The sequence below is a fragment of the Lithobates pipiens genome, unplaced genomic scaffold (assembly GCF_037356315.1).
Source record: "Lithobates pipiens isolate NorthernLeopardFrog02 unplaced genomic scaffold, aLitPip1_a1.2 Scaffold_27, whole genome shotgun sequence".
Classification (NCBI taxonomy): Eukaryota; Metazoa; Chordata; class Amphibia; order Anura; family Ranidae; genus Lithobates; species Lithobates pipiens.
In genome coordinates, this window is record NW_027507788.1 from 203,127,948 (window position 1) to 203,200,036 (window position 72,089).

At 44.9% G+C, this 72,089-nt stretch overlaps 1 long non-coding RNA gene across 1 annotated transcript; it reads right to left on the bottom strand.

The window, feature by feature from the left end:
• Positions 1-22,967: 22,967 nt before the first annotated feature.
• On the bottom strand, positions 22,968-29,685 carry LOC143934472 (uncharacterized). Its single transcript, XR_013263275.1, has 2 exons — positions 29,155-29,685; positions 22,968-25,309 (listed from the first exon to the last, which is right to left on the bottom strand). It is a non-coding gene; the product is annotated as an uncharacterized LOC143934472 (long non-coding RNA).
• Positions 29,686-72,089: the final 42,404 nt, after the last annotated feature.

Below are 72,089 nucleotides of genomic sequence, written 5' to 3' on the forward strand. Positions count from 1 at the left end.
ACTTGGACACCTTTCCCACCGAAAATCCTCTGGCTTACTGGGTCTTGAGGATGGATCACTGGCCAGAGCTTGCACAGTATGCAATTGAGCTACTGGCCTGTCCCGCATCCAGCATTCTTTCGTAACGCACCTTCAGTGCTGCTGGTGGCTTTGTTACCTATCACAGGGTGCACCTGTCCACCGAATCAGTTGATCGACTGACCTTCATCAAGATGAATCAGTCTTGGATCACCCACAGCTACCAAGCACCTGAAGTTGATGTAACCGAATAATTTTTTTTGAAATATCATATCCCTTCAAGACTGCCTATGCTGATGCTGAGTGACTGTCCTGTTATGTTGATTGTCTATCCTCTTCCTCCTCCGCTGATATGTTGGAAGAACATTTCTGGTTCTGGGTGATGCCATCAGCCCAATTTTTCTGCCCCTGTTTAACAGCGGCGTTTAAATACAATTTTTGATGCAATGCTTTGCAGCAGGGCTAATTCCTGCAATTAAACTAGAGTATATGGGAGAGGTTGCAGTGTCGTGGCACCAGCACCAGTGCCTAAGGCCCAATTTTTCTGCCCCTGTTTAACAGGGGCGCTTAATTACAATTTTTGATGCAATGCTTTGCAGCAGGGCTAATTCCTGCACTAAAACTAGAGTATATGGGAGAGGTTGCAGTGTCGTGGCACCAGCACCAGTGCCTAAGGCCCCAATTTTTCTGCCCCTGTTTAACAGGGACATGTAATTACAATTCTTGATATAATATTTCACAGGAGGGCCCGTTCCTGTGCCCACCCAGAGTAACTGTGAGGACTTATAGTGTTGTGGCACCAGCACCACAACCACCAAAGGTAAATTTTTCTACCACTGTTCTCCTACTTGCAAACGGAAGGAGACAACAGCAAGTGAGATGAAAAAAGATGGACGACAAAACAAATTATACAGGGGTGATAACCCTTCCCTATGTTTTCCAAAAAGCTTAAAAATAGTTTTTTTGACTGGGGCTACACTTTAAAAATGTACCAGTTGAAAATTACAAACAGATTCAACTTAACACAACAAACCTACACAGTCCCTGTCTTGTTTGCACCGCCTGTATACTGCTGTTCCGAGTATATAGGGCCTGGGGGCCACACGCATTTCCTTTTTTTAATATGGGTACGGAGTTCCCCTTAATATGCGAACAAGACCCAAAGGGGCTGGTAATGGGCAGGGAGGGCTACCCATGCCATTTTTCTCAATGATTTTCAACCATATTGCAGGAACCAGATATAACATTAAAACCGCAAGCAGTTTTAAATTATGTTATTTCCGTTAAATGTCATTTTGTGCAGGGACTGTTCCTAACACAGGAAACACATGGCCCTTCACAGGCATACCACAGACACCCCCCAGGCACGATATTTAAAGGAATATTTCACTTTTTTTTCACTTTAATCGCCATTAAAATCAGTGCTCCCGCCAAAACTGCCATTTTTAAAAACATTTTAGGCATTGACCCATGTCCCCTGGGGCAGGAGCCAGGTCCCCAAACCCTTTTTAGGACAGTATCTTGCATATTAGCCATTAAAATTAGCACTTTTATTTTGAACGTTCGAGTCCCATAGACTTCAATGGGGTTCTAAAGTTCGTACGAATTTGGGGTCGGTTCAAAAGTTCTGTTTTCGAACCGAACCGGGGGGTGTTCGGCTCATCCCTACTGGCAGATGTTGATCCAATAATCTGAATAGCATGCTTGGTATCTTTTATATAAGCCATGGTATTACATACCAAAGGCTTCAGAAAAAAGTCAATGTACTGACCCAGCCGGGCAGTGACTGAGTCAATACCATTGACTATAGGCATACCAGGTGGTCTCTGAGCATCTTTATGTATTTTAGGTAGAAAGTATATGATGGGTCTTCTGCATGCACTAGGGTCCAAATATAAGGATTCTTTCTTGTTCAAAACTCCAATCATTTTGCCCCATTGTACAAGAGTTTGTAACTGATTTTTATACTCAAAAACAGGATCTTTCATAAGCACTTGAAAAGTGGACCGATCCGCCAGTAACCTATCCATTTCCTCTTTATAAAAAGTTTTGCTCATGACTACAAGGCCAACCCCTTTATCTGCAGGACGGACCACCACAAAGTTGCAATACCAGCTTTAAGATATTGAGGATCCCTTACTTTCTTAATTTTCATGGTTTCCAGATCACTGGTAACCATGTTTTTGAAAACCTCCACGTGCCTATGGTCATTCTTCGGTGGATTAAAAACCGACTTATTAGCTAAATTCGAATGCACCCCCTCGGGTACAGCATGTACGTAAGCCCGGGATGATTCCCCTGGTTTAGATAAAAAATATTGTTTGATATTTAGAGAGCGAACAAACTTTTGTAGACTGACATATGTCTGACCTTATGGTTTGTGTCAGTGGGAGAAAACAACTTTTTCTATAATGAATGTCAATGATAAAAAATGGTTCCATTGTTTCAGCGAGTGGAATATTGCCCAATTATTGGTGTCAGTGGGATTTGGAATGACTCCACCAGCCATGGTTGCTGCTCGTCTACTAGCAGGCATCACGCCCAGGACTCTGCTAGCACTGTTGGGTATGAGATCACTTCATGACACAGTGTTGGCTAAAGTACACTGTCGGATGCTGCAACGCTCTGAGTTTTAGCACTTGGTTCCCCCGGCACGCTACATACAGCAGCACTAAGGGCCAATCAGTGGAAAGCAATGGGCCATATTCCACCCACAGGCCTTCGTTTAATAGCCATACTAGATGCTTTTTGTACAAAATGCTCTTTCAAGCAAAGCACACTTTAAAATAAAAATGAACAAAGAAATTGTAAGGCCGCGTACACACGGGCGGACTGTTCGCCCAACCTTGTCCGCTGAACAGTGTTTGGGCGGACAGTCCGCCCGTGTGTGGGCTTTCAGCGGACAGTTTCAGCGGACAGTTGGACGGACAAAGTCTTTCGGAAATTCCGAAAAACTGTCCGCTGAAACTGTGTTTGAGCGAACAGTCCGCCCGTGTGTAGGCCACTTTCGAAATGAGCAAACTGTTCCCGCTCGGAAAGTCCGCCCATTTCGAGCGCGTGTACAGGTAGGCGGGGCCCGCGAAGGAGACGTCGCGGGCTCCGCCGCCTGGAATGGGCTTAAAGGGGAACCCCAACGCCGAAAAAAATTGGCGTGGGGGTTCCCCCAAAGTCCACACCAGACCCTTGTCCGAGCACGCTACCCGGCCAGCCAGGAAAGGGGGCGAGCGAGCGCCCCCCCTCCTGAGCCGTACCAGGCCGCGTGCCCTCAACATGGGGGGTGCCTTGGGGAAGGGGGGGGCGCGCGGCCCCCCCACCCCAAAGCACCTTGTCCCCATGTTGATGAGGACAAGGGCCTCTTCCCGACAACCCTGGCCGTTGGTTGTCGGGGTCTGCGGGCGGGGGGCTTATCGGAATCCGGGAGCCCCCTTTAATAAGGGGGCCCCCGGATACCGGCCCCCCACCCTATGTGAATGAGTATGGGGTACAATGTACCCCTACCCATTCACCTGTAAAATAAAGTACAAAAAAAAAACACAACACAGGGAAAAAATATTTTATTGCACAGCTCCGGGGGTCTTCCGTCTTCGGGGGTCTTGTCCCCCTCTTCGGTTCTTCTGCCGGGCCACCGCGCCTTCTTATAGCTCTTTTACAGGCGGTGGCCCGGTCTTCTGTCGCCGCTGCCTTCCGTTCTTCTGTCGCCGCCTTCGGTTCTTCTGCCGGGCCACCGCGCCTTCTTGTAGCTCTTTTACAGGCGGTGGCCCGGTCTTCTGTCGCCGCTGTCGCCGCCGCCGCCGCCGCCTTCCGTTCTTGTTCTTCTTGTTCTTCTTCTTCTTCTTCTCCTGGAGATGTTGACTCGACGAGCTCTCCGGCCGGAATGCCAGGGACACGCTCCGCTGCCACTTATATAGTGACAATGGGGCGGTGTCACATGGTATATGTCACATGGGTTGGTCACATGGGTTGATGTCACATGGGGACTATGACATCGTAAGGGGGCGGGGTCACCATGTGACCAACCCATGTGACATATACCATGTGACACCGCCCCATTGTCACTATATAAGTGGCAGCGGAGCGTGTCCCTGGCATTCCGGCCGGAGAGCTCGTCGAGTCAACATCTCCAGGAGAAGAAGAAGAACAACAACAAGAAGAACAAGAACGGAAGGCGGCGGCGGCGGCGGCGACAGCGGCGACAGAAGACCGGGCCACCGCCTGTAAAAGAGCTACAAGAAGGCGCGGTGGCCCGGCAGAAGAACCGAAGGCGGCGACAGAAGAACGGAAGGCAGCGGCGACAGAAGACCGGGCCACCGCCTGTAAAAGAGCTATAAGAAGGCGCGGTGGCCCGGCAGAAGAACCGAAGAGGGGGACAAGACCCCCGAAGACGGAAGACCCCCGGAGCTGTGCAATAAAATATTTTTTCCCTGTGTTGTGTTTTTTTTTGTACTTTATTTCACAGGTGAATGGGTAGGGGTACATTGTACCCCATACTCATTCACATAGGGTGGGGGGGCTGGTATCCGGGGGCCCCCTTATTAAAGGGGGCTCCCGGATTCCGATAAGCCCCCCGCCCGCAGACCCCGACAACCAACGGCCAGGGTTGTCGGGAAGAGGCCCTTGTCCTCATCAACATGGGGACAAGGTGCTTTGGGGTGGGGGGGGGCGCGCGGCCCCCCCTTCCCCAAGGCACCCCCCATGTTGAGGGCACGCGGCCTGGTACGGCTCAGGAGGGGGGGCGCGCTCGCTCGCCCCCCTTTCCTGGCCGGCCGGGTAGCGTGCTCGGACAAGGGTCTGTTGTGGACTTGGGGGAACCCCCACGCCGATTTTTTTCGGCGTTGGGGTTCCCCTTTAAGCCCATTCCAGGCGGCGGAGCCCGCGACGTCTCCTTCGCGGGCCCCGCCTACCTGTACACGCGCTCGAAATGGGCGGACTTGGCTCCGCCTTACGTGGGCGAGTCCGTTCATTTCAAAAGTTGAGCGAACTGTTTGGCAAACAGTTCGCTGAAACAGTCCGCTCGTGTGTGGGCAAGTCCGCTCATGCAAATTTTGAGCGGACTGTTTGCCGAAACTGTTTGACGAACAAGGTTGGGCGAACAGTCCGCGCGTGTGTACGCGGCCTAAGCTTTTCTGTTGGGTATCAAATACAATAGATGGATCTCTCAGACAATTGTGAGGTATTTGTGGCAGATTAAAATTGGAAAAAAGTGTGAAAAAAAATTATTTGCTATTATACTTGCCCTGTAATCTAAATCTGAGATGTCAATATAGAATGCCGCTTGCCATTTTAAAAACATAATATATATATTTGAACACTTGCAGAAAACAGTCCAGACCACTACAACTGTAGGCAGAAGTCTATTTCTGCAATACTAATGCAGAATGTCAATTGCGCTTTTAAAAACAGGGAAGACAATAAGCACTTATAACAAGCAAAATTGTGATCATGGTCTACGTCTGGGGTGGTAATGCATTATGTCACTTTCAGTTTTAAATACAGAAATGACAATGAGCAGTTTTGTCAGCCTGGAGGAGAAAACTCAAACTATTTTTTGGCTCTCGGGCTTAGAGATAAAATAGTAAAATATACTAGTCGAACAGTATGTGTATATACAACTGATAAATATATCTGACAATATAACTCAGAGGGAGTCCTATTGTTTATTAGACACTCTTCAGCTATCACTCTAAGGCCTTGTGTACATGACAATTTTCATTTTTGTATGCTTCTGAAAAATGCTCTATATCAGGCAATGTGACACAATTGGGTTGATTTACTAAAGGAAAATAGAATGCCGTTGCCCTCTGCAAGTACAGTTGCTCCAGAATGTAGAAAATGAGTTAAAGTGGTTGTAAACCCTTACAAACCACTTTGACCTACAGGTAAGCCTAGATTAAGGCTTACCTGTAGGTCCAAGAAATATCTCCCAAACCTATACGGTTTAGGAGATATTTGCCCGAAGACGGGCACCGCTGTCTACGGCGCATGAGCCGTAGACAGCGGCGCGCAGGCGCACTGAGCGTGGCATCCTCGATGACGAAGATGCCGAGCAATGCCGCACGTCTCGGCTCCCGTGCGCATGCACGGGAGTGACGTCATCGCGGCTTCGCCGAATGACAGCGGTGGAGCTGCGAGACTCCACCGAGAAGATGGATGTGCCGAACTACAGGGGACAACAGTGACTTTGCTGGCTCCTGTGTCAGGTAAGTGACACATAATGGGCTACTATGCGATGCATAGTAGTCCATTATGCTTTGCCTTTGCAGGGAATGAAAGAGGAAGTAAACTCATCAGGGTTTACTTCCTCTTTAAAGCTTACTTTGCAAAGAATACTAAATCACATGCAAGAAAAAAAAAACTGCATTTACTTGCACATGATTGGATGATGGAAGTCAGCAGAGTTTCTGATCATTTACTAAGCGCTGGCGCAATGGCATGTGCAGAGTGCAACTGTACTTTAGAAAGTGCACAGTCTTTTTCCCTTTCGTAAATCAACTCCAATAACTCTAATAAACAAAAGAAGAGCGACAATTTTGAAAAAAAAAAAAAAAACACAATTACTTTGTCCTATAATAAATATCCCAAATGTTTTTTTTTTTTTTTTTTTTTTCCTCAGTTTAGGCCGATATGTATTCTTCTACATATTTTTGGTAGAAAAATTGCAAAAAGCATATATTGATTGGCTTGCGCAAAAGTTATAGCGCCTACAAAAATGGGGCATAGATTTATGGCATTTTTTTTATAATTTTTTTTTACTAGTAAAAAAGCGATTTTTTAGCGAGACTGCGATATTGTGGCAGACAAATTGGACACATTTTTGGGACCAGTGATAGTTATACAGTGATCAGTGCTATAAAAATGCACTGATTACTGTTAAATGATACTGGCAAGGAAGGGGTTAACACTAGGGGCAAGCAAGGAGTTAACCATGTTTGCTGGGTATGGAACTGGCTCAGGAAGGAGAGAGATCAATGTTCATACTTAGTATGAACACACAGTCTCTCTACTCTGCCCTGAGAGAACCGAGATTTGTGTGCTTAGACACACACATCACAGTTCTCATTAAGCGAAACACACAATCATAGGTGGACACTCACCCTCAGCTCCGGGAACACTCTTCAGGTGCACACGCACACGCTTAAAGAGCCAACATACAGCTACAATGGCTCAAGCAGGGGAGCCAACCTGTAGCAGTATAACAATACATATATATTGCAAGCCATCTGGTCTTGGTGACTTATTAATGGTAAGTTTTATTTCTAGTTCTGTCCTCTGTTAGCCATGAGGGTGCTTCCTGTGACGTGTCATGAGGATAAACATTATAGTTTTGGTTACTGAAGCCCCTCGATTTCCTCGTGAAGACAGAGGAAAAGAATAAATTCAATACCTTCGCCATCTCTCCATCCTTAGTAACCAGATTCCCTTCATCATTTTTTATGGGGCCAATATGATCTGACCTCCCCTTTCTTACTATTTATATACTTAAAGATTTTTTTTTTTTTTTACTCTTCTCCGCTATCTTTCATGTTCTATCTTAACCACCCTGATTTCACCCTTACATTTCTTGTTGCATTCTTTGTAAAGTTAGAATGCTGATTATGATCCCTCAGCCTTGTATTTTTTGAAGGCCTTCTCCTTTACTTTTATATGCATTCTTACATTGGAGTTAAGTAACCCAGGACTTTTATTAGTGTTTTTAAATTTATTTCCCATTGGGATGCACTGGCTAATACCCTTACTTAACCACTTGCCGACCGCCGCACGACGATGTACGTCGACAGAATGGCACGGGCAGGCATATGGGCGTACCTGTACGTCCCTGCCTTCCCGCGGGTGGGGGGCCCGATCGGGCCCCCCCCCCCCCGGTGCCTGCGGCGGTCGGTATTCGTTCGGGAGCGATCCGGGATGAGGGGGCGGCCATTCATTCATGGCCACCCCCTCGCGATCGCTCCCGACGAATGGAAATCCTTCGTGACATCACTTCCTCTCCTGTAATGTAAACACAGGAGAGGAAGTGATGTAATCTCTCCTCCGTGTCGGTATTTTTCGTTCCGGCACCGAGGAGAGAGGATCGGTGAGTTGCACCAACACGACACTTCACAGTAGAACATGCCAGGCACACTCACACCCCCCCTTTACCCCCCGATCACCCCCCCAATTACCCTGCCCCCCCAGTCACAGTGACACCAATGCATTTTTTTTTTTTTTTGCATTGGTGTCATTTGTGACTGTAATAACTGTTGGGGCAGTTAGGGTTAGCCCCCTTTAGTTCTAATGTACCCCCCTAACCCCCCCCAATAAAGGTTTAACCCCGTGATCACCCCCCGTCGCCAGTGTCACTAAGGCTGGGTTCACATTGCAGCGGTTTATGAGAACGGATGTGATTCGCACCGCACTGCAGTGCAAATCACATCCGATCTCTGCGATTCGAGTTCAGCCATTCGCCGCACCCGCCGCACCCGCCGCAAATTCGCACGGGACCCTTTTTTTGGTCCGCAGCAGAATCGGATCGCATGGGTGTTCACACCATGCGATCCGAGTTTGCAGATCGCACTGCGATATGCAAACTGATCTGGGGGTGTCATTAACATTTCACTGACACTCCCAGCAGTTCGCATAGGGCAGTGTGAACTGCCGCCGGGAGGCATGCAATGCGGGAACCCGCCGCGGATTCGTGGCGTTCCCGCATCGCTCCAGTGTGAACCCAGCCTAATAAGCGATCATTTTTCTGATCGCTGTATTAGTGTCACAGGTGACGCTAGTTAGGCAGGTAGGTATTTAGGTTCGCCGCAGCTTTTTATAGCGCCAGGGACCCCCATATACTACCGCATAAAGCCCCCTGATTGCCCCCTAGTTAACCCTTTCACCAGTGATCACCATATAACTGTTACAGGTGACGCTGGTTGGTTAGTTATTTTTTTATAGTTTCAGGGCACCCGCCATTTATTACCTAATAAAGGTTTAACCCCCTGATCACCCGACGGGTGTCATTTGTGACTGTAATAACTGTTAGGGCAGTTAGGGTTAGCCCCCTTTAGTTCTAAGGTACCCCCCTAACCCCCCCAATAAAGGTTTAACCCCGTGATCACCCCCCGTCGCCAGTGTCACTAAGGCTGGGTTCACATTGCAGCAGTTTATGAGAACGGATGTGATTCGCACCGCACTGCAGTGCAAATCACATCCGATCTCTGTGCGATTCGAGTTCAGCCATACAGATAGTATGGCTGAATTCGCGTTGCACCCGCCGCACCCGCCGCACCCGCCGCAAACTCGCACGGGACCCTTTTTTTGGTCCGCAGCAGAATCAGATTGCATGGGTGTTCACACCATGCGATCCGAGTTTGCAGATCGCACTGCGATATGCGAACTGATCTGGGGGTGTCATTAACATTTCACTGACACTCCCAGCAGTTCGCATAGGGCAGTGTGAACTGCCGCCGGGAGGCATGCGATGCGGGAACCCGCCGCGGATTCGTGGCGTTCCCGCATCGCTCCAGTGTGAACCCAGCCTAATAAGCGATCGTTTTTCTGATCGCTGTATTAGTGTCACAGGTGACGCTAGTTAGGCAGGTAGGTATTTAGGTTCGCCGCAGCTTTTTATAGCGCCAGGGACCCCCATATACTACCGCATAAAGCCCCCTGATTGCCCCCTAGTTAACCCTTTCACCAGTGATCACCATATAACTGTTACAGGTGACGCTGGTTGGTTAGTTATTTTTTTATAGTTTCAGGGCACCCGCCATTTATTACCTAATAAAGGTTTAACCCCCTGATCACCCGACGGGTGTCATTTGTGACTGTAATAACTGTTAGGGCAGTTAGGGTTAGCCCCCTTTAGTTCTAAGGTACCCCCCTAACCCCCCCAATAAAGGTTTAACCCCGTGATCACCCCCCGTCGCCAGTGTCACTAAGGCTGGGTTCACATTGCAGCAGTTTATGAGAACGGATGTGATTCGCACCGCACTGCAGTGCAAATCACATCCGATCTCTGTGCGATTCGAGTTCAGCCATACAGATAGTATGGCTGAATTCGCGTTGCACCCGCCGCACCCGCCGCAAACTCGCACGGGACCCTTTTTTTGGTCCGCAGCAGAATCAGATTGCATGGGTGTTCACACCATGCGATCCGAGTTTGCAGATCGCACTGCGATATGCGAACTGATCTGGGGGTGTCATTAACATTTCACTGACACTCCCAGCAGTTCGCATAGGGCAGTGTGAACTGCCGCCGGGAGGCATGCGATGCGGGAACCCGCCGCGGATTCGTGGCGTTCCCGCATCGCTCCAGTGTGAACCCAGCCTAATAAGCGATCGTTTTTCTGATCGCTGTATTAGTGTCACAGGTGACGCTAGTTAGGCAGGTAGGTATTTAGGTTCGCCGCAGCTTTTTATAGCGCCAGGGACCCCCATATACTACCGCATAAAGCCCCCTGATTGCCCCCTAGTTAACCCTTTCACCAGTGATCACCATATAACTGTTACAGGTGACGCTGGTTGGTTAGTTATTTTTTTATAGTTTCAGGGCACCCGCCATTTATTACCTAGTCTCACTAGTGTACCCCTAAATTTAGGGGTGTCTACTTTCCAAAATGGGGTCATTTGGGGGGGGTTTGTGCCATCTTGGCATTTTATGGCCTTCAAAACTGTAACGCCCTTAGAAAGCCTGAAGGCGGTGCTTGGTTTTCAGGGCCCCGTACGCGGCTAGGCTCCCAAAAGTCCCACATATGTGGTATCCCCGTACTCAGGAGAAGCAGCAGAATTTATTTTGGGGTGTCATTTCACATATGCCCATGGCATGCGTGAGCAATATATCATTTAGTGACAACTTTGTGAAAAAAAAAAAAAAGTTTGTAATTTTCCCGCAACTTGTGGCAAAATATAAAATATTCCATGGACTCAACATGCCTCTCAGCAAATAGCTTGGGGTGTCTACTTTCTAAAATGGGGTCATTTGTGGGGGTTTTGTGCCATCTTGGCATTTTATGGCCTTCAAAACTGTAATAGGTAGTGAGGAGTGAAGTCAAATATTTACGCCCTTAGAAAACCTGAAGGCGGTTCTTGGCTTTCGGGGCCCCGTACGCGGCTAGGCTCCCAAAAAATCCCACACATGTGGTATCCCCGTACTCAGGAGAAGCAGCAGAATTTATTTTGGGGTGTCATTTCACATATTCCCATGGCATGCGTGAGCAATATATCATTTAGTGACAACTTTGTGTAAAAAAAATAAAAAAAAATTAAAGTTTGTAATTTTCCCGCAACTTGTGGCAAAATATAAAATATTCCATGGACTCAACATGCCTCTCAGCAAATAGCTTGGGGTGTCTACTTTCTAAAATGGGGTCATTTGTGGGGATTTTGTGCCATCTTGGCATTTTATGGCCTTCAAAACTGTAATAGGTAGTGAGAAGTGAAATCAAAAATGTACGCCCTTAGAAAGCCTGAAGGCGGTGCTTGGTTTTCGGGGCCCCGTACGCGGCTAGGCTCCCAAAAAGTCCCACATATGTGGTATCCCCGTACTCAGGAGAAGCAGCAAAATTTATTTTGGGGTGTCATTTCACATATGCCCATAGCATGTGTGAGCAATATATCATTTAGTGACAACTTTGTGTAAAAAAAAAAATAATAATTGTTTTTTGTCATTATTCAATCGCTTGAGGCAAAAAAATAAAATATTCAATGGGCTCAACATGCCACTTATCAATTTCCTTAGGGGGTCTACTTTCCAAAATGGGGTCATTTGGGGGGGGTTTGTACTGCCCTGCCATTTTAGCACCTCAAGATAGCACCTGAGATAGGCAGTCGTAAACTAAAAGCTGCGTAAATTCCAGAAAACGTACCTTAGTTTGTAGATGTGACAACTTTTGCGCAAACCAATAAATATACAGTTATTGACTTTTTTTTTACCAAAGACATGTGGCTGAATACATTTTGGCCTAAATGTATGACTAAAATTGAGTTTATTGGATTTTTCTAATAACAAAAAGTAGAAAATATCATTTTTTTTCAAAATTTGCGGTCTTTTTACGTTTATATCGCAAAAAATAAAAATCGCAGAGTCAGTCAAATACCTTTAAAAGAAAGCTCTATTTGTGGGAAGAAAAGGATGCAAATTTCGTTTGGGTACAACATTGCATGACCGCGCAATTACCAGTTAAAGCAGCGCAGTGCCAAAGTGTAAAAAGACCTCTGGTCATTTACCAGCAAAATGGTCCGGTCTGAAAGTGGTTAATATGCTCTTAAAGCATACCCATTTTTCCTCTGTGTTCTGTTATCCCATTTAGTATCTTCTAGCAAGGATCATAGTTTAGGGGAGTTGGCTCTTTTGAAATTCATTGTCTTTGCATGTTTCCTATTTGTGTGATTTATACTGAAACAAATTGACCTGTGATCACTGTTTCCTAAATTGCCCCATATTTCCACATCCGTGATCAGGTCTGTATTGGTAATCAGCAGGTCTAGTAACATTTTGTTTCTAGTTGGTGCATTTACCATCTGACCCATGAAATTGTCCTTCAAGACATTTAGGACCTGTTGAGCCTTAGACTCTAAGTCTAATACTTAGATTATCTCAAATAATAGCATTTCTGAAATCACACCCTAAACAGAACAAATCCCAAGAATGACAAAAGAAAATGTTATAACCCCCCCCCCCCCCACTGCCTGTCCGCTCATCCTGCCTCTCCCTCAAGGACACGCCCCCCCCTTTATCCAATTTGCCCTTTCACAATGTAACCCACTTTTAACAACTCCCTCAACTTCGAGAATGCACAGAAGGATTTCCATAGAAATCATACGCTAAAGAATTTCTGATAGTTGTCACTTAGCATTGTGGTCAATTCCTCCATTCTCTGCAGATATTTCATTTCCACCACCCATTCTTCCATTTTAGGGGGGTCAGGAAATTTCCAATATCTTGGTATAAAAACCCTTGTGGCCATCAGAAAAAAGCGCAAGAGACCTTCTTACATCTCCTTCACAGTGCCTGGGAGAATGGGCAGCAATACTATTTCTTTCTTCATTATGAATTCATATACAGCTGACCAAAAGTGTTCTATTCTCAAGCAAGGTTAAGTAGTGGATTTGAAATCTCCAACATTTATTTGACTTTTGAGGAAATATTCTGTGCAACCTTACTGGATACTGGTACTATCCTGATAATAGTTTATAATTCTGTTCTTGTATTCTACTGCCCTTAGATATCTTATGTGTCCACACAAAGGTTTCAGTAATGTATTTTTGGTATATTGTGTTTTCCAGTTCCCGTTCTTACTCAACTATAAAATAAGTAATAATTTTGGGGTTATAGAGGACAGCAGTAAAGCATAGGTAGTTGAGAGCACACATCCCTAGGCATAATTTCTCAAACGGTGTGAGAGGTCTATGTATAGGGCCCTTCTTCACAATATTTGTATACAAGTTCCTAAGCTGGAAATACGTCAGCCAGTTCTCCCTTTGTCTGACCTTTACCCTCAATCAATTAGGGGTTTTATATTGTTCTTGGAGAGCACATTAAATATTGGTGAAATCAAGGATGGTGGCCACTTGAGCAATTCCTGTCTAAGAAGCCCTGGTGGGAAATCTGGATTGCCCAGGATTGGGGTAATTGGGCCTATATAAAATGATATGGTTGTAGTTTTATTAAATAATCCCACATAGATGCAGAAAAGTAAATACGATGTTAGAAAATTTGGCAGTAAGAAACTGTATTGAAATACAATGTGGCTATGACAAAGGCCTTATAAGCAGAAACGCGTCAACTGACTTAATCTGCATTTTTTCACTGTGGCTATTCAATAAAATGAAGAAAATTATCATTTTTTTTCTACATTACTCTACTAAGCCAACAACAGAGAGTTCTTGTAGCTCTGTGAGCTCAGCAGAAGCAAATCCCTGAAGTGGGGAAGGAGGTGAGAAATAGTCTTGTATTACTGATTACTGTGAGGCAATCCGGTTGCTCTTCAGCTAGCCCTTGAAAACAATTGCATGCAAGGAATTTCTGAATGCCAGAGCAAAGCAACCTGAATCAATTGATTGTGAATTAACAAAGAAGCAAATCTTCCTGTGTGGAACAAACTGCAACTGGAATCACAGTGATCACCGACTTAAAGATGTTGCCCTCTGTAAAACTACAAGTATAAGTGGGGTGATAGAAGGTAGAAATGTCTCTATATATTGTCTATGAAGTTTGGCCTAGGTCCTTGGCACTAAGGCTGATAGATGGTGCAGGAGACAATGGTGTCTAAATAGAGTGTCTATGTCATAAACTAGATGTGACCAGAACTGTGTGACTGCGACAGAGTGAACCACACATAAATAGGTGAAGTAAGTTTATTAAGTAAATGCATAAAAATGTGAACACACCACCAATACAAACTGAGTGAACAAACCAAACAACCAAACAGTGATGATAAACAAACTAACCAGCATATGTAGCAAAAGGGAGTACCAGAATTGTAGTCAAGCCAGGCTAGGGTCATAAACAGGAGGTCATCAGATGGGGGTACAAGGAGAAAGGGATCAGGTTGCAGGACAAGGTTTGAGGGATGCAGGAATAGACAGGATCAGGTACAACAGGTTCAGAAGGCAGGAGGCAGGATGCAGGAATCAAGGTTCCGGATCAGGTAACAGATAAACAGGCTGCAGGTCAGGGCACAAGGACAATACCAGGGCAAGATGTGTGTGCACTTGCCAGGTATTTATACAATGGCTGCTATCAGTTATGTGACGCCTGATTGCAGAAGGTAATACCTGCTTCACACTGCCAGGATCCCTCTGCTGGTGGAAGCCAGTACCGCGGCCCAAATATGACATAATTCCAGCAGAGAAAAGCTCTTCTGACAGCTCCAAACTGCCAGGAGACACCTGCTGGTGGATCTCAGTACTGCACACCAAATGATCAATATTACCAGCGGAGGGAACCTTTCCTGACAGTCTATAAGGTTGGTCTATTGTCTGCTCACCACACTGGAAGAAGAGATGATGGTGATGATGATGATGGCTGTCTCTCAGGAATGTAGCTCAGGGGATGGTGTCTGGCACCGTGCTACGGCTTACCCAAATCTGATGTCACTGGAGAATAGATGGAATAGGAGAAGCCTCCAGGCTGCCATCGAACAGCTAAGGGGTGAAGATGTACCTCCAAATATCCGCTAGATGGTTTTTCTGGTGCAGGCCGTGACTCAGCTGCAGCACACACCGTCACAGAATCCCTACACTCAGATTCAAGCCCGGTACAAAGATAGCGCATCAAACTTCAATCCCTTCCTCTTATAGACTTTTCAGGCAGTCTATTCTTCCTTATTAGCTATCTGGAAGTTGTAGTTCCCAATAATTCAAGAGGGCAAAACCCATCTATTCGGACTACATGTCCCAAGATGCTTTGCTCTGCCTTGTCTCTGTATCAAGGAGGTAACAGATCAGTGTCAAACTCAGCACTAGAGGGAAACGGCTACCCCACAATCTATATATATATATATATATATATATATATATATATATATATATATATATACATTCCATATTTCCTATCCTAATACCCTGTATTGAAGGGCTGTTTCTGATGGCAACAGCAAAATATTCCATTGCGAGGATATATGGTATGGGTGAAAAATGGCATCCTTGTCTCATACCATTTACTTATGACTATTTGATCTGATAGAATTCCATTAACTCTTAGGCCGCGTACACACGCGGGGACTGTTCGCTCAACTTTGTTCGTCAAACAGTTTCAGCAGACAGTCCGCTCAAAATTAGCATGGACGGACTTGGCCACACACGACGAACGAACAGTCCGCTGAAACCCTGCGCGATGACGTGAACGGCACGTACGACGGGACTAGAAAACGACGTCCTATACACTGCAATGCAACCTTCGGCGTATAAATTCTTTCTGAGCATGCGCGGAACTTAGTTTGACGAACAAGCCTACACACGCGGGGACTGTCCGCTCAAACCAAGTTTCAGCGGACAGTTTTTCGGGATTTCCGAAAAACTTTGTTCGTCAAACTGTCCGCTGAAACTGTCCGCTGAAGCCCACACACGAGCGGACTGTCCGCTGAAACACTGTTCAGCGGACAAAGTTGAGCGAACAGTCCCCGCGTGTGTACGCGGCCTTACTCTAGCCATTGGCTTCTGGTATAACACCAATATTTTAACTAATAGGCTAGACGGTATACCAACAAGTGTTAAAGCCTCTGACAAGAAGGGCCATCCTGAACAATCAAATGTTTTTTCTGCATCTACCGCTAACGGGAAAAGAGGTATTATATTCTCCTTGGCATAGTCCATTATGGTCAAAGCTTTAAAGTGACACTAACGTTTTTTTTTTTTTTTAAATAACAAACATATTATACTTGCCTCCACTGTGCAGCTAATTTTGCACAGAGTGGCCCTAAACCTCATCTTCTGGAGTCCCTCGGCAGCTCTCACAGTTCCTCCCCACATCAGAGAACCCCCTGCTAGAAGCACTCTCCTGGGGGGTTAGCGTGCGAGCACGCTCCTTGGTCCAGCTTTCCGTGTTCATAGAGGCTGAATGCAGGACTCGACCCCACCCCCCAGCACCCGCGTCATTTGGATTTGATTGACAGCAGTGGGAGCCAATGGCTGCGCTGCTATCAATCTATCCAATCAAGAGCCGAGAACCCAGAGCAGAGAGGAAGCGTGTCCCCGTGGGACAAGTTTGAGGGTTCAGGTAAGTAAAACGGGGGGCGGTCACTGACAGGTGTTTTTTCAACTTCCTGCATAGGATGCAGGAAGGTGAAAAAACATGAACCTTTATAACCCCTTTAACTTTATTGTCCTTTGCCTCTCTAAGGAGGATAAACTCCGCCTGGTCAAGATGTATAAAAAATGGGACACTCATCTCATCTTTTTTTTTTTTTTTTACATACTTTAATAAATAGTTTGTAAACAAAAAAAATACCACCAAAAGAAGGCTCTATTTGTGTGAATTTTTTTTTTTTAATAAATTTAATTTGTGTACGGTATTGCATGACCGGGCAAATGCCAGTTAAATTAGAGCAGTGCCGAATAGCAAGAAATGGCTTGCTCGTGAACGGTGTAAAATATTCCCGAGCTCAAGTGTTTAAATTGTAAAAGCTGGAATTTTCTTTTTCTTAAAATAAGAAACATGTTATAGTTTCTTGCTCTGAGCAATGGTATTGCAAAAAACAATTCAAACCTCCTCTTCTGGGGTTCCCCTGCCTGCAATACTGGCTCATTCTCTTCTGTATCTGCCCCATAGCAATTTGTTATGGGAGCAGATATGTGGGCTTGATCCCAAGTCGGGCTGTGTGTGCCCTTAGAGCCATAGTGTGGCTTGGGCCTGCCCCCTGTTCCCTCCCTCCTCACATGATTTGACTGACAGCAGTAGGAGCCAATGACTCCTGCTGCTCTCAGGGAAGCTTGTGAGAGAAGGAAGAGAGGAGAGAAGAATTGAAGTCGGGCACAGCACTGGATCAATACAGGCCTCAGGTAAGTGTTCTGGGGGTGCCACTATGTTAAGGTATTTTACCTTAAAACAAAATGATATAATCATTGCCACACAGTACAATTATTATAAATTAAACCTCATACCATAATAAATGTCATAATTGAACAATAATTATCTCATTGTGGTAACCCTACCCCCCCCAAAAAAAAAAAAAAAACATTTTTAAAGATGTCCCAAAATCCATATAATCTTGCACACATATGTATTTGTAATACTGTACATCCTACCAACCATGTCACCTCTTCTTTCACTGCGTTTGTAATATTTCAAAATATTCTTTGATCATGGACATTTCTCCCTTCACCAACATTTGTATGCTCTCACCTTATGTTTAGACCTCACAAGTAGGTCTCATGCACTTGCCCCTTTAAGTGGGGTCTCCTATGCCACAGTTTTGATGCTCTTCTCAATCTTACTGGTGCTTTTTAACATTTTTGTAAACCTATATAACCAAGGCTATGCCAGACCCTCTATTAGAGCCTTAAAAAAAACAAGCATTGTAAATACCATTTTAGAGGGATCTTCGGGCCGGTCACATGATTTTCGGCCACTGTTCACCTCCGATGGATGTATACTGCAGGAGGGGCCAAGATCTCCCTCTGATGTCAGTCCGGGAGATCACATGGCCACCCAGCCTCTCCTGCAGTAGCCCTGGAAACCTGTTGAGAGTCACATGACCGGCCTGAAGAGAGCGCTGAATCAGTATCTACAGCGCTCGTACTTAGACCCCTTTCACACTGAGCGATATTGCAGCACTGCCCCATTGATTTCAATGGGAGCAGTGGTGGAGAAGTGGTGAGTTCACCGCTCCTTCACCGCTCCAAAGAAGCTGCTGGCAGGACTTTTTCTGACGCCCTCGAGCTTTCACACTGGAGTGAATGGAGCTGCTTTTTTCAGGGGCTATGCAGGGGCTATTTTTAGCACTGTAGCACCTGAAAAACGCCCGCAGTGTGAAAGGGGTCTTATAAAAGGAATGTACAGTGTGCTATGGTAGGCTATAATCGAGGGGCTGGCATAGAGCAGTAAGAATTTTTAATGTATAATAATAGGGACGGTGGGCAGGAGGAGAAAGACACAGGCATGGACCTGACAGGCAGGAAAGAGGGGGAGAAATGAGAGGAGAGCAGGGCTACGGATGACGGATGACCACAGTGGTCACAGCTGAGCAGCCCTGATTTTCGTGGTCTGTATAGAGAGGGCATACAGGAAGTGGCAGGTTCAGGGAGGCTTTTTTACAGTTTGGGGGGGGGGGGGGGCAGATTACACAGCACAAGCACTGTGCTGTTTAATCTGCTTTAAGGGGACCAGATGTATAAATATTTTTTTTGGGGTTAACAAACACTTTAAACTATCTCCATCCTCCGCAATCCTTTAGTGGATGTTGGTGAAACACTTTCTTCCCACCTTTCTTTCTTAGCTTCTCCCTAGGCAGCCAGATGTGGGGGACAGAGAATGCATTAAGGTACAAACCCTTTTTCCTTTACCACTACTTTAAATAAAATGACAATCAAATTCATAAAAGCATGGACACACAGGGAGCAGTAATGGAACAACCAGAACAGCATGCACTGAAAACGTCTCCTTAGCCCTCTGCAACTATAATTGTTCTCTGTGAATTCATGCTTTTGAAAGTACAATTGACATTTTGTTTCAGTTAAGGTGTTTATTAATTACTACACTATGGAGCTTCTTGCAGTGTTCTTGTTTTTTGTCTCCTGCAGCAGATAACTCTCCTAGCACTTTTCACTCACTGGAGCCTTAGCAGAGTTAGGAGGTAAGAGAGGGTTCTGATCTTTTCGTTTTGTCCTTTATGGTAGTCTGGGTGTTTTAGCATTTGACTTCTCAGCGTCTGATGGGAGGTCAAGGCTTTCCTGTGCTGGGAGATCTGAAAGCAGTGTTTCTTCCTCTGTTCTAGTGTCATCTTGGGATTCCTCACTCACAGACTTATGGAAGAAATCTGTGAGTCTTTGGGGACCCGCCTGCTAGATATACTTGCAGGACATTGTGCAGGTTGGTGCAGAGGATATTACAAGCTCTCAGGTGGTCCCAGATAGTGGTTGGTGTCACTGTGAGTTGTGGCTTCCTTCAGTGTGGAAGAACAGCACTCAGCTTAGGTGGCCACTCCTGTCTGTGGCCAAGCCAAGCTGCCCTCTCCAAGCCTTCTACCCGGCCGACAATACACAAACAACTTGGTGCTATGTTGGAGGGTTTTCTTAATAAAGGAGAGCCTATGTTCATTTCTGTTGACTGACTGCTAAAAAGTTGCATCTTGGGTCAGAGTTCAGGCTACACAACACAAAGGCACACATTGCAGAAAAATGGTATGAACATATTATATCAAGTCCAGATCTCCGCTTACTGTCCAGATCTCCACTTACTGCAGTATTGGGCAGACCACCCCCCCTTTTTTTGTTGTTTTGTTTGTCCCTTGAAGGCCGGTCCAGCCGTAAACCATGACACATGATGCCAGGCACTCATAGTCCAGGGGGGCTTTTACCATGACCATCTGAGGACTACGGAACATGTTCTTTTTGTACATACAATATGGGCTTGGCACCTGATCGCTATTGCCCTGATGGGGTGATGCCTTGAGCCTGCCCCGCGGTTAACAGGTACACCCGTTTTTATGTTCAACTCAGATGACACCAGGTTCATGTTGTTTATTTCTGAGCTGAGGTTCACCACATACACTACTCTGTTTCTCAAACTTTTGTTCACTTGTTTTTTGATGTTCACACCTATAGGCCATTGTTGACATGTTCTCTAATATTCATAATTACTGTTTATGTTATGCCGAGTGGTTTCCGACGGACCACTGCACCCCCATGATGTGGTACTTGACTAACGTTCGAGTCAACACCCGACCAAGTAGTGGGACTTTAAACCCACGACCCATAGCAATCTCACTGTCTAAAAGTTATTTGTTCACAGCACTCCATGATTCTACTACCATGTTTCTGACACTTTACTTTTCTTTTCCTTCCCCCTCTTTACTGCTTTTATCCCTTCATATCTCCTCTGGGTTCACAGGGTGTGCACTCTGGTTCCGGGTTAGCGGCCACCCATTGATATCCCAATGACAATTAATTGGTTGTCCCTGAATGTGCAGGTCATGAACTCCCGCCATAAGAGTGAGAAGGTTTTTAAATATCTGCGCAAGCAACAAGTTGACATTGCTTGTTTACAGGAGACACATTTTTCTGAGACCTCCCATCCTAAGTACTTTGATGCTCAGTTTTCTCAAGTATTTTTGGCAAATGCTCCAACTAAGCAAAGGGGGGGTTCTCATGGCTTTTCGCAAATCAGTTCCATTTAGTTGTGTGCCTCCAGCGCAGTATACACCTGTAGCTACCTATATTGCTGTTCTCTAATTGAGCCATCTGCAGGAGTTAGTTGGTGTTGTGTGCCTCCAGCACAGCACAGTATACACCGGTATCTACCCTTTATTGCTGGTGTTCTCTAATACAGCCATCTGCAGGAGTTAGTGGGTGTTGTGTGCCTCCAGCACAGTATACACCTATATCTACCCTTTATTGCTGGTGTTCTATAATAAAGGCATCTGCAGGAGTTACTGGGTGTTGTGTGCCTCCAGCACAGCACAATATACACCTGTATCTACCCTTTATTGCTGTTGTTCTCTAATACAGCCATCTGCAGGAGTTAGTGGGTGTTGTGTGCTTCCAGCACAGTATACACCTATATCAACTCTTTATTGCTGGGGTTCTATAATAAAGGCATCTGCAGGAGTTAGTGGGTGTTTTGTGCCTCCAGCACAATATATACTACCCAATTGTTGGTTTTCCCATCGCCCTGCAGGCCATTACCATGTCTGGAAGGCCAACAAGGAGAGGCAGACAGGCACGAGCCAATAAAAGAGGGCAAGCAGGCTCTGTGTCTAGAGACAACAGTGCTGGTCGTGGATGCGGTGCATCGTCATCAGCACGTGGCCATGGGACACGCTTGTCCTTATTTTCGGCAGCTGGACGTGTTCAGCCGCATCATGCCAAAGACTTGGTAGAGTGGATGACCAAGCCCTCTTCATCCTCCTCATCCCCTCTCACCCAGGCTCAGGGTACTAGCAAAGCAGCTGCCAACTCTTCCCTCGTCTCAATGTCATCATCTGAAGAGTCCCCCAAACTGTTTAAGCACAGTGTTGGGTACATGCTCTAGGAGGATGCCCAGTGTTTTGTAGGCTTTGATGATGATACTCAGCAAGAGGAAGGCAGTAGCGTGAGCACAGAGAGAGGGGATGCTCAAGAAGGACAGGAATCTAGCAGTCATGTTCCACAAGTTGCAGAATATGGCCAGGTTTGCTCCAGTGATGAAGAGGTAGGGGATGATGAGGGCACTGACTCCACGTGGGTGCCTGGTAGGAGAGAGGAGGAGGAGGCGCATCTCCAATGAGGCAGGATGCCCTCCGGGGGTCAGCTTAGGGGCAGCATACTGACTGAATCACACCGCAGAGCTCCGTCTGTGCAGGGCACTGCCTCTGCTTGTTATTCTAAAAGTTCTTTGGTGTGGGCCTTTTTTGAGACGAGTGCATCAGATCCCACCGCTGCTATTTGCAACATATGTCTCAAGCGTATCTCGCATGGCCAAAACATCAGCTGCTTGGGCACCACTTGCTTGACCAGACATATGTTGACCTGCCATGCAGCTCGTTGGCAAGCGTACCTCAAAGACCCACACCAAAGAACAAAGCGGACCTCTCCTTGCTCCTCATCAGCTGGGATCTCCAACCCAAATAGACCTTCAGTCCTCTCTGAAACCTGCACTGAGAGGAATGAAGGTGTAGAATTAGGTGTGTCACAGCCACGTGCTTGCGGGCACTCTGCTAGCAGTACACCCACGTCCGATTGTAGCAGGCAAATTTCCCTTCCCCAGCTGCTTGACCGTAGAAAGAAGTTCACTCCCAGCCATCCACATGCCCAGAGGTTGAATGCTAGCTTGGCTAAATTGCTAGCACTTCAACTGATGCCTTTTCAGTTGGTAGACTCAGCCCCCTTCCATGAGTTTGTGCAATGTGCGGTTCCTCAGTGGCAGGTCCCCAAACGCAACTTTTTCTCACGGAAGGCAATTCCGGCTCTCTACTGGCATGTGGAAGGTAATGTCCATGCCTCGCTGGACAGGGCAGTCAGCGGTAAGGTGCATATTACCGCTGACTCATGGTCCAGCAGGCATGGACATGGACGTTACCTGTCTTTCATGGCCCATTGGGCCACTCTTCTGGCAGCTGGGAAGGATGCAGGACAAGGTGCAGTAGTGTTGGAGGTTGTTCAGCCACCACTCCTCCAAAATGCTACTACTGGTTGTGACACACCTCTTTCCTCCACCCCCTCCTCTTCTTCTTCCTCCATGACTGTTAGGTTGCTCGTCTTCTGTAAGTAACCCCTGGTAGCCTAGGCTAGGATTGAAGGGCGGAGGTCCCTTTCACCGGTGGACAAAACATTACACATACACACTATTGTACGTGAATAATGAATGTGCCTATTGAAGCACACACAACAGTTTTATTTAGTTTGAGCAGAAGGACAGCCCTGTGGTTTAACCAATCAGGTAATTCATACATACATCGACATTTTTCTTAAACTCATGACATTATCTAAGTCAAAGGTGAAATACAGTCTTCTGATAGTTATTTCGTCATTTCAACATCTGCTGACTGACCATATTCTTGCGTAACCAGTCCTATCTTAGCTTTGTACCTCTTACCGCAGACAGATGCATCCTAATATGTCAACATCTTGCATCTTAATTCTGAACTTAGTGAAATGCACGCCTAAGCATATTATCTTAGACCTTTAACCTAGTACCGTATATCTTTTGGTAACCTTAATAAGTATTCCCTTATAATCCTTCCTTTGATCATTCTGTGATTTACATAATGATCATTCCTTTTCTAATTTAATAGCACAGGCTTCATACTCCGAACCCTTGTGCTCTTGGTTTCTATACCATACCGTTGGATCCTTAACAATGGAAGTGAGTTTCAGATCCTTCGGAGCGACCGTGTTTCCCTTTTTACATAAACATTTGATTATCTTATAACAGGCATATAAAAATAGAATGAAGAGAATCACAGTGACAATTGTCATGGCAGCATTTCGGAGCCAAGATATTAATCCCCCAAAACTAAAACTGCTCGAGAAGGGATCCCAGTTTTTTCCTATGTTCCTTGCCTCTTTCTGTAGTTTATTTACCTCTTCCCTGTGTTGGGCAATAACGTCATAGTAGTCTGGGACTTCGATGCTGGTATTATGAATCCAGGTACAGCACTCATAATCCTCAGTAGTCTCACAGAGGCCAGTAAGGGCTGCACTCATACTTTCTATAGCCAACTCATGTAGTTCTAGTTGCTTCCTAATTGCCCTAGTTTCTAGATTTAGTTTGGTTATGTCATCAGAATTTTCCTCCAGAATCTCATCAATTATGCCAGTGTAATTATTTAATCTTTTCATTAGGTCAATTCCCCACCCTGTCCAGGAAGGGAACCATGCCCAGGCCATATCTTTTTCTAAAAACAATTCTCGTTTATTACGGTGTCTAAGGGGATATCTAGGATGCATGCTGGCTTCAAGGAGGTGACTTCCCTTGTTATCCCCTAATACCCCCATGATAGGAACCAGGGCTGCAAGGTAACACCACCCCTGGGGTTTGGTTGGGATCCAGGGGTGACAGAGTTTGCCGCAGCATATATATATGGTATTTCCTAGAGCTAGGGGTCGTTTATGGAACACGTTCCTAAGAGTATCAGAAAGGCCAGAGAGCACCAGAATTGACATTAATTGGTGTATTGTAGTCTTGGTACTGGAGCTAAGAAAGTCTAAAAAGGTGGCATTTAGGGTGGGATCTGAAGTATGGAAGAAAGAAGGACTGTTAAATGATGTCATTGAAATGTTAAGTTTTGCTTGTTTGCAAACCTCGGCTCCATCTGTGGTGTTTCCCAGTCGGAAACACCAGTCTGGGAAGTGGCTTCTACCTATAATTTGGAAAGTGAGGGTTTTATTTGGACGGGTCCTAGTAACATTCGTTAGGACGATAGGGGGTGTTCCATTAAGGAGGGGGGTAAAATTCAAGGGGACTGCCATGAGAGGGATTCTAGCTGTACTGGGATGTAGCTTGCTGCAAATCCAGCATTTCTCAAAACCAGATTTTTGAGCATAGCTATATTTGAATTTTAGTAGTAACATCTTGCTAGTCAGTCCCTTAGGTGACTCATTAATGGGTACAATACTTCTACTATGTCTTTGGCCGGGGGTATTATTCATCTTAGGTGGTCCACATATCCCTTTTAATAGACCTAAGTCTTCTGGATGATATATACAGTTGGCTATAAACCATGTGGGCAGGAATACAAATAGTACCAGACTACCCCAAAGGCATACAGCCTTCCCTGACACTGATGGAGAAAGCATCTTTTTTTAAAGTTCTGATTATTTGTTATCTAAGAGTTCTGTTCTTCTTCTTCGTTTCTCATCCCGGCAGTTGTTGGCTCTGTTTTGTCCTTTTGAGGGGGTGTGGGATCTTCCAGGGAAATTTGTTCTATGCCTCTCTGAACTTCTTGTAGATCTTGTTCTTGGGAGTTGCTGCTCTCTGTCACTGCCAGGGGCTCTGGAGTCGAGGGAAGCTGGGGACACTTTTTAAGACGGCTGGCGTGGATCCAGGTGTTTCCTAGGTCTGTTAACACTGCGGTCCTGGATACCTTTTCCACCTTCCATGGTCCTGAGAAAGCCGGTCCGATACTCTTTCTTTGTGCTAATTGTTTGATCAGCACTTTATCCCCAGGGATGAAGGGATGCGTTGGTTCTGTGGGAAGAGGGAAAAAAGGTGACAGAAACTTGTTCGTTTATTTCGTGGAGCATACTTACCAGGTTTTTCACGTACATTTCCTGTTGGGAATAAATGTCAATATCAGTGTCTTGGTCTAATGAGGGTAATTCTATGTTTGCGGGGATTCCCATGAGGACCTCAAAGGGTGATAGTTTTGTTCTTGCATGTGGATCTTCCCCTCTTTTGACCAAAGACCTTCAGGGTCTTTGGTCAATCCTTCCTTTGTCCAAAAATGGACATCATCTTCTGTGGCCATTGATTGCATCTGTGCTATGACAGTTTTAAAGTTAGGTGCTGCGAAGTGTTCCTTGAAAAACATTGTTGTGGGGGCAGGTGGGTTAGGGGAAAAGGCAGCAGCTCTTTTAGCTTCTCTGTCAGCAAGAGCATTCCCTTTTGAAACACGACTGCTGTCAGAGGAGTGTGCCTTTACTTTAATTATGGCTACCTTTTTTGGAAGAAGAATGGCTTGGAGGAGAGCACTAATCTGTGTGGAGTTGGCAATTATTTTGTTGTCTGCTGTTTTAAAACCTCTATTGGCCCATATCACACCAAAATCATGCACCACTCCAAAAGCATATCTACTGTCTGTGTAGACGTTCACCTCTTTACCGGTGAATAGAATGCAGGCCCTAGTGAGGGCTTCTAACTCTGCTACCTGGGCTGAAGAAGGAGGTAATGATTTTGCCTCCAGTACGATGTCTGGTAGTTGAACAACTGCATAACCGGTTAAAAAGGTGGAGTCAGAGGGACGTGAGCAGCTACCGTCAACGAAAACATCCTCTGCACCTGAGATAGGGGTGTCAGTGAGATCAGGTCTGGGACTGGTAATAGCAGCAACCTTTTCCGAACAGTCATGTATAATGTCTGGGTCATGTGGTAAACGCAACATGGAATGCAAAAGGCGCACAGCGGGGTTGCTGGCAGGCACATATTTGAGTGTGAGGTTATCAGTGTTCATCAGTGTTATCTCATAACCACTAAGTCTTTGCGAGGTCATATGTTGGGTATTCATGTTCTGAATAAGATGCGTGACTGAATGAGTGGTATAGAGAGTCAATGGGTGACCTAGCACTAATTTGTTTGCATCTTGTACAGCCATTGCACAGGCAGCAAGATTTTGGAGACAGAATGGCATTCCCTGTACTTGGATGGGGAGTTTTTTTTAGATAGGTAGGAGACAGGGCGGTAGCCTGTTCCATGCTGTTGTGTTAGCACGGCGGCAAAAGAGGTCCCTGAAACTACACAGTACAGCTGAAAAGCTTTACCATAGTCTACCAACCCTAGGGCGGGAGCATTTGACAGACTGTTTAATAGAGCTTGAAAAGCTTGTAGTCTGTCTTCAGTCCAATCTATTAATTTAGGGGCTGTCGAGCCAGTAGCCTCTCTTAGGATACTATCATAATGAGAACAGTCAGGAATCCATTGGCGGCAATATACCATTGCACCCAAGAACGAGAGTAGGGCGGCTTTGTCTTTTGGGGGACTGAGAGCTCGAAGGGCTGCGGCACGTTTGGGGGACACTAGCCTTGTCCCTTCCTTTAGAATGCACCCTAGGTATTCTACCTGTGGCTGGCACCATTGTATTTTCTTCCTTGAGGCTAGATGCCCGGCGTGAGCTAGGTGTTGTAACAGTGATGTTGAATCGACCGCACAATCTTCAGCAGTTCGACTGCACAGGAGCAAGTCGTCCACATACTGTATCAGTACCGACCCTCGCTCAGATGTCCAAGACTTGACAGTCTCGTTGAGTACCATAGAGAAGGCGGCTGGACTGTCTACATACCCTTGCCAGGTTAGTTGGCCCCCGGCCCAGGAGAAAGCAAACATAGGTTGGGCTTCCTCTGCAATGGGAATGCTAAAGAAAGCATTCGCTAAATCAATTACTGTGTAGCATAGAGAGTCTGCCGGTATGCATGAGAAAATAAAAGTGATGTCTGAGACTAGGGGTGGGAGGGGAATCACTTGTTTGTTTACTGCTCTGAGGTCTTGGACGAGTCTCCACTCGCCACTGGCCTTCTTTACAGGGTAAATGGGTGTGTTCCAGGGACTGATGATTGGTCTCAGGATACCTTTTGATATGTAATCATTAATTTGAGGGGAGATGCCTTTGACTTTCTCTGGGGGTAGGGGATACTGTTTTTGATATTGTATCCCTGCATCTGACCGCATTTGGGGTGCATATGGTGTGCAATTAATAAAGCCCACACTACCTTTGTTTTCTGCCCAAATTGTGTGATGGTCAAGGGAGGAAGGTATCATTAGAAAGAAACTCCTGTGTGCATGTCTTTTTGGGAACCCTCTGTGTGCATGTCGCTTAGGGCCATGTAAGTCACATAATGGTGAACTAGCGGTAAGGGAACCTTCTTTATTAAACTTAATGGTAATACACAGTTGTGCCAAGAGGTCCCGTCCCATAAGGGGCACAGGGCATGAGGACAAGACGGCAAAAGTTTGGGTACATAATTTCTGTCCTTCTGGAGTGGCTACAGTCAGTGGTGGAGTGATGGGATGGGTGACAGGTGTCCCATTAATACCAACAGAGTTTCCCTCGGTGCATTATTTGTGGCTGTGTAGGATATTGGGGTAGTGGTTGACGAGGGTTCTGGTATGGCAGATAACGGGGATACTGTGGGCGGGTCTGGGGGTTAAATCCCCTGCCTCTGCCTCTTGCTCTAATCTGTCCAGTCCTATAAGGGCACTGGGATTTCCAATGTCCTTGCTGTCCACAATTGCCTATATTTTCCAAGGCATTTGTTCCATGCACAGAAACAATCCTTCATGTATTGTGGGTCAGCCCCTTTGCAGGGAGGATAAGAATGCTTATGTACCTGACAAATTTTACTGACTTCTTGCCAGTCTTCCTCTGAACAAGGACCTTATGGCCCTGGGTCATGTATCCCCAATTGCTGACACCTTTCTCGGACTTGTGTCCAAAATGGTTCTACCTGGGGGCCAGGGATCATATTACTGACAAATTCATAGGGTGATGGGGTGGCCATAGCTTGGGTTGCTGCAGTATTCCCCATCTAGTAGTCTGGGCAATGTGTGTCTAGTGGCAGGACACAGGTGATAACACCCGGTTTGTCCAACAATCCGGTCTCTGGTCTGGGAGTAGGATCCCTGATCTTTTTTGGGGCAGATGGACTTATATAAAACTATGAAGATTTACCCTTAATATACGATGAAGGGTAAATTTTTCCTGGTGGCGGGATATACCCCTCTTACACCAAGTCTGCAAGAGAACCCCCCTGGTCTGGTGGTCAGTAAAATCCACTTGTCATCTATTCTTAGGAAGAGTAGACCTAACGTGCAATGGGGGCAGGCGGATGCTATGTCACTACAAGAGGGCTCCTCATATTCTGCACTCATTTAAACAACAACAATTATTTTCCTTATACTCTATATTAAAACTTATACTCTATATACTTACACGTGTACCTAGAGAGAAACAGACATATTCTTAATATACTTTAAGACATGACATAACCGTATTGCAATACATTTATCAATTTATAGTGCACTTTTTTAAAAAAAAATCAAATGGGCGTCCACTCCACCAATCCCTTTGTCACGGGCGTAATCTACTACTTCCCGTGTTAAAAATACTATCACCAATAGTTTTAAGTCAGACCAACCTAGTCGGACTCCCCTAAACCTATAAATTCCTTGCGAGCCCTTTTAACCTCCCGAGGGACCAGCCTAGTCCACCGCGAAGGCACAGTTACTTCTTTTAATTTTAAACTAAGTTCGTAGCGGCCGCCCGGACAGAGTAAGTGTTTACACCATTCACCAATCAGGTAAAAAAGAGTAAAGTGACTTACCTGTCGCAAGACGAGACGAACCCCACTTTGCTGGTACCAAAACTGTTAGGTTGCTCGTCTTCTGTAAGTAACCCCTGGTAGCCTAGGCTAGGATTGAAGGGCGGAGGTCCCTTTCACCGGTGGACAAAACATTACACATACACACTATTGTACGTGAATAATGAATGTGCCTATTGAAGCACACACAACAGTTTTATTTAGTTTGAGCAGAAGGACAGCCCTGTGGTTTAACCAATCAGGTAATTCATACATACATCGACATTTTTCTTAAACTCATGACATTATCTAAGTCAAAGGTGAAATACAGTCTTCTGATAGTTATTTCGTCATTTCAACATCTGCTGACTGACCATATTCTTGCGTAACCAGTCCTATCTTAGCTTTGTACCTCTTACCGCAGACAGATGCATCCTAATATGTCAACATCTTGCATCTTAATTCTGAACTTAGTGAAATGCACGCCTAAGCATATTATCTTAGACCTTTAACCTAGTACCGTATATCTTTTGGTAACCTTAATAAGTATTCCCTTATAATGACCACTTCCAGTGCTCTGTCCTCTGAATCAGCGGTGCTCCGTAGGCGTTCAAGGGGCTATGCAAGTACACAGACAAAACTATGCCATGCCGTGATTGTGCTGGTTTGTTTGGGGGACAGGAGCCACATTGGGGCAGATATTTTGTCAGCTCTGCAGGGGCAGGCTGAGAGGTGGTTGACACCATGCCAGCTTAAGCCAGGATTGGTGGTTTGTGACAATGGCACCAACCTCCTCTCCACCCTCCGACAGGGACTACTGACCCATGTGCCCTATGTGGTCACCTGGTGGTGCAGTGGTTCTTGGGCAGGTACCCAGGCTTACAGGATGTCCTGAAGCAGGCCAGGAAAGTCTGTGTGCATTTCCGCCAATCATTTAATGCCTGTGCTCGGCTGGCTGAGCTCCAAAAGGAGTTGAACCTGCCCAAGAACCGCCTTATATGTGACATGCCCACCAGGTGGAACACAACGTTGGCCATGCTGCAGCGGCTGCACACGCAACAGAGGGCCATCAATGAGTACCTGTGTGACTACGGCACCAGGACAGGGTCAGGGGAGCTTGTTTTTTTCTCACCATGCCAGTGGGGCATGATCAGGGATGCATGCACTGTCCTGTCACCATTTGAGGAGGCCACAAGGATGGTGAGCAGTGACAGTGCATGCATCAGTGACACTGTACCTCTTGTCCACCTGTTGGAGCATACGCTGCGTGGAATAATGGACAGGGCACTTGAGGCAGAACAGAGGCAGGAAGAGGAGGACTTCCTTGCCTCTCAAGGCCCCCTTTATCCAGACAGTGTTCCTGCTGTCCCACCCATCACACAGGAAGAGGAGGAGGAGGAGGAGGAGGAGGAGGATGATTGTGTCAGCATGGAGGTGGAGCCTGGCATTCAGCATCAGCAGTCTTGTAGGGATGATTTACAGTCCCAAGAAACCCGTGGACTTGTACGTGGCTGGGAGGAGGTAGCTGCGGATCATGTTGCCCTTAGTGACCCAGAGGACTCCGGACCGAATGCCTCAGCTAATCTACGCTGCATGGCCTCCCTAATCCTGCAAAGCCTGTGGAAGGATCCTTGTATTCTTCGGATCAAGGAGAGGGACCATTACTGGCTGGCCACTCTCCTTGATCCACAGTACAAGGGTAAGGTTGCCGACCTTATCTTGCCGTCTTAGAGGGAGCAGAGGATGAGACATCTCTGGGAGGCCTTGCAGAAAGGTCTGTGCAACGCGTTCCCAGAGACTGGGAGGTTTCAAACTCCTGGTCCTGGACAAGGTGTTGCTGAGGCTTCGGTCAGAAGGAGCGGTGGAGAAGGTGGCCGTCTGACCGATGCGTTCAGACAATTTTTTAGTCCGCAGCCCCAAGGTATGATTGGTTCAAGCAACCATCGCCAGCATCCGATTTACATGGTGCAGGAATACCTAGGGGCAAGGTCAGACTTGGACACCTTTCCCACCGAAAATCCTCTGGCTTACTGGGTCTTGAGGATGGATCACTGGCCAGAGCTTGCACAGTATGCAATTGAGCTGCGTTCTTTCAGGAACGCACCTTCAGTGCTGCTGGTGGCTTTGTAACCGATCACAGGGTGCGCCTGTCCACCGACTCGGTTGATCGGCTGACCTTCATAAGGATGAATCAGTCTTGGATCACCACCAGCTACCAAGCACTTGAAGCTGATGTAACCAATTTTTTTGGGGGAAATATCACATCCCTTCAAGACTGTCTATGCTGATGCTGAGTGACTGTCCTGTTATGTTGACTGTCTATCCTCTCTCTCCTCCGCTGATATCTTGGAAGAACATTTTTGGTTCTGGGTGATGCCACCAGCCCAATTTTTCAGCCCCTGTTTAACAGGGGCGTGTAATTACAATTTTTGATGCAATGATTTGCAGCAGGGCTCATTCATGCACTACAAATAGAGTATATGGGAGAGGTTGCAGTGTCGTGGCACCAGCACCAGTGCCTAAGGCCAAATTTTTCAGCCCCTGTTTAACAGGGGCATGTCATTACAATTTTTGATGCAATGCTTTGCAGCAGGGCTCATTCCTGCAATCCAACTAGAGTATATGGTAGAGGTTGCAGACGTATAGGCCCAATTTTTCAGCCCCTGTTTAACAGGGGCATGTAATACAATTTTTGATGCAATGCTTTGCAGCAGGGCTCATTCCTGCACTCCAACTAGAGTATCTGGGATAGGTTGCAGTGTTGTGGCACCAGCAAGCAGTGCCTAATGCCCAATTTTTCAGCCCCTGTTTAACAGGGGCATGTAATTACAATTCTTGATATAATATTTCACAGCAGGGCCCGTACCTGTGCCCACGAGAGTAAGGCCGCGTACACACGCGTGGACTGTTCGCCCAACTTTGTCCGCTGAACAGTGTTTGGGCGGACAGTCCGCTCGTGTGTGGGCTTTCAGCGGACAGTTTCAACGGACAGTTTGACGAACAAGGTTTTTCGGAAATTCCGTAAAACTGTCCGCTGAAACCTTGTTTGAGCGAACAGTCCGCCCGTGTGTAGGCTTGTTCGTCAAACTAAGTTCCGCGCATGCTCAGAAAGGATTTACACGCCGAAAGTTATAATGCAGTGTATAGGACGTCGTATTCTTCGTCCCGTCGTACGTGCCGTTCACGTCATCGCGCACGGTTTCAGCAAACTGTTCGTTCGTCGTGTGTGGCCATGTCCGTCCATGCTAATTTTGAGCGGACTGTTTGCCGAAACTGTTTGACGGACAAAGTTGGGCGAACAGTCCCCGCGTGTGTACGCGGCCTAACTGTGAGGACCAGCACCACCACCACAACCACCAAAGACCCAATTTGTCTACCACTGTTCAACAATGGCATGTAATTACAATTCTTGATATAATCGTTCACAGCAGGGTGCTCCAGCAAGAGTCACTTTGAGGGCTTACAGTGTTGTGGCAACACTAACACCTTAGGCCCCCATTTATGCAGAGCATTTAGGGCAGGCCCCTACTTTCAAACATCCAACTTATAAACGTCTCCTACTTGCAAACGGAAGGAGACAAAGGAAGTCAGAAGAAAAAAGACGGACGCCAAAACAAATTATACAGGGGTGATAACCCTTCCCTATGTTTTCCTAAAAGCTTAAAAATAGATTTTTTGACTACCTCGCTTTCTTTACCTATTCCAAACCATCCCTATAGCCTTGCCCCATTCCTTTTTCTCTTCTTACCGGCAGACGTGCTCTGCCTTCTTATGGAGGGATTCGCCCCCGAGGATCAAGTATGCCCGCCTCACGTTGCCCAAATCTAAAGGTGGCATTGCCCTCCCGGATCTTTATAAATACTATGTAGCCTGCCATCTCACCAGAATCGCAGACTGGAACATTCATTCCCATGATAAACTTTGGGTTCTCCTGGAAAATGCTTTTTCCCCTGTACCTATTCACCTCCTTCCCTGGCTGCTCCAGACACAATGGCCCCAGACGCTTGCCACACACCCGTTCATCCATACCTCCCTGTTGCTTTTCAAGAAACTCCCGGCTAGTTTAGGTTTTGCTCCGACCCCGGGCCCCTTGACCACGCTGCGAGGCAATCCAGATTTCCTCCCTGGCAATTCACCCACTTTTCTCCAGCGGGAATGGCCTTTCGAGGACGTTCTTGCCTCCCACTTCTACCCAGGGGGTAGGATTGCCTCCCTTGCCACTCTCGAGAGCCTCTCCAAATCCTCCTCCTTTTCGTTCTGGACCTATCGACAAATTCGCCACTTTCTTTCCACCCGAGATGCACCTGACTGCTGGACGAGACGACTCACCCCCTTCGAGGACTTATGCAATCGCAAGACGTCTCAGAAACATCTCATCTCCCTCCTGTATGCTCTTATTTCGGACCCGGGTGACCTGACCCTCTCCCCATCACAATCCTCCTGGCATAGGGAACTGACGACCTCCCTGTAACCTGGAGATTGGACTAGAATTCACGAATACGCACACGGTGGCTCGATGAATGTCGCTATCCAGGAGAATGGCTACAAAATCCTCACACGATGGTACAGGACTCCCTCCCGTCTCCACAAATTTTCCCCTGCCGTCCCGAATATCTGTTGGAGATGCAATGCTGATGTTGGGACGATGATACACATCTGGTGGACTTGCCCAAGCCTCCAACTTTTCTGGAGGGAAGTCCACAGACTTATTCTGGCGGTTACCACCTATAACCTAGACTTTACACCAGAGCAGTTTCTTCTCCATCACACATCCCTATCTAAAAAAACCTACTTCAAATCCCTAGCTATGCACATGGTCAACGCCGCAAGATTGTGCATCCCCAGACATTGGCGGACTACACACACCCCAACTTTGGGTGAGTGGTTTGCCACTATTTCCAGGATCGGTGACATGGAAGAGCTGATTCATATCGCACAGGAAAGGACGGAGAAATTCTCAATCACCTGGGCCTGCTGGTCTCACTTTACCACTACCGCAGATTTCAAGCGGCACGTTCCCTCCTCTAGTGCTTAAACCCTTCCCCGGGTTCCTGGAACCCTTCCCCGCTCCCCCCCCCTATAGACTCTGACCGAGGGGCTACACCCCCCCCCCTTCTTTCCTTTCTCCTTTTCCTTTTCCTTTCCCTCTCCCTTTTCGTTTCCTTTCTTGTCATTTCTTTTCCTTTCTCTTCCCCTCCTTTCTTTTCTTTTTGCTTCCCTCCTTTTTTCTCTCTCTTTTTCTCTCCTCACCTCCTCCCATCACCCCCCCCCCCCTCCTTTTTCTTTTCTTTTTTTTTCCTCTCCCCCCCAGACCCTGTTGTGCCGTCTCCATCATAATTGGTCCTTCCCACCCGCACATTTATTAATGGGAGTCATGGACGTGTGCTGGTCGCCGTTCAGGTCACCTCCTCTAACGCCTATGCTCATACGAAGTGACATTTGCACTTACTATAACAGATCATTGGAACGGACATCTTCCCCCCTACTTTTTACTGGGTACGCCCAGAAGATCTCTCCTGCCTTTTCATAAGTTTTGCCTTGGCTTGTATTGTACGCTGTGCCTGTTTAACTTGTACATATCTGTACCTGCCTATGTTGTAACCTTAATAAAATCTTTATGGAAAAAAAAAAAATAGATTTTTTGACTGGAGCTACACTTTAAAAATGTACCAGTTCAAAATTACAAACAGATTCTACTTAACACAACAAACCTACACAGTCCCTGTCTTGTTTACACCGCCTGTATACTCCTGTCCTGAGTATATAGGGCCTGGGGGCCCCACGCCTTTCCTTTTTTTGGGTCCCCTTAATATCCGTACAAAACCCAAAGGGGCTGGTAATGGGCAGGGGGGGCTACCTATGGCATTTTTCTCAATGATTTTCATCTGTATTGCTGGAACCAGATATTAAATTAAAACCGCAAGCAGTTTTAAATGACATTGACCGTTAAATGTAATTTTGTGCAGGGACTGTTCTAAACATAGTAAACACGTGCCACTTCACAGGCATACTATAGACACCCCCCAGGCACGATATTTAGAGGAACTTTTCACTTTTTTTTTCTTCACTTTAATCGTCATTAAAATCAGTGCTCCCGAAAAAACGTCAGTTTTTAAAAACATTTTAAGCATTGACCCATGTCCCCTGGGGCAGGAGCCAGGTCCCCAAACCCTTTTTAGGACAATATCTTACATATTAGCCATTAAAATTAGCACTTTTTATTCATTAGTGACCCCATGCAGTAAATTTACAAGGGGTGGGGTCTCGGAGTCATGTCATCCGCCCTATCACATCATTGGAGGAGGTTCATTTTTTGAATGTTCAGCAGGAGTGGCGAAGGAGAAAGCCCGGAGGACAGAGTGGGGGAAGAAGTCAGAGGAAGATGAAGAAGACCGGAGGAAGAAGCGGAGGAAGATGGAGGAAGAAGCGGGGGGAAGAAGAAGCTGGAGGAAGATGGAGAAGGCTGGAGGAAGAAGCAAGGGAAGAAGAAGACAGTTTTAATAAAGGGATTGTCAAAAACTGGCTATTGTCTTTTGTTACATTTCACAGTTTTTTTTTGGTGAATGTGTAGGGGTACAATGTACCTGATACTCGTTCACATAGAGGCAGCTGGGATCTGGGGGCTCCCTTATTAAAAGGGGTTTCCAGATTCCGATAAGCCCCCCGCCCACAGACCCCCACAACCCCCGGGCAAGGGTTGCAGGGATGAGGCCCTTGTCTCCATCAACATGGGGACAAGGTGTTTTGGGGGAGACCCCAAAGCACCCTTCCCATTTTGAGGGCATTTGGCCTGGTACGGTTCAGGAGAGCGGGCACTGAAGGGTCTGGTATGGATTTTGGGGGGAACTCTACGACATCTTTTTTTTAAATTTGAATATGGGGGAACCTACGCCGTTTTTTTCTTTTATTTTAAATTGCTAGGAACTGGCAATTCATTACAGCTGCGAGCAATTTTAAATGAAATGTTTTCCTTTAGAAATTTAATTTTGCTGCAGTACAGTAGTAAACACGGGAAAGGTACACTCCTTTACAGGCATACTATACACCTGCCAGGCACGATATTTAAAGGAACTTTTCATTTTGTTTGTTTCACTTTAAACATTATTAAAATCACGTCCGTTTTCAAAACATTTTTTCCAGTTGATACATGTTCCCTGGGGCAGGACCCAGGTCCCTATACACTTTTTATGGCAAAAGAACTTGCATATAAGCCTTTAGTGAGAACTTTGGATTTTGCAGGTTCGAGCCCCGTTGACTTCCACTATTCCCGCATATGTAATCTGACAGGCATTTTTGCCCGCAATAGCGCTGCTTTCCATTTGCATTAGAGCTCAGTTTCTGAGAGTTGAAGACTTAATTGGCCTTAATTGGGTGCTATTTTCTGGGACTGCAGGATCATTTTTTGGCACTATAGTAAATGACCCCCCAACTGCCTAATTTTATAAAAATATACTCCCTGACCATTGCTAAAAAATAAAATCACTGCTATACTCACACACTCTCCAGTGCTGTCTCCCACAGATTTACCCCTCTGTTGGGTATCATTCTACACATTTCCTGTGAGCCCTGGTCTTCAAAGACCCACTCCTTTGAGGGAGGGCATCATTATACAGCTCTGGTCTCACAGAAGAATGTTCCAGGTTCTCATTAGGTAGTGTCACTCTTTATAGTCTTTAGGACCTGCTCACTTCTTCCTGAGGAAGAGGCATACTAATTATATATAACCGGATCAAGGACACCTGAAAAGGAATAATTTCTTAAAGCAGAACGTTTTGCAACTTTTATCTACAGGTAAGCTTATAATAAAGCTTATCTGTAGATAAAATGAATATCTCCTACCATTTAGGTGATGTCACCAGCGCATGCACTCTGAAGGGACGGCATACTTATGCCGTCCCTTCAGAGCTCTGTGCCATGCCTGTATATTCCATACACATGTGTTAAAGTGATGTCATAGAGGATCGGCCATTCAAATGGCCAGAGCCCGCAAACCTGTAAGGAAGATCGGGTGAAGATGGAAGTGACAGCGTGCAGCTGGAGGGATCCATTCATAGGTAGGTCTGATATAATATGCTAGCATGCAGTGCATTTTATGTGGCCTTCACACCTCTCCTGTAGTTTCGGCACACCTTCATCTCCTTCTCCCCTGGTCTCAGCATTTAGCAGACTCCTCCTCTGGTCCTCCTCTAGACACTACTCGTTCTGCTTCCCAGCTTCACACCCAGCTTCTTCCTGGCAGCAGCACATGGTAAAGGGGGTGCACTGTGATGTAAGGAAGGGTAGAGTACTCTTGACTTCTGATGGTGGGGGAACTCCTGACATCTGATGTAAGGGGGGTGGAAGGTGGGGTTCTCTGGACATCTGGTCTTACAGGTACAACTGGCCCCTTGAGGGCAACCATAATGCTGTTGCAGGCCGCAATAAAATTGAGTTTGACACCCCTGCCATAGACTGTACGAATTTCAGCAAAATTCACTTTGTGAGTGGTCCTCTTGTCTCACTCCAGTTGCACATCCTTTGATTTTTGTTTGGACAATTGTTGGCCGAAGAGTTGCTGCATCTAATTAGAACAATTGTTTGGGTATTCTGACAACTGCTACCACAATAGCCCATCAAGTAATTTGTCAATTGGCACTGTATATAGTGGATGGAGGAATTTTGTATATATACTGTATAAAGTGTATATATATATATATATATATATATATATATATATATATATATATATATATATATATATATATAATCATTTTATTTTTTTCGTTAAGCTTGAAAAATCAGCAGCCGGTCTACTGATCAGTTCAGAATAGGTTTAAAGTCAGAGCCAATGTATGCTGTCTCCGTGATGCAGAGATAAGAACTGAAGCTGAGAAACGTGTTACTGCTTTCCCCCATGATTTTGGTAAGGTGTTCATAGAAGAAACTGTCTAGTATGTAGCCAAGCACAGTATACAGTACGTCCACCTCCATCTCTACAGGCAGTTTTATTCCATGATGAAAGACTTGCTGATACTTTTCTAAGTATTAATGTAGCTCTTAGGATGGTCACTAGTTGTTCAGGAGAGAGACCATTTAACAAATTGGCATAGATAAGAGATAAGAGATTATCTGAGAAGCACGACGACCCATGAAAGACACTCTGTGCCTACTGGATGTAGAGAGCAAGCTTCTAAAGATGATACAGTTTGAGGAGTTCATTAAAGAGTTTTCGGATGCCAGGTGTAGAAAGAAAGACTTTTTTATAGATATTGTAGTGTGATGCATATACTTGAAAGTTTCTAAAACTTACTGTATTCAGCTTAGATAAGCTTAAAATAATTTGCATTGACAGGTTCAGAGTCAGCCTTTATTATAAGAAAACTAAACATAGAAGTACAGTATAGCTATGTTCTTTGTATTTTGTTTTACATAAAAATCTACTTCAAGCTTAGCTGACATGTATGTATACATTAGGGTAGGGTTTGAGGTGATACAGGGTTGGCCACAAACTCTGGCTGTTTACTATTCACTGTGGGCAAACTAAATAGCTTTTGGCTTTGCCTCTAAACCCAATCCTCTGGCTTCTGAGAAGTGTTGGTTTCCTGCTCAGAGCCCATGTACACAATGACTTCTGCAGGAAACTTGAGGTCAGCAGCTGACTGGGGCCAGGGATGTATCACTGGTTGCTAGGACAGCAGTGTCTGCTAGGTGAGGAAATAATCTTCCAATGGGTTCCTTGGCTATAAAAAAAAAAAAAAAAAAAAAAAAAACTTTCATTGACATCCACGTTAAGTTGCATCCCTCTTTTTTGGAAATTCAAAAAGGAAAAAAATCTAAATGATTATCAAAATAAATTACATGTTATTCATTTTGATGTTTTTAATTCAGTTTTACACAGAACTATGCCTACACATTAGACAAATCAGTGAGACTTCCATCTCAAGAGTTATCAAAAATGCCAATGAAAAAGTTATCAAAAATGCCAATGGACTTGATCAAAAGTTACATATATACTGTATGTATACAGTATGATCCCTTTGGGTGAGTTATTTTGAATAAACCTTGAATAAGCCCAAAAGTTTGCAAATAAATTACAGAATAAGAATATGTTTGCTTCCCCTGATTTTCCTGAAGATATAAAATAACACATTTTAATATTCTACTACAAGAAAATTATCTTTGAACTTCAAGTGAAAGTTTACATCTGATTAGATGCTGTAGGGTAATACAACAAGATGTGTCAGAGATAATTATTGTACTCAGGAGCATTTTATATTAGGAACTGGAAGCAATAAAAATGGAATAAGGTTCAAAAAGAAGTCAATATCTATTAACGTGTCTGGTTTCCAAGACACAAGGACAAGGCTCTGCTACACTTTTAAAATTTGGCCGTATTTTTATGCACACCATTCTGTATGTGCATAAAAACTGATGGGAAAAAAAATGTAGATCTGACTTCCATGGAATATTTTTGGCTTGTTCACGCCATGTGGAGGGATGAGCTTTTTTATAACATAAGTCTCTGCAAAGTCACAAAGAACACAACTGTTTTCTACACTGATCGGCCATAACAATACAATCACTGACAGGTAAAGTTAAAGTGGAGCTCCATTGCAGGGTAGTGTATCAAATCAGTGCAAAATAGGTTCAAAGTCAAGTCAATTTTTACTGTCTGCCTGATGCCACATTTGGCACCTTTTTGGGGAGAAGGGCAAGCAGGTACTTGGTTTTGACAGGTACCCATACCTACTTCTGGGCCAGTTCGCCTCAGCGAACTGAGACAGAAGTTCATCCCCCTCTTTCCCCTGCAGCCTTCTGGGACCTGTGAAGTGTTCCAGAAGGCTGCGAGGGAAAGACGGGGGGGGGCCCCTAATTTACCAAAAAAAACTGGGAAAACTTATTGACTCGTGTATAAGCCAAGGGTGAGACATGCAGCAGCTACTGTTACAGCTTAAAAGAGTGGAAAAGAGGGTCAACAATGCCCATCTGCAGCTGCATACCTCCCTGTGTACCTCCCTGTGTCCATCCCTGTGTCCATCCCTGTGTCCATTGCAGCCTACCTGTGTCCTGTGCATGCCTCTGTGTGCCAATCTGCAGCCTCTGTGTCCTTCTGCAGCCTCTGTGTCCTTCTGCAGCCTCTGTGTGCCATTGTGTGCCATTTTGCACTGATCTGCATGTATAAAAAACGTACGGCGGCCATGCCAGGATTCAAAAGCCGCACCTCTCCTCCTCGTCTGTGACAGACGGCGGCCATTCCACTGTTCAAAAGCCGCGCCTCCCTGTCTGTGATAGGCGGAACACTCAATTTCCCAGCAGTCAGTGTTCCGCCTATCACGGACATCCTCTCATCCTTGTCCGTAGTATGAGGATGAGCAGATGTCCGTGATAGGCAGAACACTGTCTGCTGGGAAATTGAGTGTTCCGCCTATCACAGACAGGGAGGTGTGGCTTTTGAACAGTGGAATGGCCGCCGTCTGTCTGCACGACACGCTGATCAGGTAGGCAGACGGCGGTGACTTGAGTATAAGCCGAGGAGGGCACTTTCAGCCTAAAAAAAGGGGCTGAAAATCTCGGGTTATACTCGAGTATATACGGTACTTATCCCAAATTTTGCCATATTTGGAAGGACAACCTCTATATAATGGAGCTCCTCTTTAATAACATTTATTATCTTGTTACAATGGAATATGAAAATTGGTGGGATATATTAGGCAGCAAGTAAACATGTTGTTCCTGAAATGTATGTGTTGAAAGAAGAAAATTTAACATCACAATTTGTTATGTATGGGGCTGTGGAGCCACAGGCCAAACAGTGTGCCCATGCTGAACCCTGTTCCCCATAATAAAGTGCCTACAATGGGCACATGAGTGTCAAAATTGGACCGCACGGCAATGAAAGAAGGTGACCTGGTCTAATGAATCACATTTTCTTTTATATCATGCTCGTGACTGTGTGTGTGTATATCATGTACTATCAGGGGTGGAAAGGGTTCTGTGCTGGGACCAATCCTATTTAATTGGTTCATAAACGACCTGGAGGATGGGGTAAACAGTTCAATCTCTGTATTTGTAGACAACACTAAGTTAAGCAGGGAAAAAACTTCTCCGCAAGATGTGGAAACCTTGCAAGAAGATCTTAATTAATGGGGTGGGCAAGTACATGGCAAATGAGGTTTATTGTTGAAAAATTTAAAATAATGCATTTGGGTGGCAAAAATATGAATACAATATACTCACTGGGGGGGAGTGCCACTGGGAGAATCTAGGGTGGAAAAGGACCTGGGGGTCCTAGTAGATAATAGGCAAACAGAATATTGGCATGCATCAAAAAGGGGATTAACTCAAGAGATAAAGCGATTATTCTCCCACTCCACAAGACTTTGGTCCAGCCTCACCTGGAGTATGCCGTCCAGCACCAGTCCTCAGAAAGGATGTACTGGAGTACAGAGAAGGGCAACCAAGCTAATAAAGAGACTGGAGGATCTTAGTTATGAAGAAAGGTTACAAGCACTGAACTTATTCTCTCTGAGAGGGAATATGATTTCAATTTACAAATACCATACTGGTGACCCCACAATAGGAATAAAATGTTTCCATGGAAGGGAGACTAATAAGGGGGCCCCCAGATTCCGGCCCCCTACCCTATATGAATGAGTATGGGGTACGATATACCCCTACCCATTCACCTGGGGAAAAAAAATGTTAATAAAAAAAACACAACACGGGTTTTTAAAGTACTTTATTAGACAGCTCCGGGGTCTTCTTCCGACTTCGGGGGTCTACTCGCCAGGCTCCTCCACTATCTTCTGCTCTTCTACCGCTAGCTCTTTTACTATCGGAGGAGCCCAGCTTTCTCCTTCGTTGCCACCGCAATCTTCCAACTTCGGGGGTCTTCTTCCGACTTTGGGGGTCTTGTCCCACTCTTCACTTCTTCTTCTGGCCTCCGCTATCTTTTTACAGCTCTTTTACTAGCGTTGGCCGGTCTTGTTGCTTGTCGCTGCCACCGCCACCTTCTTCTTCTTCTCCCAGCATCCCCCAGGACTGTGACATCATAAGGGGCAGGGTCACCATGTGACATCACCCAGTGACCCTGCCCCTTATGGCTATATAAGTCACCGCACAATGTGTCCCTGCCATTACGGCAGGAGAGAGCGTTGTGTCAACATCGGAAGGAAGAAGAAGAAGAAGGCAGCGACGACAGCGACAAGACTGGACTCGCTCGTCCCCACCCCCTTTCCTGACCGGCCGGGCTGCGTGCTCGGATAAGGGTCTGCCATGGACTTTGGGGGTTCCCCTTTAAATCCATACCAGGCGACGGGGCTCGCGAGGTGTCAATCTCGCCGATGGAGGCGGGGATATTCACTTCCTTCGCTAGTCCTGTTTAGAGAATATTTAAAAAAAGTCACAGTTACTTTGCTGAGTAACTAATTACTTTTCCAATGTAGTAACCGAGTTACTAACACAATTGCTTTTTGGGAAAAGTAATTTGTAACATAACTAATTACTTTTTTAAAGTAAGATGACCAACACTGGTTGTACATCACTGCATTTTTTGACGTTCGCCATTTCCGACAACATTTGTGTGACCGTGTGTATGTAAGACAAGTTTGAGCCAACATCCGTTGGAAATAAATGCAGGATTTTGTTGTCAGAATTTCCGACCGTCTGTATGCGGTGTAAGAGTGTCATGGATTTGGGATACCCTTCCACAGTCGGTGGCTTCAGCGGGGAGCATCGATAGTTTCAAAAAAACTATTAGATAAGCACCCGAATGACCACAACATTCAGGGATATACAATGTAATACTCACACATAATCACACACATCTAAGTTAGACTTGATGTCTTTTTTCAACCTCACCTACTATGTAACTATGCGGTAAAGAAAAAAGACAAGCCGACAGAGGCAGTGTGATGCTTTGGGCAATGCTCTGCTGGGAAACCTTGGGTCCTGACATTCATGTGGATGCTACTTTGTCACATACCACCTATCTAAATATTGTTGCTGACAAAGTACACCCCTTCAGGGAAATGCTATTCTGTGATGGCAGTGGCCTCTTTTAGCGGAATAACATGCCTTGCCACACTGCAAAAAAACTGGTTTAAGAATGGTTTTAGAAAACACAATAATGAGTTTCAAGTGTTGAGTTGACCTCCAAATTCTCCAAATCTCAATTCATTGAGCATCTGTGAGATCTGTGAGATATGAAGTTTGGTGGTGCCCATGCGGTGATAGGTCAGGGCTGTTTTGGCAGAAAAAAGGGGACCTACCCAATATTAGGGAGGTCATCACAATGGCTGATTGGTGTACTGTACGTGCCCTGTTCACACCACAATGTGGGTGTAGTGGGTTTTTGTTTCTGTGCAGAAAAATGCATATTTCTGAACAGAAAAAAATATACACACGATACTACTGTTTTGGTGTGAACACGGTACATAGAAAACAATTGTTTTGTTTGTACCCTTGCAGAGGCAGAAGAACATAGAAGAAGAAGATACTAACAGGATACGTGTGTTAACTTCCATTCATGCAGTACCACAGATTCTGCCCTTTCGTGAAATATAACCTTGCATACCGTATGCTGTGACTGAGGTTTCAACACAATATTGCCTGTATGTCATTACAGAGCTGTGCAGATACCTTACATCCATGCAGTGTCATACCCTACTTCATTTATATCTATATGTAGTGCCCTGAGAAAGCCTCAGAACCTCTTATATTTAAGTGTGGCATACATTTATAGTAAATTGGACATCTGTATTTCTTCCAAACAAATTTGATCAGCAAGTACAGTATATTTCAGGCATCTGTTATAATTGGTTGAGGTATAACAGTAGGAATCCTCTGCTGTGCATGACTGCGGGGCTAAATATGGTTTTCACATTTTCTAAAGAATGTATTATTGTTCACATAGGGGAATTGTTGTGGTCACATCTTGGACAAGCAGGAATGAGCACGCCTGAAACACCTGCCAACTGTCTATGTCCAATATCTGAAACATGAGGAAGATAAATTAGTTCAATTAGCCAACCAGATCAACAGAATTCAGTCTGTTAATATAGTACAACTGTAACCTTAAAGTGAATGTAAAGTCTTGTTTTTTTTTTCCTATAAAGATCATAAACATATTATATTTACCTGCTCTGTTGCAGTGGATTTTCACAGAGCAGCCCGGATCCTCCTCTTCTCAGGTCCCGCGTTGGTGCTCCTGGCCCCTCCCTCCTGTTCAGTGTCCACACAGCAAGCAGCTTGATATGGGGGTACTTGAGCCTAGTCACAGTTCCCTGTGTCCATTCAGACATGGAACCTCGACCCGGTTCCGCCTCCTCTCTCCCCTGATTGGCTAGCTGACTTTGAATCACAATGGTGGGAGCCAATGATCCCGCTGCTGTGTCTCAGCCAGTTAGGAAGGAGAATATTGGATGGCTGAGACACTCGTGGGCATCGCTGGACAGAGAGGGATCTCAGGTAAGTGCTTCTACCGACTCACCGTTTCCATCGGTGAGTCGGTCACAGGATCCGCCGGCCCCAGCAAGTAATCATAGAGATTTCCGGCGGACCAGATTGTCCCCGGAGTCTCTATGATCGTTCGGAGGCCGGGCGCGATGTTATGACGTCATGCCCGGCCTCGGTATTCAAATTAACAGCGCCAATCTGGCTAGGAAGCCAGGATTTTTTTATTTTTTTTTATTCTTCCCAGCATAGAGGTGAGATATGGGGTCTTATTTCACTGTAAATAGGTCAGATCGTGCCATATTCCTATTACAAGGGATGTTTACATTCCTTGTAATAGGAATAAAAGTCATCATTTTTTTTTTTTTAAGTGTAAAACTAAAAAACTAAAAATAAAATTTATTAAAAAAAAATAATTTAAAGCGCCCCTGTTCCCGTGAGCTCGCACACAGAAGCGAACGCATACGTAAGTCCTGCCCACATATGAAAACGGTGTTCAAACCACACATGTGAGGTATCGCCGCAAACGTTAGAGCGAGAGCAATAATTCTAGCACTAGACCTCCTCTGTAACCCAAAATATGTAACCAGTAAAAAAATTTATATCGTCGCCTATGGGGATTTTTAAATACCAAAGTTTGGCGCCATTCCACGAGCGCGTGCAATTTTGAAGTGTGACATGTTGGGTATCTATTTACTCGGCGTGTTTTTTTTTTTTTAAGCATGAAACAGTTTTTTTTCTGAAAAAAACGCGTTCGAAAAATTGCTGCGCAAATATCTTGCGAGATAAAAAGTTGCAATGACCGCCATTGTATTCTCTAGGGTCTTTGCTAAAAAAACATATATAATGTTTGGGGGTTCTATTTAATTTTCTAGCAAAAAAATTAGGAATTTTACATGTAGGAGAGAAATGTCAGAATTGGCCTGGGTGCGAAGTGGTTAATGCATAGAATACATTAAGATAGAAAACTTTCTGCCTTTACAACTCCTTTAACTGGTTTCCCCACCTTTTTTATTTAATATTCAGTATCCAACAATACTAAAGAAAATAAAAAAAACAAAATTCAGATTAAAAAGCAAAATCAGGATAAAGGTTCTCAAAATCATAAAACATATATTTGTAGCATTATATTTCAATTAATCAACAGGGCACCTAAAGGTTCCAAAATGTAACTGGAAGAGGACAAGGGGAAATATTTTATCCGCATGCAGCATTTAAGAAACAAACAATGTGAGAATCAAAATCTAGGGGTTCCATCAGTCTCTTGCAGTCTGCTAGGGGAGCAAGATGCAGCACAAGAAACCAATCAGGTGTGTTGCAGTGTAAAGGGCATGCTCATAGAAATAGAAATCAGAGTGAAAGAGAGACAAAGAGATTGACGAATGTTGAAGGTCTCTTTCCCATGGTCCCCAAGAGGATGTGGGGGTTTGTGGGGGAATTATAGGAATCTAGAAGCCCCATTATATAATGTAGACATTAAATTCAAGGTAGAGGCACAAAAAATGTTTATTCTAGCATAAGAATAGAAATACAAGCAACTGGGGGGGCGTGGCTTGGCGCGCAACAGAGATGGCAGCCTAGAAGGAGAGCTCCGTCGGGAAGCGGCCCCAGCCCGTCTGAATACAGCAGCAAACGGCGCAATCATGAACAAGCAGACTAAGCACCAGCACCAGACCCGTCCCCGCCGCTCGGTGGCAGTTAATCCCGGCCGGGATATCTCCGACATCTTCAAGAACCAGGCCTCAGCACTACAGGCCCCGGAGGAGGACAAGATGGCGGCGGTCCATGCGGACGAGGAATACAGCGAGGACTCGCAATCAGCCACCGAGGACAACGGTAGGCACAGCTCCCGTTCCATGCACCCACTTACCTACGAGGATATGTCCGGTTTTGCAGCCGACATCAAGGCCTCATTCTCCGCAGCGATCACGGACTTAAAGACTAGCTTCCTGGTCATGCAGGAAAAAATGGCGGCTGCAGAGACGGCGGGGAAGATGAGAGACAGGTCAATACACAGGCTTGACGAGGTTGTCACAGCTCACTCCCTGCATTTCATAGAGATGAACAGACATTTAGAGGACCTGGATAACAGGGGGAGGCGTAACAATATTAGGGTACGCGGTATACCGGAGTCCGTGGCGCCCGACCAAATCACCTCAGTCCTACAGAGGGTATTCAATACTCTACTCGAACGTCCGGAGGACTCTGCCATTGACTTCGTTAGAGCGCACAGGGCACTCAGAGCGAGGGGACCTGATACCCTACCCCCACGCGATATCATCTGTTGTTTGCAGAGCTTCACACTTAAAGAAGATGTAATGGCCAAGGCTCGCAGGAACGACCAAATAGTGTTTAACGGGGAGAATATAAAACTTTTCCAAGACCTGTCCCAAATAACTCTGAAAAACCGAAGGGCTTTACGTCCTCTGCTTGATAAGCTACGGGAGAAAGAGTTGCGATACTCTTGGCGCTTTCCCTTCGCCTTACTGGTTACACATGGAGGTAGGCAACATATCTTACGAACGCCTGCAGAACTCCCGGACTTTTGCGCAGCTCTCCAGCTTGATCCGATCGTTCTGCCCGACTGGTACCAGGAGTTCTCCATGCCAGCTAAGGACAGAAGTCCACCTTTCTCACCGTTCGCATCGCCCGAAAAGCACCTCACCAAACGACAGAGACAGGGACGAGGAGACTTCTCACCCAGGGGAACTCCCCGAAGTCGCCCACACTCCTCCAGAAGCCTAATGGAAGCATAAGATTTAAGATTTAGGAGGCTCTCATACCTACCTTCTTCCCGGGTACATCTACACCGCTCTTTGCCCACCTGGTTACTATCCAGTCTTTGGGGATTCCATGTCCAACCATCACCAACTGCTGAACATTTCTACACAACTGTTTACGTATCGCAGGAACGACTCCCTCTGATACCATGATCCGTTCGATTTAACCCTGATTCTTAAGTGTTTCTTAGGAAATACCACACCAGTACTCAACATTTGCAATTGTGGGGTATTTAGGTTAAGGGACAACGGCTGACTTTATGAGTAATACAGCTCTAGCGGGGCGATGGTGTTTGAGGAACCGTGACCAGTGGGCGGGATTGCTTGCCTGGGGCAGTAACGGCTACATCAACTCGTTCTCAAGCGGGTGGAGGGCGGGTGTGACACACTGGATGGTTGAAAGTGCCGAACTTATCATTTATTACCATTTGCTAGGTTTGCTTGTTCTATTTCTGTTTTTTATTTCTGTTTTGGTTTTTGTGTACTGCCTTTTCATTTTCTTATTTAGATACCAGTTCACATGATATGTTTGCTGCTGTGACAGACCATTTAGCACCTACCATAGGCCTAGTGGAGCCGCACACGACGGCTCCTTGCACTTATAGTTGATTTGCCGTTGTAATAGACGACGGTACAGTGACTTTAGATACATACCTTCTCGGTGCAGATGCCGGGTTCGTTCACCGACGGTGATCTGCACGGTAAGGGTTGCTATCTCCGGGGTGGGACTTCCCGAACCCCACAATAGTGCTCCAGACGGGTTACTTAGGGGCCTGTCCTACGCACTAATCTTGACCCCCTTGGGACGGTTACTTAATCTTAAGGGGGTGTAACCTACAACTCCGTCTTCATCTCCTTTCATCTTTCCTACCTTTCTCCGCTTTCTTTCTCTCTACTTTGCCTTACCACGATACACACGACAGTGCAAATATACTGTATGCTCTTGATTATTGACTACTCCATAACTTTCTGCTATCTTGTTGAGATTGTTCCTGCAGGTGCCGGATCCTGCGCCTCCCTGAGCCTGAACCATGGCATATTCTGATCTGGGACGTAACCCAACGGTAATCTCCCACAATGTCAAAGGGCTTAACATCCCCGAAAAAAGAACCACTTTACTAAGAGAACTTAAAAAAGGTAGGCCCAATTTTGTATTATTACAGGAGACCCACTTCAAGACCGGGCACACGCCAAAACTGACTGACTCCTACTTCGTGGACCCATACCATGCCACCAGTCCCGGGACCAAATCAAAAGGGGTCTCGATACTGGTGAGTAGGGATGCTGACTTTGAGGTCACGGATACGCTGGTCGACCCAGAGGGGAGGTTCCTCTTTCTTAAGGGGACCTGCAGAGGGACTCCCCTGACTCTGGCAAACGTGTACTTCCCCAATTCGGCGCAACTCACTTTTTGCCGAAGAATGATTGATGAACTGAAGTGCTTCAGTTCGGGTAGACTGATTCTGGGTGGAGATTTTAACGTACCCCTTATACCAACTGAGGATACTTCTAATGGCAAAACCGCCATTCCTTACAGGGCTCTTAAGAGCATTAAAAAGCTCCTGCATTCCCTGAGTCTGGTAGACACATGGCGTCACCTGAATCCGGAAGGCAGGGACTATTCCTTCTTTTCCATTCCACATAACCGTCACTCACGAATAGACTATATCTTCGTTACTCAGAGAGACTTGTCGCAGCTGAGTGCTGCCCACGTTGGGATACAATCCATCTCCGACCACGCTCCAATATCTGTGTCCCTAGACTGGACAAACACCCCGGCCAGACACGCTACGTGGAGACTGAATTCGTCACTACTAACAGACCCCACGCTACTACCGGACTTGGTTTCCTCCTTAACTGAATTTTTCAAGCTAAACATTACACCTGGGATGAACCCCTTAGTGATCTGGGAGGCTCACAAATGTCATATTAGGGGCGAGCTGATACGTATGGGAACTCGTAAAAAACGGGAGAGAGACAAAATGATTAATGACTTGACCGCAAAAAATAGATCCCTTGAATCGTTACATAAACGCTCCCTTACAGTAAACTCAGCAGAGTCATTACTTGAGACACGGAAAGCTCTTAAACAGCTTCTAGACAATACCACCAGAAGGTTCTTATTCTTTAGAAAGAAAGTCTACTACGAACACGGGGACAAAACGGGTAAAGTTCTGGCGTGGGCACTAAACACTTGAATAGCGCACAATCACATCAGAGGTATTGCCGGTGGTGACGGGAAGATAGACATAGAAACTGAGAAGATTGCCCAACACTTTCAAAAATATTATACAACCCTATACAATCTCCCAAACCAGCAGAGACCGCCAGATTTGGGGGCAGATAGGGCCCAAGCGATTCGGAATTACTTAGACGCAGCGAATCTTCCCAGACTCGACGAAGAAGACAGCGTCCAGTTGGACAGACCCTTCGACGACTCCGAAATTAAGACGGCCATAAGAGAGTTAAAGACGGGAAAGAGTCCGGGGCCAGATGGGTTTAGCGCCATTTATTATAAGACATTCACAGAGATTCTACTCAACCCTTTTAGAGATGCAATGAACTCTTTGACAACCCAGAGACCGAACTCAAACGATTTCCTGTCCGCATTTATTACTGTTCTTCCCAAGGAGGGGAAGGATCCTCTTAACTGCTCCAGTTACAGGCCCATATCCCTACTAAATACGGACGTGAAGCTGGTAGCAAAGATCTTGGCTAACAGATTGAAACCCCTACTTCACGAACTGATTGGACCCGAACAGGCAGGCTTCATGCCGGGCAGAGAGGCTAAGGACAATGTGACGAAGTCCCTAAACTTGATACATGTGGCGCACCAGCGAAAGATCGAGGGCTTTCTCTTGTCGACCGACGCGGAGAAGGCCTTCGATCGAGTAGCTTGGGATTATATGTTTGAGGCGTGTAGGCGTGCTGGCTTGGGCCCGGCATGATGGCCTGGATCTCGGCACTGTACTGGAACCCTTCAGCTAGGCTTAAAGTGAATGGTTCACTATCAGAGACAGTGCTTATCAAGAATGGTACAAGGCAGGGGTGTCCATTGTCGCCCCTGCTTTTCATTATTGCTCTGGAGCCATTCATAAGACACACCATCATGAACCCATCGATCAGGGGATTTCAACTCAAAGAGCGAATTTTTAAAATCGCGGCTTACGCCGATGACTTATTGTTCTTTTTAACAGAACCTCACACTTCTATTCCCTCTCTTTTGAACGATTTTGCAAGATTTGGATATGTATCTAACTTCAAAATAAACTACTCTAAATCGATGGCCATGAATGTGTCTCTTCCCGAGGCCCGACTGTCGGTGGCCAGAGCCGGTACCCCCTTTAGATGGGCAGCCTCAGCTATTAAATACTTGGGAATTTGGTTGACCCCCAGACTTTCACTGACATATGCACAGAATTTCCCCCCCTACTTAAAAGCGTTGAGCAAGACCTCCAGAGGTGGGGATCGGGCTACTTCTCATGGTTTGGCAGGGCGGCCATTTGTAAGATGGCCATACTGCCAAAGGTACTTTATTTGATCCGTACACTGCCCATCAAGATTCCCATGAGCTTTTTCAAATCGCTGCACTCCCTTCAAACTAGTTTTATCTGGTCGCGCAAACCCCCCAGATTAAGAAAGTCTCTTCTGACCAAACCCAAAGAAAGGGGTGGCCTGGGTTTACCTGATTACAAACTTTATTATTATGCTGCGCATATTGCGCGTATCATAGATTGGCATTGTCACGCCCAGGTTAAAGATTGGGTGTTTTTGGAAGAGGAAGCAAGTACGATCACTCTCCAATTCTCTCCTTGGATCCCACAGCCTAGGTATCCCAGATCTATGCTATCCCACCCCACTATAGGCACTACTCTCAATATTTTTCATGTGTTGGCTAAACAACCCGGTTTCTCCACCCCTCTGAGCCCCTTAACCCCTATCCGAGATAACCCGGACTTTACGCCGGGTTTACAGAACCCGTTACTCAAAACACAGAGACCGAAAAGACCGCTCTTAGCGATGGACTGTTTCAATGGTAACCTGATGAAAGACTTCTCAGACCTCAAGGTTGACAATGACTTACCACGAATACCACTCTGGACGTACTTTCAACTTAGGAGCTACTGCAATGATACCACACGTAGACCGCACTTAACGAGAGCAGTGACAGACTTAGAGTCAGTTTGCCTGAAAGGTGAACCCACCCAAAAAACCACTACGCTTGCATATGCATGGTTGCGATCACTGGGTCCACGTGAGGACCACAGGCTCAGGGAGAAGTGGGCTCGGGCCATAGGTACGCCGATTTCGGACGACCAGTGGGATAGGGCCTGCATTTTCTCACACAAATGCTCATTGAGCACGAGGATGCAGGAAACGTCCTACAAACTGTTGACTCATTGGTATGCCACCCCGGAGAGAATCCACAAATGGTTTCCACACTCATCGGATAGATGTTGGCGGTGTGAACAGGAGGAGGGTACTTTATTCCACATTTGGTGGCAATGTGACCGGCTACAACAGTATTGGTCAGGGGTGAAGGAGCTGATTGGGCGGATCACGGAGACCAGTCTAAGACTAGATGCAGCTTGCTGTTTGCTACACATCACCAACACATCTTTTAAGAAATACAAGAAGTCGCTCACCAGACACATGATAAACGCTGCCAACTCCCTAATCCCACTATACTGGAAATCCAAAACCACCCCTACTATAAGAGAATGGCTACTTAAAATTGCGTTTATCTGTGAGATAGAGGACACGGCAGCCCAATCTGATGAGCGAGTAGATGGTTATCATAGGACCTGGTCTCCGTGGTTTGCCTTTAAATACTCCCAGTCTTTTGGGGACTACACGGGCCGAGATCTGACGGCCTGATGAGAGGAGGGGTCCTGACAATTAGCTCTCTACTACTCTAATAATACACTAACATTGCTCATGTTCACTTACTGGAGCTCCCGGAACAAGGCAATTTTTTTTCTTTTTTTTCTTCTCTTTCCTTTTCTCTATAACCACTTGGGATCCGCGCTATTGCAAAATGACGGCAACAGCGCGGACCCACATTTCCGGGACTACGTCTATTGACGTGGTCCCGGTTACGAGCGGCCTGCGCGCCCCCTGAGGGGCGCGCGCGGCGCGCTCTGTGATCGGCGAGTCCGTGAGACTCGCCTGATCACCGATCCGTGTAAGGGGTCGATCCCGACCCCTTATCACGTGATCAGCTGTCAGCCAATGACAGCTGATCATGTGATAAAACGGAGCCGGTAATCGGCTAGTATTCCTCCTCGCGCTGACAGCGCGAGGAGAAAAAAAAAAAGCCGATCGCCGGCGGCCGTGTTCGGGACATCAGTCCCGATCACGGCCAGCAATTCAAATGGACACCTGCCCCCTGCCAGTGCCCACCTGCCACCCGCAGTGCCATCCTGAAATAAAGTAAGTGCCCCCCTGTCAGTGCCACCCAGCAGTGCCCATAGTGCCCACAGTGCCACTAAGCAGTGCCCACAGTGCCACCCAGCAGTGCCCACAGTGCCACCCAGCAGTGCCCACAGTGCCACCCACAGTGCCACCCAAAATCTGCCTCAAAGGTGCTGCACCCCAGTGCCGCCCATCAGTGCCCAGCAGTGCCGCCCATCAGTGCCCAGCAGTGCCGCCCATCAGTGCCCAGCAGTGCCACCTATCAGAGCCACCTATCAGTGCCACCTATCAGTGCCCATCAGTCCCATCTATCTGTGGTACCTATCAGTGCCCATCCGTGCCACCCATCCGTGCCACTTATCCGTGCCACCCATCCGTGCCATCTTATCTGTGCCCATCTTTGCCCATCAGTGCCGCCTTATCTGTGCCCATCGGTGCCGCCTTATCTGTGCCTATTAGTGCCGCCTTAACTATGCCTATCAGTGCCCACCAGTGCAGCCTATCAGTGCCCACCAATGCAGCCCATCAGTGCCCACCAATGCAGCCCATCAGTGCCCACCAATGCAGCCTATCAGTGCCGCCTAATCAGCGCACTTCAATGAAGGAGAAAAATGACCCGTTTGCAAAATTTTATAACAAACTATTAGAACATGATTTTTTTTTTTTTGCATCTTTTTTTGTTTGTTTAGCAAAAAATAAAACTCCGAGCTGTAACTAAATACCACCAAAAGAAAGCTCTATTTGTGGGAAAAAAATGATAAAAATTTCATTTGGGTACAGTGTTGTATGACCGCGTAATTGTCACTCAAAGTGCATCAGCGCTGAAAGCTGAAAATTGGTCTGGGACTGAGGGGGGTTTAAGTGCCCAGTAAGCAAGTGGATAATCTCTATTTCTATCCTTGTATATGTCTATACCTGGTTTCTTCGATAAATTACTAGCCTCTGTAGATACGTCTTTTAGCTGTTCATTGAGAATGAAGGGTTCCTGAAGGAATCCGGGGTTGGATGATGACTTGCCCTTCTGGGCCCGGCTGGGCCTACAATGGAGGGACTTGATGTATTAGATGATACCCCAAAAGCCGACTATGGAATGTTATTGACACAGTTTACATCCTGTTAAGCATTGTTTCGTTTACACAGTGTCTTTTGCATAACCTTGTACTATTTGTCTTTATTTGCCAATAAACCTTTCTTGAATGAAAAAAGAAATACAAGCAACTAGCCGCATTCACAAATGTATATAATATTAAGCAGACTTTTGGTCAACTGAGGTTTACTTAACCACTTCAGCCCCGGAAGGATTAACCCCTTTAATGACCAGGTCATTTTTTATGATACGGCACTGCGTCGCTTTAACTGACAATTGCGCGGTCATGTAATGCTATATACAAACAAAATGTATGTCCTTTTTTTCCCACAAATAGAGCTTTCTTTTGGTTTGCGGTTTTTATTTTTTGCGCTATAAACAAAAAAAAGCTGATAATTAAAAAAATAAATAAAATATATATCTATATATATATATATATATATATATATATATATATATATATATATATATATATATATATATATATATATATATTTTTTTTTTTTTTTTTTTTTTTTTGCTATAATAAATATCCCCCCCAAAAAAAAAACAAAAAAAAAAGTCTTCAGTTTAGGTCAATGTGTATTCTTCTACATATGTTTGGTAATAAAATCGTAATAAGCATATATTAATGGGTTTGCACAAAAGTTACAGCGTCTACAAAATATGGGATATATTTATGCCATTTTTATTATAATTTTTTTTTGTTTGTTTTACTAGTAATGGCGGTGACCAGCGATTTTTGCAGCAGACAGATCGGACACTTTGACACTTTTTGGGACCAATGACCTTTAGACAGTGATCAGTGCGTGCTATAAATAGCCACTGATTACTGTATAAATGTCACTGGCAGGGAAGGGATTAACACTAGGGGGCGATCAAGGGCTTAAGTGTTCCCTAGGGAAGTGTTTATAACTGTGGGAGGAATGGACTGAGTGGGAGTAGAGAGAGATCTCTCTCTACTTCCATGACAGAACGTCTTTACATTGACAGATCCCCGTTCTTGCATTGAGGCTGCTGGCATCCCCTATAGCTCTTAAACCTATGGTAGTTTGCGCAGCCCTGCCAACCTGCCGCAGTATAATGACAGTGGCTGGTCGGCAAGTGGTTAAGGTGGTTGTAAACCCTCACATATATCAAGTTACGTGAACAGCCTCAGATGATACACAGAGATTAAACAAATCCTCCTACATAGGTTTTACTTGTTAATCTTCGCCTCTTTACAACCCTTCAAAAAGGCAGATAGTGTTAAAAATCTTTCTTCTTCATCTGTCAGGAGCAGAGAGGAGGGGGTGGAGAGATTGCAGTTTGTGAGAGCTGATTGGAAGAAAACAACACCTCCCCCCTTCACCCAGCAAAATAGTCAAGCTCCCGACACAAATTTATCTTATGTGTCAGGAAAACTTCTCAGAAGTGACTCATGATGATAAGGAACAAAGCACCAGAGAGAAACGACACTTAGAGCTTTGCAGAGAGGTACGTAAACACTGCAGATATACCCTATGTGCTTTGCTCATATTCCATGACTGAGGTTTACAACCATTTTAATTCAACTCCTGAGCAAGCTCCCTTGTTTCAGCCAATGTTTTTCTCTGGGAATGGCAGTAGTCCATGAAGCAGGCTCCTATCACACTGACAGGTAGGCAGTAGAATCCAGCCTTGCAGCATGGATCCCCGAGCTGACATGCATACACAATCTCCCCATAGCTTTGTCCAACTAAGGATGTATTTATGTGTCTAAGTATTTTAGGCTGAGGCTTAAACTGTGGTTAGCTTATGTATTGCTTTTAGGGATGCGGAGCAGCAACATATCTTATTCTTCACTTTTCTCCTCTCATGTCCACTTCTTGTGACCCCACATTTGGTCCCCATATTCAGCCTGCCACTTCTTCATGAATCATCATTCATTATTGAAACATTTCTAGATGCCATGATCTTAGCATTTCTAATTGGAGTGACACCACACCAAAATATTGTATCCCAAGCACCAGGGGCAGACTGACAACTCATGGGGCCCCTGGGCAATAGGAGATTATGGGCCCCCCAGGTAATCGGAGATTATGGGGCCACACAGTACACACACACATTATACAATCACACAGTATACACATACATGTACACACAGTATACATAGACATGTTTCAATTGGCTGAGAAGGTACTGGAGAGGTGGGGCAGCTATAATCTTAGGATTTTTAGACCAAAAGGATGTCAGTAAGGGACGTTTCAGAGACAGATGTAAAAAAAAACACAGATTTTTACATACCGCCCCTGGTTTTACTGAAGCTGGCAACCCTGATGGGGCCCCCTAGTGGCCCGGGGGCCCTCGGGCAGTGCCCGAGTAGCCAAATGGTCAGTCCGCCCCTGCCCAGCACCACATCCTTTCTAATGTTTTTTTGGATGAGAGTATATTTTTAAATGGTTAGCTGTCCATCAAAACTGATGGCAAAAACATATAATATTATCTTTCTTTTTTACATGGTAGTCTGTCTGATTGATAGAACCATTGAGACTGATGTACTAAAAATGTAGAAGCCAGCTGCAGTTGTAGTGACTTCAATCATCCAATCATAGATTGGAATCAAAAGGATTTTTTTTTTTTTATATTCACCTGAACGTGCTTTGGTATTTGAAGTGAACACGAGTTCACTGGGCTGAGTGAACCTTCTTTATTACTATCTGAAGCTTGTTGCTGCATGACGAAAACCACCTGAAAAAATATTCTATTTGGTCTGGTTGAAAGCACGCATATCCAGATGCAATCGATTGCATATGATGTACTTTGAATTTTTAGTGCTATAGGTGTCTTCGAAAAAAAAAAAATCACCCAGATAGATAGATAGATAATTTGTCTTTTATTGAAATAGACAATTTGCAAAAGAGACTGAGCTTGAATAAGACACTGTCATTTTTTTGCCAGCCTAGGTTTGCATTTTAAAGCCTTCTGAAAAAATAGGATGCCAAATACAAACTAATTTACCAAAACGTCAGCCTCAAGACAGGGATAGGTAGGGGGGCATGTGGAATCCTATGTCATCCTAACCAGTTTTTCCGGTGCTCCGGGCTGCATCAGACTTAAGGCATGCAGCCAGGAGCATGGGTGAAACCGGTCAATGGTTGACTGGCTGACAGTGGTGCACCACAAGTAGCGATAAGTATATGGTGTAGCTTTGTTGCAGATGTGAAGGATCCAACCTTAGAGATCTTTTACACTGTAGGTCACGCTGCAATGATGGGCACAGGCGAGGCTGCATTGGTGGGCACTGGTTATGCTGCAATGATGGGCACAAGTCATGCTGCACTGATGGGCACAGATGCGGCTGCATTGGTGGGCACTGTTCAACCTGCAATAATGGGCACAGGATATGCTGCAATGATGGGTGCGGGTCACGATGCAATGATGGGCACTGGTCACGTTGCAATGATGGGCACAGACAAGGCTGTATTGATGGGCACTGGTCACACTGCAATGATGGGCACAGGTCAAGCTGCAATGATTGGCACAGGTTATGCTGCACTGATGGGCACAGGTGAGGCTGCATTGGTGGGCACTGGCTATGCTGCATTGATGGGTACAGGTCACACTGCAATGATGGGCACAGGTCACACTGCAATGATGGGCACAGGTGAGGCTGCATTGGGGGGCACTGGTCATGCTGCTTTGATGGGCACAGGTGAGGCTGCATTGATGGGCACTGGTCAGTCTGCATTGATGGGCACAGAGGAGGCTGCCCTGATGGGCACATGTGAGACTGCATTGATTGGCATAGGTGAAGCTACATTAATGGCACTGGTTACGCTGAATTGATGGGTACCGGTGAGGCTGCATTGATGGGCACAGGTGAGGATGCATTGATGGGCACAGGTGAGGCTGCATTGATGGGCACAGGTGGGGCTAGCATTGATAGGCACTGGGGAGGCTGAATTAATGGGCACTGGTGAGGCTGCACCGATAGGCACTGATAAAATTGTTATTCAGATTTATTTTTGTAACTTAATTCTGCATAAAACATTAAGTGTAATTTCATAAGATAATTTAGGAGATTGTGTTCAGGGGCAGGGCAGGGCAGGGTAGGGGTTGGGTGGGGCAACTGGTGCTGATTAACCCTTAAGGCCTGGCTAGTAGCCAGGACTTAACATTTTGAGCCCTGGTATATGCTATATTATTTTTTATTTTCTTGCTACTTTTTCCCCCACAAAAGTGGAGTTACCCTTTAAATAGTCACCCCTGCTTAGGGCAGGGCGACTACACATATTGGCCCAATCTGGATCAAACCTCATTAACTGGCAGGTCATGATTATCAAAGAGATCAATCAGTAAACATTTGAATGCTTTTTTGCCTTCCTGGAGGCAAACATCACTTGGTGCCATTCACACCCATCCCTTAGTCGCTAAGTCATGGGTGTCAAACTGAATTTCATTGCGGGCCACATCAGCATTATGGTTGTCCTCAAATGACCGGTTGTATCTGTAAGACTAGATGTCCATAACACCCCACCCCCTTACATCAGATGTCAAGAGTCTGCCACCCTACTTTTCATTACTGTGCACCCCCCTTACCTTGTGATGAAGCTGAGGGCAAAGCTGGGAAGCAGAAAGAGCAGGGCCTGGAGAAGGACCAGAGGAGGGGTGGAGTCAGCTACTGGAGTCTGCTGAATGCAGAGACAAGGGGAGGCGGATGCACAGAGAGGCACAGGATCTGTAAGAGGAGTTCTGTCCTCCTCCCTGCTACTGCCTGCTGAGACGAGAGGAAGGAGGCAAAACTCATGGGGCTGCAAGGAGAAGCACAGGTTTCGCAGAGGAGCTCTGTCCTCTTATCTGATGCTTACTGCCGAAACAAGGTGGAGGCAGAGACGAGGGGGTGCAGCAGCTGTAGGAGAGGTAGGAGAGCCACATTAAATGTCCTGGGGGCCATATTAGAGTTGAGTCAAAACACACTTAAACTGACTCGTGGTTGCAATGGCCAACACCTGACGATTGAAAAAGAAAAAAAAAGAAAAAAAATTATATGGGGCCCCCTTATTCGGGTTTGATATAGATTTTAAAGGGAACCCTATGCCAAAATAAAAAAAAACAGCATGGAGCCCCCAAAATTCATATCAAACCCTTATCCAAGCATGCAGCCTGGCAGCTCAGGAAAAGGGGGGATGAGCGGGTGCCCCCACTAAACCATACATGAGGGGTGCACTTTGGGGATGGGGGGCTCTGCCCCCACGTACCCCAAAGCACCTTGTCCCCATGTTAATGGGGACAAGAGTCACTTCTCCACAATCCTGGACTGTCTGCAGGTGGGGCAAAAAATGCAGTGTGCAGCGTGCAGTGCATTGCAGGATGTTCGGCGGGGTGAACACGTGTTTCTAGCGCATTTCCAAATTGTGTGGCAAAGTAAGCTTTTTCTGTGTGGTTTGCCTCATTGTTCTTACATAAACACACCGATTTCACATTCAGGCCCCATTCACAGCATAGTGGGAGCGCATGTTTTTTGGCTCGATTTTCCAGTGACATGCATATGCAGCCCATTGATTTCAATAGACTGCTCTACACATGGCAATGTAGCTCATGGGACAATTTGGCGTGTTGCGGTTTGAATATTTTTTACTTTGCGTTTTCCTGCATTTGTCGCTTTCATTGCCATTTGTCACTGTTGTTTTTTTTTTACATGTCAAAGTGTATAAAGGTGGCCATACACTATATCTGATTGTACAATCTCTGTACCATCTTCTTTAGATTTACCAAAACGATATAATAAGAGGACACACCTACCCAATTCAATCACTCTGTATCTAGTCAGGCAGGCCCTTGTATTACATATTTGATGGTAGATCAAAGGGAGATTGTACAATCTGATTGTATAGTGTATGGTAAGCTTTACAGACTTCCAGGGACTTGTCTTCAATACTACAGCTCTGTTCCACAATGGCTGTTATCGATCAGCTCCTGCAAACTCTGCCAAATGAACGATCTATGCAAGAAGACAGTAACACATACAAATATGAAGAACCTGGCTGTGTATTCAGTGAGAACAAAGCTGACATTGCCTGCACTGGAAAAGCAGTAACTGCAGAGTGGCTGGCTGGGAGCAATCTCCTGGAGGGGGAGGGCAGGTGCAGGGTGAGTGCTAATGAGGTCAGCTGGACTACTTCCTTGTACTTGCTTTTCCGTCTCAAATACCATATTTAGGACATGTAATGGAGGAGTTTCATACAGGAGACAGGAGGCTGAGGTAAAGCATGTCCTAAAAGACAAAGAAAATATTTTATTTTCCACATAAGAAGTACATTAATGGTATATCGGTGCATAGGGGAGCTGGAATTTAGAAAAAAAAAAAGATGATCTTAGCCTTAAAAGCTAAGTGCTCTCTGCCATTAAAGGAATGAATTGTACCTATATTCCTATGTGGAATCCACTAGAGGGCATGCTTGTAGTAGTGCATTATGGCACAAACTCTGTACTGGGTTCTACATAGCAATATTTGAAACATTATGAAACATTTCATTTTACATGTTATAAAGGGTGCTTAGTTGGCTCAAAGCCTAAACATCTCTAAATGAGCTGTGCTGGGCCAAGGTAAGATCCCACAAAATTGCGCACCACCATAATGCCGATTCTTTAAGGGGACGTACCTGTATGCCCATTTGCCCAGCCGTGCCATTGTGCCGACGTATATTGTCGTGCGCTGGTTGGCATGTGGTTAAACACTGCTTCACAACACTCCAACATGAATAAAAGTTTGGATAAAATTCTATGTTAAATTCACAATACATTTTATATTTCAATTTGTGGAAATCTAATTGTAATACAATGTTTTAAGCTTTCATCATACATGTACTCTATGTTAAGTTCAAACTTGCCTTTCCTTGCTAAAAAAAAATGACATTTGTGGATTTTAATTTTTTTCCCAATAAAAAAAATAAAAAAAACAGGAACCAATGATATTGATACGGTATTACACCCAAAAGCAATAATGTATTATATTGCAGCTTACCATTTCTTAAATGTGATGGCTGCATTAGTTTTCCTTTTAAGGCTTTCTTTCTTCTATTTTCATCTGGTGATCTGGCCAGTAAGTTTGCTGTTTAAAAAAAAAAAAAAAAAAAAAAAAAAGCTCTCCAGCAAAATGTATCATTTACAGAGATGAGATAAACCATTTACCCCTGACAGGAGTGCGTTGTTCCATGATCAACTATTATTTATTTAAGTAAAACCTTTTTTCCCAAAGGAAAAAAATCTGTTACTGTAACTGCTTATAAAGTATAAGCTGAAGTTTTGTTTAAAGTGGTTGTAAACCCTTACAAACCACTTTGACCTACAGGTAAGCCTAGATTAAGGCTTACCTGTAGGTCCAAGAAATATCTCCTAAACCTATACGGTTTAGGAGATATTTGCCCGAAGACGGGCACCGCTGTCTACGGTGCATGCGCCGTAGACAGCGGCGCGCAGGCACACTGAGCGTGGCATCCTCTATAACGAAGATGCCGCGCAATGCCGCGCGTCTCGGCTCCCGTGCGCATGCGTGGGAGTGACGCCATCGCGGCTTCGCCGAATGACAGCGGCGGAGCAGCGAGACCCACTGAGAAGATGGATGCTCCGGACTACAGGGGACAGCGGTGACATCGCTGGCTCCTGTGTCAGGTAAGTGACACATAATGGGCTACTATGCGATGCATAGTAGTCCATTATGCTTTACCTTTGCAGGGAATGAAAGAGGAAGTAAACTCATCAGGGTTTACTTCCTCTTTAAATGTGTTAGTGTAGATAAGGGGTCAAACTGTGGCTTAGGGGCCTTATGTGGTCCTTTGCTGGCCTTTATCTGACCCTTGGGGCACTATTCCTTCCTCTGATAAAAGGCACTATTCCTTCCACAGACACCAACGATGGGGCACTATTCCTTCCACAAACACCAACGATGGGGCACTATTTCTTCCACTGACACCAACGATGGGGCACTATTTCTCCCACTGACACCAGAGACGAGGAACTAATGCACCCACTGTCACCAATTTAGGTGCACTATTCCTCCCACTAACAAGAATAATGTATTTTTTTACTCCCACTGACCACCAACCCTTTCACATTGTTTAATCCCACCAATGCCAGGGAATTTTCTACTCTTACAGGCTACAGCCCGGCCTCCCTGTTGTTTGAAGGGCAGTAGACTGGCTCTTTGTTTTGAAAGCTTGGGGACTCCTGGTGTAGATACACTATATTATCAAAAGTATTGGGACACCTGCCTTTACATGAACTTTAATGGCATCCCAGTCTTAGTCCATAGGGTTCAATATTGACTTGGCCCACCCTTTGCAGCTATAACAGCTTCAACTTTTCCTGGAAATTCTGTCCACAAGGTTAAGGAGTGTGTCCATGGGAACGTTTGACCATTATTCTAGAAGTGCATTTGTGAGGTCAGGCACTGATGAGGACGACTCGCAGTTTTCAATCTAATTTATCCCAAAGGTGTTTTATTGGGTTGAGGTTAGGACTCTGTGCAAGCCAGTCAAGGTCCTCCACCCCAAACTCACTCATCCATGCCTTTATGGACTTTGCTTTGTGCAGTGGTCCAAATCATTTGGTAGAGGGAGGATTATGGTGTAGGGTTGTTTTTTAGGGGTTCGGCTTGGTCCCTTAGTTACAGTGAAGGGAACTCTTAAGGGGTCAGCATACCAAGACATTTTGGACAATTTCATGCTCCCAACTTTTTTGAAGAGGAGGTTGTGAGCCACGCCTTCAAGTCCACATCAGTGCTTGACTTCACAAATGCACTTCTGGAAGAATGACCAAACATCCCCATAGACACACTCCTAAACCTTGTGGACGGCCTTCCCAGAAGAGTTAAAGCTGTTATAGCTGCAAAGGGTGGGCCAACTCAATATTGAACCCCACGGACTAAGCCCCTGTACACACGGTCGGAGATTTCCACAACCAAATCCGTCGGATTCTGCCCGTCTGATTTTGTCCGTCGGATCTTGTCCGAAACTGTTGCATACACACGGTCGGACAAAGTTGGCGAAAAATCTGATCTTTCAGAACGTGATGACGTAATTTCGTTACGATGGGACTACATTTAGGCTAGTAGCCAATAACTTGGTCCGATCAAAATGCTCTACACATGATCGGATTAGGTCCGATCGGCCCAGTTGGTCGGGAAATATTTCCAACATGTTGGAAAATTGGGTCCGACGGAGATTCGGACGGAATCAGTCCGATGCATACCACACACAGTCGGATTATCCGACCACACGGTCCGATAGGACACATTCTGATGGATTCTCCGACCGTGTGTACAAGGCTTAAGACTGAGATGTCATTAAACTTCATGTGCGTGTAAAGGCAGGCATCCCAATACTTTTGGTAAAATAGTGTAGATATGCTACTACATCTAATACCCCCCTGCACGCCAACAAGGCTTCTGTCTAAATGTGCCCCCCCAGCTCCTTTATGCAAAGTAGGGGAGGGGGAAAAGCTAAAAAAAAAAAGAAAACAAATGCAGCCACCATCTAATGATTAGTAATCTGCAATATATTACATTTCTGGTTTTGGGTTTAATACCAATTTAATGCTGCCAGTGCCATCTTTGGGAAAAGAGCAGTTGGGCATTGATTAGTTGTACTAATGCTAATGCCTTCACTTAATTATTTCATCACGATTTTTCTGCTGAAACGAATAGAAAGAGCAAGATTTATTTTTCTCACCTTGATGAGCAGCAACGTTAGGTGACTCTATAACAGGAACAACAAGTTAAATGTTAGATGCACAGCCATCTATCCTGCTGAAGGTGTAGCAGTCAGGCTTATAACAGATGTAGGGGGTGGAAGAGATAAGCACATGGAGAGAGAACTCAGCATGAATATAAACTTGTTGAAGCCTGGCATGGGATCAGGGTAAAAAAGTTGTCCGCCATCTCAGAACTTCAGTGATAAGACAGTAACAATTATTTCTAAAACTGTTGGAAAGTATTTGGTTCTACTTGTTACATTTTTTTTTTAACACAGACCATGATATAAATGTATATATTTGATCCGTAGGTCTACAGAGAAACCTTTCTTTCCTTTAGACTACATAAAAGGTTCTCAGTGTCACCGCTGATCTAAAAATCCAAGCAGTTGTAGGATGTTCTGCTTTTCCATTCTTTCAATTAGTAAGAAATAATAAAATAAATGAGAAATCAGGAAAAAAGTTTTAATTGCTCAACTTACGGTACTTAAAATAACAATCTATTTTACTTACTTTTCTTGCAATAGTACCCCTCAGAACCTAATGCTCTCACACATTGGTCTTAATGAGGGTGCCTCCAAACAATTTTTTCTGAGGGTGCTGTTCTGGTGAAAGGATAATAAATGGGGGAGCCAAGTCCCCAACTGTCAATCTTGTGTTTAATAAAAGCAGTTATACTGTTACATATTAAGAAATGCTTTGCAAGAAAATTAAAATGCACATTTACAGTATATAGAAGCCAATCACAGAGTAATAAGAACATAGCCTGAACATGGAGGGATGTGGGCGCTTTACATTTTTTTTCTTATTGTTTTAATTTTTTTACTCTGTCGCTTTCATTTTTTTATTCATCTCTTTTATTCCTATTACAAAGCATGTAAACACCTCTTGTAATAGCAACATGGGAAGACAGGTCCTCTTTATAGAGAGATCTGGGGTCTATAAAACCTCAAATGTCTCCATGAAAGCAAACGACCACAAAAAAGTGATCTTTTGCTTAAAAAAAATTGTTTACTTCTGCCCTAGACCCGAAGTAACATCATGACATCGCTCTGGTCCTCCTAGATCATGGGTCTTCAAACTATGGCCCTCCAGTTGTTCAGAAACTACAACTCCCATCATGCCTAGTCATGTCTGTGAATGTCAGAGTTTTACAATGCCTCATGCTATGCGTAGTTCCGCAACAGCTGGAGGGCCGTAGTTGAGGATCCCTGTCCTAGATGATAGACGTATGGGGAGAGAATTTTCTAAAAGCAATCCAGTGGCTAATTAGCCACTCTGATCACTTTTATGAGAAACAGAACCGCTGGCTAAAAAAAAAAATACTGATAGCTTCAGCCATAACCCTGGTACAGTACTTCAAGGCTGCAATGTATATTTATGTATTGCAGTTGGCAATACGGTCAGCAAGTGCAAAAAATCAGTTGTACAATTGGAGTCAGTGTGCATAATAATAAATGACAGTTTCCAACATTAAAAATTATCAAGGGATTAAGAAGAAAAATGTCGCTATATGGGCCACCTGCCTTGACGAGATTGAGAAGAAAAATGAGACGCACATAGTGCAACATCGTTCAATACGTTTGTGGATGTGACTAAAAAATGAGTATTATCAATGAAGTAAGTGTATGGATTGTAGTGTGCCACCTTTCTCACTTTTCAAAGCTGGTGCTGTGAAAGGGATTCGATAAAATGGGGCCTGGGGGCACACTGAAGACTAGAGTTTGAGGTGTCCAGACATTCTGTAGCTAGTTGTAGTCTGTTTCTTCCTCATGCTGCTGCTTTCTGGTCTCTAAACTGGTACTGCCCAATACACAAAAAGCATCCAAAAGGTCTCAGGGATATGTGATGGACTGTGGTTTATATGGTCACATAAAAGACAAAACGCCCTAAAGTACATATTCATTTTTTTTTTTTATTTCTAAGCAAAGAAATACTATCCTGCTGTTCTAACAACAACCAGTAGATGGCAGAGAAGGCACACAAGCAGGGTATATTTAAGACCACACACCATGTGACTGAAGTGAAACTGCTTCAAGCCATAAAGATGAGTGGTCATATTTGATACTGTTTGTGTAATTCTTTGCAGGTATGTACTTTAGATTGTTTATAATCCATGTCAAATGGTGATAGAAAGATTCCTAAAAATCTTGAGCAGATGCAGGAAAAGTTTCAGCAGATTTTATGCAATAGTTTTGCTGTAATTAGATGTTCAGAACAGCATGTGTGAGGAACAGTGAAAAGGGCATAAAAGCATAAAAATACTGTATTAGTCAGAACAAATATTTATTGAAAGCACTAAACTGTTATACATAAGTATATTTAAAACTGGTTTATGCAAAGTTACATAAAATTTGAAAGCACATGTTGAAAAATGATGTTAAATGGGTAAAAAACCTATTGTACTGGAAAGCTTATGCATTGCTTCATACAGACATGCAATGTGCACCATCTAGTGGTCAAAAAAAGAGAACTACTGAAAGAGTATCTCCATTAAAGCAATACAATGCCAGTATTATTATTGCACAGCTAAAGTGTACCAGAGAGATAAAGATAATTATCTTTAATACTGAATAAAAGGAGAATATATGTTTATTAAAATATAATAATGTTCATTGTTGTAACTATGTTTTAAATTATTTCAGTCACAATCTGCACTATATATTGTTAACGGTTATGAACATGTGACTATAAAAATGTAATATATGTATTGTTATGTAAAAGTGAAACTGCTTCAAGCCATAAAGATGAGTGGTCATATTTGATACTGTTTGTGTAATTCTTTGCAGTCCCCGCTGAGCTGATCACATTACCTTATCGCATCCACAATCATCTCTTAATTTATATTTTGAGACTGATAAAACATTTTATCGTCCAGGATTTGTTGTGTTACCAGTGAGAGGGAAGCGGAGGTCAAGCGCGAGCCTACTGCAAAGCTACAAGGAGAATCATGAGTGTCATCTGCCTTGTGAGTGCAAGTCTTCAGAGTGCAACAGATATGGCATCTTCTCGTCGTGCCCTGATGTGGGATATCCGGAAACAAATTAATCTGCTTAGTAAAAAACAGCTGCATAGCCTCGCTATTACACTGGAAGATGAAAGAGACGTGGATTTTCCATCAGTGACTGGTACCAACGAAATGGAACTCGTTGAATGGATTGACGACTACTTGAGAAGTGATCAGCTGGAAAAGTTAGAAGATCAAGGTATGTCTTACCTACTCATCATCCAAGACAAGATCAATGAACTAAAACTTAACAAGGAAAGTACACCAACTGTGAACATTACAACCACTGCCAAAAAAATAAGTAGTGGGACTGCAAGGACTGAACAGGTATCAGAGGTGGTGAGATTAACCGATGTTGTTGCTTTATTGCCACGTAGAGAATTCAAAATGCATGGTGGTGTAATTTCAGATCATGGTTCAGACATGAATTACAGTAGCACGTGTAGACAAATTGACGAGGGTCTAACAGAAAAATTCCCTGAATCTGAAATTATACGCACAGTGTTGAGAATAATCAAACCTGGTCATTTTAAAGATATGTTGACTGACAAAGGTGATCTTACTGTTGCTGAATTAAAAAGGTTTTTGAAGTCACATATGAGAGAACGAAGTGGTAATGAGTTATTTCAGGACCTTAGCAATGCTACCCAGCAAGAAAGAGAAACAGCACAACAATTTCTTTACAGGGTAGTGGGGTTAAAACAAAAAGTTCTGTCCACATCACAACACGATAGGCGAGAGCTTAACTATGACAAGAAACTGGTGCAAGGCATATTCCTTCATACACTGTATCAGGGACTAAACGAGAAAAATTCTAATGTTAGACGAGATATCAAGCCTTACGTGTCTGATTTGACAGTAACGGATGACTTTATCATAGAGCAGGTCACCAGATCAGTTGATGAGGAAACAGAAAGGCAGAGACGCTTAAACAGTGCACCTAAACATAAACCTCTTACTGTTCATTCATCACAGACACCAGGGAATAGTGAAAAAGACACATTGCAAAAGAGAGTTGAGGGAGATGCTAGAGCAAATCACACTGCATTAACTAAACTAAAAACATAGGTCTCTGCTCTCACGAATAACCTGGAAAAGATGAGGAAGCAAATGCCTGTTGGAAACTGATTGACTAAGCCACTGACCAATGTTCAAGTTCCAGATACAGCTCACTGCAAGCTCAGGTGTGATGATTGCATCAAACGTGAGAGTTAGAACTGCTACCATTGTTTTTACTGTGGTTGGACAGGACACAGAGCAGTTGATTGCTTGAAGAAAAGAAGGCATTCGGGAAACGACAGACAGTCACTGGGAAGGGACAATCAGTGACCACCTCAAATGATCTGTCAATTGCTAAGGTAAACAGGACATTCACCCACCGGTCAACTAGAACACTCCCAAAAGAGAATGGATTCTCCAAACAACACGTAGCACAATTAATTGGAGGAAAATGCCTACTGGCATGTCAGATCAATGGTGTTCTCAGATAGACATCCATTACCTAGAATACAAGATCTGCTGGATAGCTTAGGAGGATTTACATGGCTCTCAATCCTGGACCAGGGTACTGCGTATCATCAATGCTTTGTGCATGAAGACTTCAGACATCTGACAGCTTTCAGCAGCCCCTGGGGACTCCTAGAGTGGAACCGTATTCCATTCGGATTAACTAATGCCCCAGCAGCTTTTCAGAGAGGCATGGAGAATGTACTAGAGGGCATCAGAGACAAATGCTGTTCTCCATACCTGGATGATGTACTTTGCTACTTCAAAATGTTTTAGGAGCGTGTCAATGATATTAGGCAAGTGTTTAGATGAATGCGCGAGCGTAGTATCAAACTTAGACCGAAGAAGTGTGAACACTTTAAGCGACAGATTCGATACCTTGGACAAATGGTGTCAGAAGAAGGCATAAAAATTTACCCAAAAGATCTTGAAGCAGTATTACATTTGAAAAGGAAAGAACCAAAAACAGTGGGAGGAGTCAGATCTTTGTTAGGATTCCTGAGCTACTACAGGTCCTTCATTCAAGATTTCTCTTGACTTGCTAAACCACTGTATGAACTTTTGCAGAACACTGAGAAAGAATCTGCTTCATCCATCACCAAAAATAATCGGGGGGAACCTACAAAGAAAAACAGGAACAAAGCACAAGTGCCATCTAAAACATCAAGCTGTAGTATCCAGACTGGTGGACATGCTAACCAATCCATCAATACTAGCATACCCTGATTTTTATTTACCCTTCATCTAACACACTGATGCTTCTAATGAAGGCCTAGGTGCTGTACTGTACCAACGACAAGGAGGAAAACTTTGAGTTATTGGATTTGGCTCCAGAACATTGACTCGAGCAGAGCGCAATTACCATCTTCACTCTGGTAAACTTGAGTTTTTAGCTCTCAAGTGGGCAGACTGTGACAAATTCAGAGATTACTTGTACTATGCTCCAACATTCACAGTCTACACAGACAACAACCCATTGACATATATATTGAGTACTACCAGTCTGAATGCTGTGGGTCATCGCTGGGTTGGCGAGTTGGCCGATTTCCACTTCAATATCAAGCACAGGCCAGGTAAACAGAATGCGGACGTGGATACACTTTCACGATTTCCGGTGGAACTCACAAACAAACTGAGTGAGTACACAGAGCTTTACCATCTGAGGTTGTGCAAGGGAGCAAAGCTGTCGATGAAAAAGAGGCACTATGGATGGCTTCATTGACTCTTCACTCAGAAAGTTATGTGGAGAAGAATTGCTGAAAGGACAGACAACCTACCCAGTGACTCAGGATAATATCAGAGCATTACAACAAGACGATGCCAACATTTAAAACGTGGTCTGACTTAAGGAGAACGACTGGGTTCCAAACCACAAAGAAAAGGAGAGTATGACCAGTAAAACAAGACGTTTGATACATGAATGGAACAAACTCAGAGTTGATGAAGGAATCCTCTACCAACACTCTGGAACCCGAAAACAGCTAGTTCTACCAGAAAAGCTAAAACCATTGGTCTTAAGAAATCTTCATGATGACATGGGTCACATTGGCACTGACAAGGTAACCCACCTAGCACGTGAACAATTTTACTGGCCATTTATGCAGACAGAAATTGATGAATATGTGCTGATGAAGTGCAACTGCATCAAACAAAAGCATCCAAATATCCCTGAAAGAGCACCTATGGGTTTGATTACTACCAGTTCACTCTTTGAGTTAGTATCCATTGATTATCTTCACTTGGAGAGAAGCAAAGGAGGATATGAGTATATACTTGTAATAGTAGACCATTTTACACGCTTTGCACAAGTGTATCCAACTAAGAACAAATCTGGAAAAACGACGGGTAGAAAAGATCTTTCAAGATTTCATACCACGTTTTGGATATCCAGAGAAACTCCATCATGACCAAGGAAGAGAATTCGAAAACAACTTGTTTCAGACATTGCAATAATTGGCAGGGATTTCTCATTCAAGAACTACTCCATACCATCCACAGGGTAACCCAGTGGAGAGACTGAACCGTACTTTGTTACAGATGCTTCGCACCTTAGAGGAAGAGAGAAAGTCAGATTTGAAAGAACATCTTCCACATATGGTTCATGCATACAATTGCACCAGGCATGAAGCCACTGGATACTCGCCATTCTTTCTATTGTATGGGAGATCTCCTCGTTTGCCAATTGACCTAATGCTCAACCTCAATATGGAAAAGGAATCATAAAGTCAACCAACATTTACTCAGAAATGGGCATCCAGAATGCAAGACGCTTACAAAATCGCATCCGAGAAATCACCTGCTAAAGGGAAGAAGTACTATGACAAGAAGATAAAAGAAGCACCTCTTCAACTGGGTGATCGGGTCTTAGTATGCAATCTTTCTGAAAGAGGAGGACCTGGTAAACTTTGTTCATACTGGGAAGAATCAGTATACAAAGTTGTATAAAGAATCAAAGATGGGCCTGTGCACAAAATTAAGCCTGAAAGTGGTAAAAAGACTATTCGAGTACTGCACCGAAATCTCTTACTACCAGTAAATGATCTACCAATTGAAGGCCCATAGTACCATCAACAGCATCCACAAACCATGTGCCACTTCAAATACTCAGCTGAAATTCTGCACAGACTAAGGAACATCAACACCACATTGCCATCTTCCATACAAAAAATACTTCAAAGAGAACAACTATTAAAAACCGGACCACAAGCAGCTCCCAACCACAGGAAGACATCTACTCAACCACTACAATTAGATTGCGCCTTGATTAACGCCAGGTCTGCAGTCAAACATAGACTGGAAGTACACAACTTCATCATCGAGAACAATGTAGACTGCCTCTTCATCACCGAAAGCTGGTTAACCTCTGACTGCAACACCATCCTCACCGAATTGGTGCCGGAAAACTACAGGATCCTAACCGAACACCGGATAGGGAAAAAAGGAGGAGGCCTAGCAGTGATCTTTAAAGGGCAACTGGATCTCACTAAACCATCATCTCAGAACCCAGTGCCTTTTATGGAAACCCTGACGCTACATCTTCAACAAACACCCCATGACACCACTCATATTCTACTGTGCTACAGACCACCACGAGCAAAGGCCAATCTTCTTTCACCCCTCATGGAATCCTTTGCAATGCACACCCTAAAATTCAAAAATTCCCTGCCACTCGGAGATTTCAACCTTTGGGCAAACAAGCCCAAAGACCCCATTGCGACTGCCTGCATCAATCAACTAGAAGAACTGGGTCTCCAGCAACTGATAAAGACTCCCACGCATAGGTCAGGACACACCCTGGACCTCATTTTCAAACAGAACAATGACGTCAACATACTCGACAACATAACATTGCCATGGACGGATCACCACGCCATCAAATTCAAAATAGCTACCAACATCACCAACGAAAATCAGAATCCTGCAACAACAACACACTGGACCAGATCGCATAAAAAACTGTACTCCGAATCCTTAAAATGCACTCTGTCCAACAACATAACTACAATAACCTTAAACCACTCTACGGAGGAAACACTCAACTCCCTGAACAGGGCATTGCTGCATTCAGCAGACTCGGTAGCACCAAAACGCAGGGCTCTCATCAGGAAGAAAAACTCTGGATGGTTTAATAGCTCCCTCGCCGTACTAAAGCAAGAACGCAGAAGAGCGGAAAGAACATGGAGAAGAAATACCACAGAGGAAAACCACTTTAAGTACAAAGGTCTCACAGAGAATTATCGGAAAGCAATCTTCAAAGCCAAAAAGGACCACTTCTCATATACAATCTCAATGGCCGCAAACCAACCACGGGAACTGTTTAAACTGGTTAATCAATCAATGAATCCGGTGTGCCTAGAACCCCCAGAAAGTGAATCCCAGGATTACTGTGACAAACTGTCGGATTTTTTCATCGATAAAGTCAAAACCATCAGGGAAACAATTTGTCAGAAGAAAACATCCAACCTCAGCCAGCAAATACAAAAATAGGATGTCTGCACCAACATACCGCAACCGCCAAAAT